The 60,948-nt window shown below is 48.0% G+C and overlaps 3 protein-coding genes and 2 long non-coding RNA genes across 10 annotated transcripts in view; 3 read left to right on the forward strand and 2 right to left on the reverse strand.

Moving 5' to 3' along the window:
* ANKRD11 (ankyrin repeat domain containing 11) overlaps positions 1 to 16,217 on the forward strand; it is a 185,666-nt gene extending 169,449 nt beyond the window's left edge. For all 4 annotated transcript variants that reach the window (XM_083754500.1, XM_083754498.1, XM_083754501.1 and 1 more), the window contains 5 exons: positions 465 to 7,246; positions 10,548 to 10,646; positions 10,759 to 10,902; positions 12,041 to 12,133; positions 14,945 to 16,217. In XM_083754500.1, the coding sequence (XP_083610626.1) occupies positions 465 to 7,246; positions 10,548 to 10,646; positions 10,759 to 10,902; positions 12,041 to 12,133; positions 14,945 to 15,130 (7,304 nt within the window). In that variant the 3' untranslated portion in view covers positions 15,131 to 16,217. The remainder of the gene's footprint in view (positions 1 to 464; positions 7,247 to 10,547; positions 10,647 to 10,758; positions 10,903 to 12,040; positions 12,134 to 14,944) is intronic.
* LOC310851938 lies at positions 7,892 to 9,025 on the forward strand. Its single transcript, XR_014567917.1, has 2 exons — positions 7,892 to 8,050; positions 8,144 to 9,025. It is a non-coding gene; the product is annotated as an uncharacterized lncRNA (long non-coding RNA).
* Positions 16,218 to 25,330: 9,113 nt separating the features above from the next.
* LOC310851947 lies at positions 25,331 to 25,892 on the reverse strand. Its single transcript, XR_014567925.1, has 2 exons — positions 25,778 to 25,892; positions 25,331 to 25,733 (listed from the first exon to the last, which is right to left on the reverse strand). It is a non-coding gene; the product is annotated as an uncharacterized lncRNA (long non-coding RNA).
* Positions 25,893 to 26,203: 311 nt separating this feature from the next.
* Positions 26,204 to 37,165, forward strand: SLC22A31 (solute carrier family 22 member 31). Of its 2 annotated transcripts, XM_083754559.1 has the most exons (10): positions 26,204 to 26,766; positions 27,052 to 27,837; positions 28,375 to 28,478; positions 29,422 to 29,576; positions 29,781 to 29,949; positions 32,269 to 32,414; positions 33,873 to 33,981; positions 34,492 to 34,706; positions 35,274 to 35,385; positions 36,402 to 37,165. In XM_083754559.1, exons 2-10 carry the CDS (start codon positions 27,478 to 27,480, stop codon positions 36,829 to 36,831), a joined length of 1,800 nt encoding a protein of 599 aa, XP_083610685.1. In that variant the 5' UTR covers positions 26,204 to 26,766; positions 27,052 to 27,477; the 3' UTR covers positions 36,832 to 37,165. The 2 variants fall into 2 exon arrangements, with proteins under 2 accessions (XP_083610685.1, XP_083610684.1); XM_083754558.1 differs by having other exon boundaries at positions 26,204 to 27,837.
* CDH15 (cadherin 15) lies at positions 37,162 to 58,036 on the reverse strand. 2 transcript variants are annotated; one of them, XM_083754523.1, is made up of 14 exons: positions 57,882 to 58,036; positions 49,450 to 49,605; positions 48,453 to 48,608; positions 47,182 to 47,326; positions 45,974 to 46,134; positions 44,968 to 45,096; positions 43,985 to 44,170; positions 43,155 to 43,408; positions 42,329 to 42,468; positions 40,842 to 41,060; positions 40,144 to 40,383; positions 39,233 to 39,369; positions 38,611 to 38,775; positions 37,162 to 38,082 (listed from the first exon to the last, which is right to left on the reverse strand). In XM_083754523.1, the coding sequence occupies exons 1-14, from the start codon at positions 57,933 to 57,935 to the stop codon at positions 37,885 to 37,887; spliced, it is 2,340 nt and encodes a 779-aa protein (XP_083610649.1). In that variant the 5' UTR covers positions 57,936 to 58,036; the 3' UTR covers positions 37,162 to 37,884. The 2 variants fall into 2 exon arrangements, with proteins under 2 accessions (XP_083610649.1, XP_083610650.1); XM_083754524.1 differs by lacking the exon at positions 57,882 to 58,036 and adding an exon at positions 56,671 to 56,846.
* Between the last annotated feature and the right edge of the window lie 2,912 nt (positions 58,037 to 60,948).

Consider the following 60,948-nt stretch of genomic DNA (forward strand, 5'->3'; position numbering starts at 1 on the left):
GAGGGTGAAACACTTGGATGTGGTAGGGATGGGGCTGAGCATGACCAATGCTCCTGTGTTTTTTAAAAAAAGGCAGCACCTGAGATGAGGGGAATGGATGCACCATTTGCCTGATAATAAATTGGCACTGCAGATGTCTGGCTGTGCTGCAACTTATGGAAGCAGTCCCCTTTGAAACAAATGGATATTACACCCAGCAATCGCTCTTATTGGATTTGCACCCTTTCTGCCCAGATGCTCCAAATGGATTCCTGTCATTGACTCCCCTGCGCAGCTTTGGCCTTTTATTCCAGAGGACCCAGCAGACCACCGAGTAGGTAAAGCAGCCACAGCTATGCTTTGCACATGGAAGATAGATTGTCTGTTCAGGTATTGTGAGCAGGTTTCTGTGGAGAATGATGCTCCAGCTCCAGGTGAAAGTAGGTGTCGTACCTTACTCTTTATTTGTGCTCTTGTTTTTTCAGAGAGCTCAGAAGAGGAAGATGCTCCTTCGTTTGCACCATCCAGTTCCATTGATGGCAACAACACAGACTCTGAGTTTGAGAAGGGCCTGAAACACAAGGCCAAGAACCAGGAGCCTCCCAAAGCTGTCACACCTGTGAAGGATGAATATGAGTTTGATGAGGATGATGAGCAGGACAGGGTCCCACCAGTTGATGATAAACATCTTCTGAAAAAGGATTACAGGAAAGAGACTAAAGCAAATAGTTTTATTTCCATCCCCAAGATGGAAGTAAAAACTTACACTAAAAACAGCACAATCACACCAAAGAAAGCATCCCATCGTATCCTTTCAGACACATCTGATGAAGAGGAGACCAGCCTGCCTGTGGGGACTGGGGAAAAGCTGCGGCTGACAACCCATTCTATCCTCCCCAGCAGCAAAGCTCGAGAACCTTCTAATGCCAAACAGCAGAAAGAGAAAAGCAAAGTGAAGAAGAAGCGCAAGAAGGAAGCAAAGGGCAAAGAGGTTCGGTTTGGCAAAAAAAATGACAAGTTTTGTTCCTCTGAATCAGAGAGTGAAAACCTGGAGAGTGAGGAGGATGACAGAGACTCTGTACAAAGTGCTACCTGTGTAAAGGACTCCAGATTGGTGTTAAAGGAGTCATCCTTGTTTAATTCCCTTTCTGCTTCTTCTGCCTCTTCCCATGGGAGTTTGGGGTCTCAGAAGCATAATGCTACGCTTGCAGAACAGCACTCCAAGCACTGGAGGACAGACAACTGGAAAACAGTCTCTTCTCCAGCATGGTCAGATGTCAGTTCTTTATCAGATTCAACAAGGACGAGGCTGACCAGTGAGTCTGATTACACGTCTGAGGACTCAAGCCTGGAATCATTGAAGCCTGTGAGGAAGAAGCAGGAGCCCAAGAAGCGCGCCCAACATGGAGCTGCTGTGATTGTGGAGAAGAAAAATTCATTCCATGCCAGTGTTGATGGAGCTATTCCAAAGCGAGACAAGGAGGGGAAAGTTGTAAAAAAGCATAAAACAAAACACAAACACAAAAACAAAGAGAGAGGCCAGTGTCCTGCCACCCAAGACATTAAAATAATCAAAGCCTTTTCTTTTGACTATGAGGACTCTAAGCAGAAGACCGATAAGGCTTTGATTGTGGAGACTGAATGCCCTGTTGAGAACAAGCTCAAAGTGCTTAAGCATGAGAGGGAGCACTTCAAGAAGGAAGACAAATTTCAGAAAACTAAATCTGAGGAGAAGGAGTGGCTGTTTAAAGACGATGCTGGAAAAACCTCCAAAGAGGAGAAATCCTTGAAAAAAGCCAAGGATGCAAGTAAAGATCTCAGTAAATCTTTCAGAGAAGAAAAGAGCAGCAGATTGGAAAAAGAGAAGCCCATAAAGGAGAAATCTCCTAAAGAGGAAAAACCTCGAATACATAAGGAAGAGCGAAAGAAAAAATCTAAGGACAAGCAGTTCAAGACTGATAAGAAAAATGAACTGAAGGAGGAAAAGCCAGCAAAACCAGAGAAGGAGAAAGCCCTGAAAGAGGAGAAAGAGAGATGTAAAAAAGACAAAGGTTACAGGGAGGAGCCCAACTTTGAAGAGTTTAGTAATAAAAACCAGTTTTTAGAAAGCGAGGACACAAAGTTCAGCCTCTCTGATGATCAGCAAGATCGGTGGTTTTCAGATTTGTCATCGGATTCTTCTTTTGATTTCAAAGGAGAGGATAGCTGGGATTCACCAGTGGCAGACTACAGGGAAATTCAAAATGACACTGTGACAAAACTCATCATAGAAACGGTGAAGGAGGAGATAAAAGACAAGAAGCGGGATAGTAAAGCAAAAGATAAGAGGGAGTACAGCGAGAAACGTAATGAAAAAGACACTTTTCTAAAAAAGAAAGAGAGGGAATATGTTGAGCGGAACTCTGAGAAGAAAAAGGACCAAGTTGAAAAGCATAAAAGTGTTTCTAGTTATCTGCCTGAAAAGAAAAGAAAGGATTCTGCTGAAAGCTTTAAAGAGAGAAAGGAAAAGGAGGCTAGTGAAATTAACAGAGAGAGAAGAGATTTGCCCGATAGCTCTAAAGATAGAAAAGAAGTTAAAATAAAACAAGAAGATTCCTACAGAGATGAATTTAAAGACTATGGCTGTGAAACATTCTTCAAAGAAAAATCTGAACCCGAATTTAGTGGGAAAAATGTGGAGAACTGGGATAGGCATCATTCAGGAAAAGAGAAGAAAGATGTGCCAGAGAAGGACAAGAAAGAGAAATTAAAAACAGAAAAGTACAAGGAGAAATTCAAAGTAGAGGACAAAGAGAGAAATGAGAAAGCTTTGTCGGAAAAAAACCAGAAGGACAAAGAATTAGATAAAGGTTTTAAAGAGAAGAAAGATACAAAGGAGAAATATAAAGATCCTCACAATAAAGATAAAGAGAGAAAGGGTTCACTAGACCAAGTAAAAGAGAAGAAAGAGAAGAACTTTTCTGGAGATAGAGAGGATTTCCACGAGAGGAGAGATGAGAAAAAAGGCCGGGAGAGGACATGGTATAACATCTTAGATATCTTCACAGATGAAAGCGAAGATGAGAAGGATGATTACAGCCTAAGTGGGTTCAAACTTGGAGAGGGCCTTGGGAGCGAAATGCATCGTATGGATAGCATACAAGACAAAGACGATAGCATGGTAGCTGAGAGAGATCTTTATGTCCCTGACAAGCACAGGAAATACTCCTCTGATCGGCAGCATTCCACTGAGAAACAGAAAGACAAAGAGTCAAAAGAGAAGAAGAAGGACAAAGGGTTACCAGAGGGTGGAAAGGAGAAAAAAGAGAAAAGCTCCTTTGAAAAACACAAAGAGAAGAAGGACAAAGACTCAGTAGAGAAGTATAAAGACAGGAAGGAGAGAAGCTCAGTGGACTCAGCCCAAGAAAGGAAGGTAAAGCAGAAATTCCCTGAAAAGGTGGAAAAGAAACATGCTGGGGAAGAGAAGGTTAAAAACAGGCACAAGGAAAAGCTAGATAAAGAGTATACTAAGGAGAAACGGTCTTCGAAAAGCGGAGAAGCAGAAAAGAGCTTGCTGGAGAAACTGGAGGAAGAAGCCCTCAATGAATACAGAGATGACTCCAATGATAAAATCAGTGAGATTTCTTCTGATAGCTTCACAGACAGAGGGCAAGACCCCGTACTCACCAATATCTTTGAGTCTTCCAACCTTTCACTTGCAGATGCCACCGAAGAGAAATTTAAGGAGTCTCTGCCTTTGCCTTGCCTTCCAGATAAACTCAAGGAGAAAGAGAGGCACAGGCATTCTTCATCCTCGTCAAAAAAAAGCCATGAAAAGGAAAAAGCAAAGAAAGAGAAAGCTGAAAAGAAAGATAAAACAGATGAGTTTAAAGACTCCAGCAACAGGAAAGATTCTACTCAGTATGAGAAGGACTTTGCCATGGATGGAGAAGGCATGAGTATTTCTTATGGAACAAAAACAGAGGCTGAAGAAGAACTGGACAAAAACATGGAGTATTTGTTTCCTGAAAAAAAGGAAAAGAATGATGCTGAAAGAGAACTTCCAAAGAAGGCAGAGAAAGACAAAGCGTACAGCTCCAGCACAGTCAGCACAACCAAAGAGAAGAAGAAGAGGGACAGACATAAAGAAAAGTGGAAAGAGGAGAGAGAGAAGCACAGAGACAAACACACTGATGGTTTCTTTAGGCACCACAAGGAGGAGCAGAAGTCTGCCAAAGACAAGGATAGCTCCCAAGTGATCACTGTTAGAGACAAATCAAAAGAGGAAACACCCAAATTTAATGACCTCAAAGTAAAGGAACGACTCAAGGAAAATCAAGAAAAGGACAAATCAGAGTGTCTTAAAATGAGCAACGGGAATGATAAAATAACCTTACCCAAAGAAGGCACCAAGAAGGACATCAGACCCAGGGAAAAGCTTTTGGGAGATGGTGACCTAATGATGACTAGCTTTGAGAGGATGTTGAGCCAAAAAGATCTTGAGATTGAAGAGCGCCACAAGAGACACAAAGAGAGAATGAAACAAATGGAGAAGATGAGGCATAGATCTGGAGACCCCAAATTAAAAGACAAAGTCAAGGCCAATGAGGATATGCGCAAAAGGAGTCTGGATTTGACTACAAAGAAACCACTAGCGCCTGACACTCAGTTAAAGGACAAGAAACTCAAAGATCTAGGTCCACTGGCTCCAGTAGTATCCCCAGATAACAAGAACCAACCTGTTGTTGGGGTGGATTCCAAGGATTGGATAGCCGGCCCCCAAATGAAGGAAATCCTACCTGCGTCTCCAAGGCCAGATCAGAACCGGCCAACAGGGGTTCCAACACCAGCATCTGTTGTTTCTTGCCCAAGCTATGAAGAGGTGATGCAGACACCAAGGACTCCATCTTGCAGCAATGAAGATTACACAGATCTGATGTTTGACTGTGCTGACTCTCAGCATTCATTGCCCATATCCACCATGTCCATGAACGCTTGTTCTCCATCTTTCTTTGACAGATATTCCAACTCTTCAAGTGGATTCCCAGAGAACCCAAGTCAGACCCCAACAAGGACTATCCCCTCCACAAATCTTCACCGTTCAATGTCTGTAGATATCAGAAGAGCAGCAGAGGAAGAGTTCAATGTTGGGGACAAATTTTTCAGGCAGCAAAGTGTCCCAGCCACTTCTAATTATGATTCTCCAGTTCAGCACTTGATGGAGGAGAAAGTATCTCTCCCCTCCATTCCCATAGAAAAGTTCCCATGTTTGTCCCCAGAATATTATTCACCAGACTATGGAGTCCCATCCCCTAAAGCCGAGGCATTGCATTGTGCACCAGGAACTGTGGGCAATGTTGTTCAGTCCCCTGAAAGTGTATTTTCTGGATTGCAAGCCAAATCTTCCCCTTCTCATAGAGATGAACTGCTTGCCCCTTCTGTTGAAAGTGCTCTCCCTCCAGATCTTGGCCTGCCTTTGGATGCCACAGAAGAGCAACAAGCAACTGCTTCCATTATGCCCCCAGAGTCCAGCTTTTTACCACCAATTGAAGACAATGAGTTTGGCTCTAGCATTCCGGAACAGAATAGTACTGAGTGGGAGACCACTTCAACAAGAAATCTGGATCCTCCTGTGCCTCAGAGTTTGATTGGCAATCCTTCTGATCATGCTGTCAGCTGGACAGTGGGATCAGAGCTGCTCATTAAATCTCCCCAACAGGGTCCTGATTCCCCAAAGCCTTTTTGTTCTCCAGACATCACGCATCCCACACCTGTGCCCTTCATTTCTGCAGATTCCCTACATCCCAGTTCCCCTGTTTCATACTCTCTCTCGGTGACTGAATCAAGGCTTGATACAGCAAAGGAAGATGCTGAAGAAGCAGTTCCAACAGAAATGGTGACTGCAGAACAGCAGGCTTCATATGCAGATTCCCCTGCTAGATTAGACACTTTCTTTATTAGTGGTAGTAAGCCTGTTCCAGAGGAAGCATCTGACACACCTTTGCAGCCAGCTAGCATGCCAGCAGAATCGAAAGTGGAGGCTGTTAATGCCCTGGAAAACTTGGAAGAGAGCACCATTGCCCCTGTAAATCCTGAGGAACAAGCTGCATGGCCTGATCCATTTCCAAATTCAGAGGATGACTTAGACCTGGGTCCTTTCTCTTTACCAGGATTGCCACTTCAATCAAAAGATGTTCCAGAGGAAGAATTGGCAGAGTCAGCTGAAAACACTCATGCGGCAGATCAGGAAACCACCAGTGCAGACTTTGTGGATGTTGGGGTGTCTTTGGGGGCTACAAACAAGCAGGATGATCTAACTCTTAACCAAAAGAGCATCCTTCCTGAGGAGCCAGATCTACAAGCTGATGAGCAAAAGGCCAATGAGATTTCACTAGAAGTTGTGTCAGAAGCATCAAGTGCCCCAGAACAGAAAAATATAGAAGAAGCGGAGGCTCCCCAGAATACTCAGGAGGTGACACCAGGAGATCTTGCTCAGTCAGAGACCAAGGAGGAGGAAACCAATTGTGAAGAACTCTCCTCAGCTACTCTTGCATCAGACAGTGGTTCTCAAGTTAGTTTGAGCCAAGCAATCAGAACTGAGAGCACTGATGTTCAAGACGTAGTGGTACCCGGAAGCAACAGCCAGATCCCTTCCTCTCAGACAGAGGTGCTGCAAGGGAGTACCCAGTTAGAATCTACAGAGCCACCACCCAAACCAGTCCCTGAAACCCCAAAGCCCCCCAAAATCGAAGAGATCCCACAACGGATCACCAGAAACCGAGCCCAGATGCTTGCCAATCAAAACAAACAGAATGCTGCTGCTGCTACTACTGCTACTGCTACTGCTACTACTACTACTACTACAACTACTACTACTACTTCTGAAAAAGAGTTCCCCCCTGCTTCTGCCCCTTCAACACGAGCAAAAGGGCGTGTCTCAGAGGAGGAAGATGCCCAGGCACAACATCCGCGGAAGCGCAGGTTCCAGCGCTCCAATCAGCAGCTGCAGCAGCAAATCAACACCTCCACCCAGCAAACACGGGAAATGATCCAGCAGACACTGGCTGCAATTGTTGATGCCATCAAGTTGGAAGACATTGAACCTTACCACAGCGACAGGTCCAATCCCTATTTTGAATACCTACAGATCAGGAAGAAAATTGAGGAGAAGCGGAAAATTCTCTGCTACATCACTCCCCAGGCACCCCAGTGTTACGCTGAGTATGTCACCTACACAGGCTCATACCTGCTGGATGGCAAACCTTTGAGCAAGCTGCACATTCCAGTGGTGAGTAACCTTACACCGCTTGCTGTCTTTATAAACCATGCTAGCATGGAAAAATCCAATCCCACCAGCAATATCTACCCTTCCTGCATCACAAGTGCATGCTGTAGCCCTGGGGAAGGTATACCTGAACTCTGTTACCTTGGCAGAGGCCCCCAAATCAGTGCTAGTGCACTCGGATCTGCTGCCACTTCATATGAGGAAGGAGCCACCATCACACATCCCTGGGCACTGGTGCACCAGCTGCTGTTTGTGGTGTGTGCAGACCAATGGATGTGAATTAAAATTCACTAAACCCCAAATCAGGCATTCTAGACATTGAAAGCAGATCTGCAATTAAGCACAGACATATGCAAGTTCTGCATGTCTTTGTTTGAGTATATAGGAAGGAAAAACTCAGACCTGCTTTGTGTGTACAAGATTCCAGATTCAGGTAGCACTGGGAAAGGCCCCTGCCTGAAAACCTGGAAAGCAGCTGCCTTCTGTTTGTGTAAACAAGACGTGAGTTAGCAGCAGTGGAGAAGCCCTTTACCTGCCCAGTTGCAAGACAACAACCCTGCAGTGATGCCAGTAGGTTTTACACTACCCTCCCACTTACTTTTGCAGCCCAGATAGGAGGAGACCTGGGATGAGCCAGTGCACCCAAGATCAAATCTGCTTACTCATTTCTCTAGCAATAAAACAATGAACAGGGTGGTGATGCAATGACTACTGCAATTGACACAAGATAATATCACCAAGGCAACTATCCGTAAACAAACAACAAACATCCATAAAAATAGCAAAAGTAGTTTCTTTCCCAAATAGGTTTTATCTTAAATAATTGCAAGCACAGTAAATAAAGAATTCACTTGTAATATATCAGTGGTTCAGTGCTCGTTTCTTCTTGTTCCAAAATAGATGTTATCTTGAACCATTGCAAACCCAGTAATAAAGAGTCCACTTGTGATATACCTGTGGTTCAGTGCTTTACAGTAATAGACGTTTCGTCGCTAAAGAGCTTAGTCGTCGAGCTTTGTAGTAAATAATATACAAGAGAAGACAGTATGTAAATGACTTAAAGCAGGGGTATATCTGTCCCCATCTGCATTTTTCCATCGGGAGGAGCATAGAAAGATGACAATATTCTTCAGTTTGTTAAACCTCCTTCTCGTTTCTCTGGCAGACCCTCTAAACTTCCTGAAATCCAGGAACGCTGAGACCCACACACCTTATGTTTTCCAGACAGTCTCCTTATAAGCTACTCAGAATGTAAAGGCAACCCACAGTCCCCAAGTTTCTCCCAGACCTCAGAAGAGTGTGCTCATCTCTTACAACTCTGATCCTAAGCTTGAAGTTTCACACACACTTACTTCAGTGGTCACATTGGTCAAATTATGAAACTCTACTAAAAATAAAAAAGCAGGCAAAAGGTCAAGGCAGTATACAAAATAAATCAGAGCACTGTGGCTCTGAAACTGGACCAACCATAACCTATTCACTAAACTGTAGTTGTTCTGATCGACTTACAAGTAAGCCGTGAGGATAGTCCGTTTCATAGAAACACTCGTCTGCATCCCTGATGGTGGGAAGGGAACTCAGCTGCAGAGCAGCTCAGCTTCTTAAGTCTTTCTCCCCAATGCTATCCAGAGACAGTTGCTCAGGTAGCCATCTTAAATACCCTTTTGCATTTGATTGACTTAGGTCCCAATCTGCCCCACCATTCTCTTTCTTGACAGCAGCTTCCTGTGATCCTATTTGAATCAGCCCTTTATTGAGAACCGTGTGAACTGGATTATTATTTTTTAATACTTAAAAGAAAGATCACTACCCAGGTAGAGCACATGCTGCCCGTGCAAAACGGTCTTAGGTTCAATCCCCGCCTCTTAAACCCTGTCTGAAACCCTAGTGAGCCACCACTGCCAGTGTGGACAGTGCTGTGGCAGATAAACCCATGGACAGTGTCAATGGCAAGGACCTTTCCTATTTATCTGAGTACAAGAAGGAGGAAATTAAAGCAATATATGGAACAAAGCTCACAGTAGTAGGTTCTGCTTATCAGCTGACCTGTCTGAAAGAGGGACATAAACTTTGGTGCTAACAATGTTGTAGGTGCTTTGCTTCCAACTTGGCATTCTGCAGCCTCTTAGCACATTCCTTACGCTCTGCAACAAGGGAAATGTGCAGGTACAAAAGCATCTGTTGGGAAGGAATGGACTCCTAGGCTCTAAAGGAGCTGAACTCAGGCCTCAGTGCTGTGTTGGCCTGTATACCCTGTGGAAGCTAATAGACAAATACTGAACTACGACGTGCAGAGTAGAGCTGAATTCCTTACAAGTGTGCTTGTGGAAAGCATCACAATCAGCTGGTGAGTGGGCGGCAGCATTTGCTCCTTGCTTTACCATGCAGCAGTCAGTTTTCAGCTCGCTGTTTTCTGTTCTTTGCAAAATCAGCATGCAGAGGGGCCCCTTTGTGGGGGGGGGTGGACAGCTACAAGATGCGGGGAAAAAGAACCTCTCCGCTCTCACCTCTTATTGTGTAGCACAGGGGTTAACAAAAGTTGGCATCCCAAAGCCAAGAAAATTATTGTCCAAGTCTTCAGAGTTAAAGAAGCAGTTGCAACAAGAGACCCCATGCGAGTTGGCTATTGATTTTAAGCAGGCTGTTGGTGGCAAACTATCAGAACTGCTCTCTGTGCCTCCTTAGAGAGACTATATATTAACTTTGGGAGATGCTAGTGTAAAGGGGATCAAGGGCGGGAGGGGGGCTGTATGGAGATAAATTAGGTATGGATTGGAAAGTGTGTACTCCAAAGCCACATAAATGATTAACAGCCTCTTGGTTAGAGTATCAGAAAAAAACAGCATCCGGACTGAACCCTCAGGGGAGCCTGGCGATTCTCCTGCATGCAAGAGCAGGGTGTAAATTGCTGAATATGTTGTCTGCTGCAGGAGCGAGATGGCAATCACACTCCAAGCTGCATCTTGTTAGACTGGTTCAAAGAGCTGCCGCTTCCCTGCTTTCTACTCCACAGCATAAACAGCCAGACATTTGGTGTATTTGGGAGGAGGGGATGTCTCTGCCTGAAAGGTGAACAGGAAGAGTACATGAGAGTTCTAGCCCCAGCTGTGTCCTGCTGCGTAAACAAAGCTCTGTTTGGAGCAAGGATGCCTGTGGCTGGGTCTTGACCTCACTGCAGCAGCAGGAAACTTAAGACTGCTCCAGGCACTGCTTGAATGTGAACAGATCTGTTCATTGGAAACAGAAGTGGTGGCTGAAGGTGCTGCGGCTTTGTGACGTTTTTTCTGTTTTCTCTGCATTTCAGATTGCACCCCCTCCATCGTTGGCAGATCCCCTCAAGGAGCTATTCAAGCAGCAGGAAGCAGTCCGTGGCAAACTGCGCCTTCAGCATAGCATTGAGCGGGTAACAGCAAATGCTTAGGTGTCCAAAGGCTGCTGGGGGGCAGGCCTCCCCACTACCCTTCAGGAGCAGGGGTGCCTTTTGCTCCTTGGTAACTCTGTCCTCCTCTCTCCAGGAGAAGCTGATTGTGTCATGTGAACAGGAGATATTGAGGGTTCATTGCCGAGCAGCAAGGACAATAGCCAATCAAGCAGTGCCCTTCAGCGCATGCACCATGCTTCTGGATTCGGAGGTGTACAACATGCCTCTGGAAAATCAGGTCTGGGCCCGTCTTCTGATGGTGATAATGAGTGGGTGAGGCAGAGATGACGCTTTTCTCACCAAGGTGGCTCTGACTTCATCACTCGTGCATTGGTCCTGTGCCCAAAAGAATCTGCACTTTTTGTAGCTTTGGCTGGATCGAATAATTATTCAAAAGTGTTTGTGTGTGTGTGTGTGTGTGTGTGTGTGTGAGAGAGAGAGAGAGAGAGAGAGAGAGAGAGAGAGAGAGAGAGAACACGAGCGGGTATCTCCTGGTGAGCAATGCTAAATTTTCCACAGGGTGTTTGCTTTTGTAATTCCTTATGGCATCTTCTCATTAAGCTAATAATGTTGCTTCAGAGCTTTTACATTAAAAAAAGAAATGCTGGGCAACTCTGGGATTGTGGAAACTGAAGCTCTGTTCTCCACCTCCACTGAAGCTCTGTTCTTTTCCCAACCCCAAAATAATTTTAGTACCAGCAAATACCAAAGATCTGGAGCTGTAAATGAGTCAGACTTGAGCACCCTGTGTTGCTTTGCAGCAAGAAAAGAATTTACAAGTGGCTGCAGCTGAACAGAGCAATGACACCAGCACCTCCTACTGGCCACGTGCTTTGCAGCTGCTTTGCTTGCTTGCCATAAAGCTGTCATTTCAGTGGGAAGCAAGTGCTGCATTGCAGACGTCGGTCCCCATGCACTAGGCGGGATAAGGGAAATTTATTAGCTCTCCATCGTATTGATCTTTTTCATCTGATTTAGAGCTCAGCAGTTCCCAATACATACACTAAGAAAGGAAGATGCTTGGTGCCACATGGTTGGAGGGGTGAGAGTTTTGTTTAAAACAATGGTAGTCAATATGGTGCCCTTTGGATATTGTTGGACTATAACTCCCATAAACCCCACCCAGTATGGTCAGGCATGATGGGATTTGTAGTCCAGAAACACCTGGAGGGCCAGCTGAATGGTGTGGTGTACTCCTTAAATATTGCAAAAGTAGAAGGCCCTTCACCTGCATGCTTTAGACTCTTCTGTAGTGAGTTATATTTGTGTGTGAGAGAGAGAGCGGGGGGGGGGGGAGGAGGGAAGAGAAAACGAGCTCAGAACTTATTTTGGTCTGTGTTTGCCTCTCCTAAACTCCCCGTCATTCTATGTCTCAGGGAGATGAAAACAAATCCGTCAGAGATCGTTTCAATGCTCGCCAGTTCATTTCGTGGTTACAGGATGTGGATGACAAGTATGACCGGATGAAGGTGAGCAGTAAAGCCAAAGCATTGGCTAGCACCAGGTCTATGGGGGACCCCCCCCCACTTGCATTTTAGTAGAGGGTTGGAAATAGAGACTTCTTCTGAAGCAAGTTGGTTCTTACCACTTACTGTTGCCTGCTTGGGAAGTAGGCCCTCTTGCCTGAAATGTGGAGTGATATCTGTCCAGAAGGGTGGGGGTGGGGCAATAATAATTGTCATCACAGAACATCTCCACAGTGCATCTGATGCTTCCCAGTTGAAGGTGCTGTGGGTTTTGAGCATGGTTAACTTGGACACAAACCAGCTGGCATCTGCTGGAATTAGAGAATTGTGGAGTTAGAAGGGACCAAAAAGCTTATCTAGTCCAACCCCCAACAATGCAGGAAAAAAATTAAGGCAGATTCAGGTGTTTGTTTGTTTGTTTGTTTGTTTGTTTGTTTACATCCCACATTTTACCCTGACTGGGACTGTAGGCAGCTTACAGATAAAATGGGGGGAAAATAGAAATTTTAAGTATTAAACACAAATAGAATTAAGACAATATATAAAAAGATTTATTAAAAATACAAGTAACAACAATAAAAACATAACAGCACCAGCGCTTTCCTTAAAAACAGTCAGTTCCTAAAAGCCTGTTGGAATAAAAAGGTCTTTACCTGCTAGCAGAAGGACAACAAGGAGGGAGCCAGTCTAACTGCTCCAGGACAGGAGTTCCAAAGTCTGGATGCAGCCACCAAGAAGGCTCTCTTCCACATCCCCACCAAGTGTGCCTATGAGGGAGGCAGACTGAGAAAAGGGCCTCTCAGAGCCCCAGCAGGTTTATATAGGAGAATATGGTCTTTCAAATAGCCTGGACCTAATCCTTTCAGAGCTTTATAGGTCATAACTAGCACTTTGAATTGTGCCCAGAAACAGACCAGTAGCCTGTGGAGCTGTGGTAACAACCTTTGGGCCCTTCCATGTTGGAAAAGGTATGATGCACTCAAGGTTTCCATATTTTCCAAGCAGAGCTTTCATGTGCTGTTCCAAAATGCAAAGATACTTTTCATCCAAGAAATAATGAAGGTATTATTGCCACAGATGAAGAGTGGGTACACTTGAAATACATTATGATTCACATCTGACAGTCAGAATGCTTTTTTCTTCAACATCTTTTGAGGTTTGCCTCTGTTTCATGGTTTGGAGATTGTGCCTCAGCATCACTCCCACTCCCAAGAACTGGTAACATTTGAGGTTAACCTTACAATAAGTCCACATCTCACTGTGCCGTACTCCAGGTAGACTGAGCATACTCATCCCCTATTTATTGTGTTTGTTTCCATTGCAGAGCAGGCTCACAGGGCCCATTGCTCCAAATGCTCCAAATGCATATGGTGGTGTTTCAGCTGGCTCTTCACTGTCAATTCCTCTGTTCCCATCCTATCTTCTCCCTTAAACTATTCTGTTGGGGTTGCCAATTTCGCTTAGCTGCTCATTGTCCACCTTCTCTGAGTCAGGAGGACTCTTTCTTGGTGCCTGACATGCACAACCCCAACGGTATCAATTCTGGGGGAGAGGGCACACCACAGTTCATGTTCCCTGCTCCCAGCCTTTCAAGTAAGCATTGCAAAAAGCAGGTCCAGTTGCAAATGGCACAACTCCTCCTTTGATTCCCTCCCATACAGTCAGCTGCTTTTTCCATTAGACTTTGAAATGTACAGAAAACGTACTAGGTTATAAGTGACTGAAAATGTTTACATTTCTGATAACAGTCTGTTCATGAAACTCAAAAACATTTGCTTTTCTTTAGTTCATTTCCCAGGTTTGCTAATGCCTCATTGCCTATTTATCAGTAATGTAAATGTTTTCAGCCAGTTGTACCCAAGCGTGTGTTCTCCATCACCAGCCACTTACTTTTTGCTGCCTTCTCCCTTTCTTCAGAACTTGAAAATTTGTCAAGGCTCTTGCCTGATTTAAAAAAGACATTCTAATAAATTAAACCTGCATATATACTTCATAGTTTTGAAGAAAGCAGCATTCTTTCCTTGTTTTGGAGGAAGCACACACTCAGCACAGCAGGCACCATCTGCGATGAGACATCCCCTTCTGTGTGTGAGAGAAGAATGTATGTGTCTTCTGAGTTGATGTTTGCTGCCTGCTATCTTTTATAAGTACTTGCATTAACAATTAAAATTTGATAACCTGCTGTATTACTTTTAAAAATTGACTGAATGCCTTATGCCTGGCCCTTTCCTTATTTCATCCTTAATTGGCCCAAGAAGAGAGATCATATTGCCTGCTTAGAATCTCCTCACACAGCAGCTACTATCTGAGGACCTAGTTTCTCTCTGAAATGAGCTCCTTGGCCTTTGGATCCTATTTATGGTTAACATTCTGCTTTTACAAGAGTAAAATGAAACAATAGAAAAGCACAACTTACAACAAAACACTGATGAATAAAACAGTAAAAAGTAGCAGTCAGAAAAGCAGGAATTAACAGCGGAATAATTAAATGCCCAAACCCTAGTGAGATGGAAACATCTTCAACAACAGATAGCTAAAAACAGAAATTGGGGCCCCAGAAGATCTCTATCAAGAGGACAGTCCACAGGAATAGCCAACATGGTGCCCTCAGTATGTTGCTGGACTACACCTCCCACCACTCCTGACCCTTGAACATTTTGACTGGGACTGATGGGAGGTGTAGTTCAACATCATCTGGAGGGCCCTTGATTGGCTATCCCTGCTCTATTGGTCCTGGGATGTTCCCAGGCTAACATCATCATTTTAAATGCTCCACCCCCACCTAATTGTGTTTGGTTTTCTTTTCTGGTCCAGACGTGCCTGTTGATGCGACAGCAACATGAAGCAGCAGCCTTAAATGCAGTGCAGCGAATGGAGTGGCAGCTGAAAGTGCAGGAGCTGGACCCTGCTGGGCACAAATCGCTCTGTGTGAACGAGGTGCCCTCGTTCTACGTGCCAATGGTGGACGTGAACGATGACTTTGTGCTCTTGCCGGCATGACAGTACCAAGCCTGGAGACATTCTCACTGCAAACTGGCATGGGTGGGTGCCCCCTGAGGATGGGTGCAGGCGCTCACACACACCCCAACCGCTTGCTGATGAATCCCAAGTCAGACAAGGAGGAAGCAGGAAAAAAAATCAATGAGAAAATCAATGGCACTTTCTTCACACTGTCTCCCTGCTCACCAGGCAGCAGGAGCAGGGGAAGGTGAGGTGCAGGCAGCTCCTTTCACACCGGTTGCTGTGTCGGAAGGCAGGCAGCTTGCGCACGGCAGCATCTTACCAGACTGGAGGGAGGAAGGAGAGAGACCGATGGAAGCAGGGAGCAAGAGAAACCCTGAGACACCCCCCTTTGTGCTGCATCGGCTGCCAAACAGGGAAGGGAGGTGACCAGGGCCGTTGACACACTCACAATCACAGCAGTTGTTTCAAGCGCTTTGATTCCTCCAGCCCCCCATTTGCCTGTGGGTGGATCTTTCCTCAGATAAACTGCAGGGCAAAACTGTGGGGGTAGGTGGGTTCTGGGGAGGGGTGGGAGAGTTCTTTGGTTTCTTCTTGCATCCAGGCTACAGTAAAATAAGTTGATAAAAAAAGAAGGAGCGAGCACTCAGCCAGGCCCCGGAGGTGGCACAGACAAGGGCCAGGCCACTGGACTCGAGACCCAGGACATGCTCCAGGTATCCTTCAAAACCATGGGGAGGCAGCAGCCACCTGACCCTGTACAATAAGTGGCGCAGAGCAAGGACTTTGCAATTCAGTTTTTAAATGGAGTAAAATCCGTATGGTTTATATATATATAAATATATATATAAATATATATATTTTTCCTTTAATCTTGGGCATTTTGTTTCTCTTTCTGAGAACATAACTTGAAAAAAAAGATAAAACACTACAAGAGCCAATACTCGTATAAAGATAAATTGTATCCCATAAAAGCTGTACAGTTTTTATATTCATTAACAATGTACTTTTGCTGCCTTCTAGATAATTTATTTTGCAACACATTACTGCACAGTTGTAAATAACTTATGTACTGTAACATCACTTTCAGTCATGTGTAAAGAAATAAATAAATTAATTAAAATTACCTTTGTATGTATAGTTCACCCTAGGCAGCACCCTCCCACCACCACCCCTTTCCCACTGCTCACCCCCAGGGAAGGGAAAAGCAACACACACCAATACAGAGGCCAAAGGGGTGAGGGATGTGGCCTTGTTGATCCTGTGGAACAGGTGGCCTGCAAAACAGGCAAGAGCAGAGCATGCCAAATGCTCATGTTTTTACGCTCATCCGGTTTCTTTCCTTCCCAGTTTTGAATTTTGAGCAAAGACCCGGTGCCCATTTTCTGTGCAGAATCTGCAGCTACATAACATATTTAAACAGGGTTGCCTTGGAAGGGTCTAAAGGGATGAGAAGGCAGGCCCTTGCACATTCAGACTTGTGAGAGTCCTGCCTCCTCATGACAGGATGGAGTGAACCAGGGCCCCTGTGGGCTGGGGAGGGTGGGGAGTGGACGAGAGGGAGAGAGAGCAGCCGAAGCCATTTCTCAAACCAAAGCCTGAAGCTGTGACTAAAGGACACAGGTGCTTCAGAAGGATGTGCTTGGAAGCAGCCCCCAGCCTCAAATGCTGTTTGAGAAGGCAAACGTGCAAAGCAAGGGGCCCTGTAAGCCCCAACATCTCTTCCTCTTCACTGAAGAGGTTTCTGGCCCAACATTTCTCAGGGTACGAGTTGCTGATAATATGCCAGAACTTCAAATTAGGGAAGCTCAGCGCAGGCATTCTCCTTGTCCTGACGTGGCTCCCCCATTGTTAGTGTAGGCCTGCTGGATTGCTTGCTTATTTGGTGGTCAGCAGGTTGAAGTGTGGTTTGCAGTTTGATAGTTTGGGCTCTGCCACTCTTGCCTTGGAGCACAAGATGAGGCCAGAGTATTCCTGAGTTGAGCTAACAGAACTAAAAATACACCCCCTTCTCCTGAACTGCGTCAGAAGGTGTTATGTGGGTTTGTGTTGTTTCCTATTCCATAGTTGCCTTCTGATGTTGCCTTGGCTCTGTACTCTGAACAGTTGCAGAAAATCATGTTGAGTATCTGTGGCACACTATGTAGCCCCTTCGAGATGTGTAGCTACCAGTCAATCACATTCTGGGCAAGAGGATGGCTTAGAGAAGCAAAGATTATATTCCCCCAGAGGGAAATTTTTCTGGAGGCAGGCTGAGGAATTTGTGGTTCTGTAGCTTAAGGTTGTGTTGCGGGGGGGGGGGGGGAGAATGCCTTGCATTGTCTGGTTCCTGTGTTAGCAGAGAGCATCATTTTATTGGTCTTTTGGTTTAGCTAATTTGAGCTCTAGGCCCACTTTCTGGCTGGTGTGTGACATTTTCTAAGAGACCTTGCTTCTTTGCATCTTCTGTGATTGAAGAGAACCCATTGCTCCCCAGTTTTCCATCAATGTAAATCCCCTAGCTAAGGCAGGCAGCAAGAGTGTTGCAATGTGGGTTTCTTGATCATGCCCAGTCCTTGTTACATATTCTTAGGTGTGCAGACACTAGCCCCTGGTGACTATGTGAGAGGAAGCAAAGTGCTTGTTGATGTTAAAAGCCATTCTCTTCAGTGCCTGGTCAGTCTGCCCTCCTCTTCTTTGGCTGACCACATTGGTAGGAGTTCCTCGCACTCCTCCGAATTTTTTTAAAAATAATTTGTATCAGGCCAGGTGTTCCTTTGGCACTGCTTCTCTCTCTACTTTGAGTCATTGGGTGGGGTGGCAGCTTGATAATCTGTGAACCATTTTAGGAGACTGCAGGGAAGGGGCAGCTAACAAGCCATCAGTCCTACATCATGCCTTAGCAGCAAAGGTTCCTTTTGAAATACAGTTTAGTGGAGGAGAACCCATCTTCCTTTAAACCTTTTGGAGGGAAAAACCATCTAGCAGATAGATGCCAGTTTGGCATTTAAAAAAAGAAGTAAAACCCAAAACCTATACACAGAACAGGCCAGGAAGACTATTTTATATTTTACTTTCACGTGCATATGATATTTTAAAAGTATCACGACAGTTGCCTCCTCTGAATTGTTTGTTGCTGCTTTAAAGGCATGGCAGTAGTTGAGGCAGGTGCTGTGGAAGACATTTGCTAACCTAGTGATTCCCTTACCCTAAGCAAGGAGGTCTTCCAAATGGCCTTCTCACTCACCATTCATTGGTCAGAATTCTGGGGCTTTGAGAGCAGCCTCTAACATTGATGGGGTAATGACTTGAGTTCCCAAAGATGGCATCCCCTGCCAATGCCACCTCAGCCACATATTTCTCCCTTGCTGATTGGCTCCCATATGCCCATCCTTCACACACAGGTTTTTCATGCCTACCTCTAGCTCCTTTGCTCTCACCCTAGCAAACTGCTTTTGTGCTGCTTACTGGACTGTTTGGGTCCTTCATGGTGGGTGTCTGTGTGCAAGAGACACATTGCCTGTAAACGTTTGTGTTCCAACGCTTTAGAGCCTTGAGAGTGAACATTCTGTGCCCTGGAAGAAACGCCGGTCGCTTTTACCCTGTGTTTCCACAGGAACAACTTAAAAGCACTGCACTGTTCTCCATTCACAGCCAGGGTGGCTAAGGAAAGGAATGGCTGGTTTAGCTAGTCTGCCCTGTTCAGAAACTTCCTTTATAACCACACAGAGTCACAGTGTAGGCCCTGACATCCCCCCCATTATTAATTTTTATATCCGTGAATGGAAAGACTTTCTAAAATCCTCAATTTTAAGACCAGGATACTAGCACGAGCATAACACCCTTCGACACATGCACTCTGTTGATTTGGACTTCAGTGTAAATTCCCCAGACAGTGTATATACATGTAAATAAACTCTCACAGGTCAATTCACAACCTTCTATTTGTACTAGTGTGACTTGCGTAGAATGTGGGGTTTAAAACAGCGGCGGGGTGCGTTGTCTGTAATGTAACAATGTACTTTACTCTTTTTTTACAATGTAGTTTGTGTACATATTGTTTGGTGGTGCTGGTGCTGCCGAGGCCCCTGTTCTGCCACCACACAACTGTCCTTTAGCTGTACAACTTCCTGCGGAAAGAGACAAAGCGAATACAGATGTTATTTTCTACAGTTGCATGTACAGAGAGAAGCGCAGAGATACTGTTGTCCCTCAAGAGATAATGTTCATAAATAAATTTTTATAAAAAACAACAACAACTGGGCTCTTAATTTCTCCAGCTTTGCCGAGGTATTAGTGTTGCATCCAGTTTAAGAGGTGAACACCATCTTCTTTGTGTACACAGGCTTCCGTCTTTACCAACCTGGTGCCCACCAGATGTTTTGGACTACAATTCCCATCAACCCTGGGAGTTGGGACTGATAGGAATTGCATTCCAGAACACTTGGAGGGCACCAGGTTGGCGATAACTGATCCAGACTTTTTGGGCAAAGTGTTCCACATACTCTTGTACTACTAAGTCCTCATGCATGTCCATTTTTACAGATACAGACAGGGATAGAATCAGTCCATGTCTGGAGTGAGGTTTGAACCCAGATCCCCAAGATTCAACTCTCCCTCCTACAACATTCCATCTTGGGCAGGCAAGGTAAAATCTCACCTGTGTCATTCTAGAAGATACCAAGGGTATTTGGGTGGGCAGTTGGGGTTCTCTTGCACTAGTTGCTCTGCACTGCAGAAGATCCCAGGCTCATTCCCCAGGCAAGACTGTGAAATATTCCTGCCTGCAACCCTGGAGAGCTGCTGCCAATCAGTGTAAATTACTGTGCTAGTAGGTTCAGGTATCTGACTGTAAAATGCAGTTTCCTTTGCCCTTTAGTGTAGCCCCAGCTGCAGGACAGGCTCATCACAACCAGTACATCCATCAGTCTTGACCCAAACAATTTCCTGCCTGCCTTTTGTATTTATGCAAATTATGTGGGTTTAATTCATACTTCGCTCCACTGAAACCAAAGTTGGACAACTAACTTGCCCCTTGATTTCATTGGGACTAAAGCATAACTAGCTTAGTCTGGATCCAGCTCTGTTCTTCCCCCTGTCCCTTTTATACCACATTAAATGCACAGCCTTGGATAATATGCTGCTGCCTTGTGTGTTAATGTTGTAAAACCTTCCCTGCGTTTTCAAGAATAGAGCAATGCCAGATCTATACCACAAGCTTTTATTGAAAAATGCAAGCTTCAGCCATGAAGACGCCAGACGTGGCTGGCCTGACTCACTCACCTTTCAAGGTTTTAATGCTGGCTTCTCTGCTTAACTTCTAAAACCAAAAAATGGGGGTTGGGATCCAGGTGTACATCACCTGGAGCACCCCTTTTTTTGGTTCACTTCGTGGCCCCTCCTCTTAATTCAAAGGAACTGTGAGGACTGAACTGGGATTAGGCACTGGAGAAAATGCTCTAAGTGGCCATAACACGCCAAAAGAACTAAGTTCTTCCCTTAAGGGAGAGCTCAGAGCATCTGTTCCTACTTTCTACCTCTAGCATTTTGCAACATCTCTCCACACAAGTACAGATCCTCTCACAGGTCAATTCACAACCTTCTATTTGTACTAGTGTGACTTGCGTAGAATGTGGGGTTTAAAATAGCGGTGGGGTGCGTTGTCTGTAATGTCATGAAGGACATGAAGGAATAGACTGCATCCACACAGATCTTGTAAATAACCCCTCTTCTTTCCCTTCACCGGGTGTGGTGAATTTTTGCCCTTGAGTCGCTGAGCCGCAGCTCTTATTATTCGTAGCCATTGACCAGGCTTGTTGCGGCTGATAGGATTTGTAATTCAACATCTAGACCATGGGTAGGCAAACTAAGGCCCGGGGGCCGGATCCGGCCTAATCACCTTCTAAATCCAGCCCGCGGACAGTCCGGGAATCAGCATGTTTTTACATGAGTAGAATGTGTCCTTTTATTTAAAATGCATCTTTGGGTTATTTGTGGGGGCTGCCTGGTATTTTTACATGAGTAGAATGTGTGCTTTTGTTTAAAATGCATCTCTGGGTTATTTGTGGGGCATAGGAATTCGTTCATTTCCCCCCCCAAAAAATATAGTCCGGCCCCCCACAAGGTCTGAGGGACAGTGGACCGCCCCCCTCCTGAAAAAGTTTGCTGACCCCTGATCTAGACACTCAAAGGGTTACCTACACCTGGTTTACACACACAAATACGTGTGCCGTATTCTCTCTACAATACTACAAGGCCAGGCATGTTAGCATCCCACAGGTGTTTTCCTTCATGTTTTGGTGAGGCTCTTCTATGAAGTTTGTCTTGACAAATGCCAAATTGTATGAGGGAGGGCAGGGATAGTGTGTTCACCACTAGTGTGTGTGTGTGTGCGTGTGTGTGTGCGCGCGCACGCACACGCATTCATGACAACTGCTCTGTGTATCTAGTGCCACTGCCATTAGGTGCTGTCCAGTAGGGATGGAGAACAGCAGCTCTTGACAGCTGTGACCACCATGGTCAATAAGTTTGGGATAATTGGCAGCTGAAATGCATCAACATTTGACTGCAGATTGCCCGTCCCTGCCATACAGAAGCACCAAAGTGATGCAATTCCAACCCCAGTGAGCATATCTTGGGAAAGAGGCATTAATAGGGTACGAAATTCCCAAACAGCCCCAAAGCTCACTGTGCGACCTTGGACCAGTTGCTGCTGCTCAGCCTAACCCACCTCACAGGGTTGTTGTGAGGATAAAATGGGGGAAAGGGAAACCCTCATATGCCACCTGGAGCTTGGAGGGAAGGTGGGATGTAGATGCAATAAAATAAAGATGAAGTCTGGGGAGAGGGAGATGAACATTTACATGCCTATCTTAGGCTGAGTTGGATCATCTATTCCAGCATTGTTTCTTGACTCGCAGGCATGCTTATGGTGATTTTGTTGTTTTATCACTTTTTTTGCCAACCTGGGCTCCTTTGGGAGGAAGGAATAAATTGAATAAATGAATGACTAATAAACTGGGATGTGCTGTGATTGAAGCTGGAACCTCTTAAGTCCAAGCCACATATTCTGCGGCTGAGTTATCGCTTCACTCCAGGCTATGCCTATGAACATAAGAAGAACCCTGCTGGGTCAGGCCAAAGACTCCCCTCAAATTGGCATTCTTTTATTGGCAATTTGCAGAGTTGGAGGCATAAATAGGAGACAGCTATGCACAGCAATAAAGAGTGCAAGGCGAGAGTTCCCAGAGTCCCTGACAGCATCAGCTTTGTGGCTTCCAGATGTTTTGGTAGCTGGGACTGGTGGAAGAAGACAGGCTAGTGAAGTTATATATATATATATATATATATATATATATATATATATATATATATATATAAAAGCAGGTGCACAGTGAACTTTTGTCTTGCACCACTAGGTGTCACCAGCAATTTGCTGAAACTTGCTCACCAGACAGGCTGATCAAAAGGGCTGAAATTCCAGCTGCTTGTCAAAGCACAGCCACAGCTTGCAGGGAGGTCATGGCAGGGAGCAGAGAAGATTAGCAGCAGCTGCAGCAGAGGTAACCTACTGTTTTATTACATTTAGACTCTGCTTTTCCATGTAAAGTGACCAAGGTGGCTTAACAATTAAAAGCTACTTTTAGCCCCCTTGGGATCAGCTGGGGATCTGGAGAAAATATGTAGTCTTTTCTGCGTAGTGTGTGGCCAGGGTCTTGCTATTCTGGAAATATTAATTACCAGGGTGAGAATGGAATGGGACACTTTGTTTAACACCTTTGTGCCGATCCTTCCTCTTAAGATGCTCAGAGGGCTGTTTTAGCCACACATGGTGAGGTTGGCTCACTTTGGCTTCTGCTGCAAAGATTGTGAAAGAGCTGTCCCTTCCTCATTGCAAGGTTTCCATTTCTTCACTGGAAAGAAAGCGTGTTTCTGGCTCAAGGCACTCTGAATTTTGCAAGACCTGGAAACACAAGAAACGGCCTCACCTGGTATCAGATCATTGATCCATCTAGCTCAGGGTGGTCTATTATTTATTTATTGCATTTATATTCCATTTTTTCCTCCAAGGAGCTCAAGGTGGCAGAGACGCTCTGTTCCTTGCATCCCCCTGTCTGAATCCTTGCAGCAGAAGTTGGACACCCCACGGCCTCACACAAGCAGGTGATGCTCCCTCTTCCCTTGTAAAATGACCAACTTGACAACCAGGAAGGTGACGGTTTGCATCCCCATCAAGGTGCTGTGCTTCTCCACTGTCACTCAAATGAGAGGTCTTGCAGAGGGAAAGCAAAAATTGCTTGGGGGCTGGATCAGGTGTATACAATACAGGGCTAGATAGACCCAAGAGGCTGACTCAATATAGAGCAGTGTTTCCTTCCCTTAAAAATAATTTTTTAAAAGAGTTCTCAGAACAGTCACAGTTGAGGGCTACCCCTGCCAAGAATTATTTTGATGATGGCAGGCTATTTCCTGCAGTTAACCCTGGGATTTGATGCACATGGACAAAGTTTCACAGGATCTGTTGCTACAGCTCAGCTTGCCATGTTCTAAAGATTTGTTTTGCTGGAATAATCAGCTGGTGAGACAAAAGCTGGCTGTGTTGTGTCCTCTCAGAGCACTTTGGAGCGATGAGATAGCATCCTGATTCACCTCTGCAAACAAGAATTTGAAGTGGGTTAAATTGCTGAACAGTCCAGAGATTTAAAGAGCAATTTTCAGGACACGTCTTAGCATTGGGTGAGGTTCTGATGTTTAGCAATTTCTATCACCTGGGGGAGAGAATATTTAAAGACAACGCTGACATGAACTAATGTAGTTGTTTTGCTGGAGGGAGATAACTTCAACATAGGCTGAAAAAACACAGAAAAAAAACACATTTAAAGCACATTCTCTGCCCCTGCCCCCCCACAAAAAAAAAGAATCCTGGGAACTGTAGTTTGTTAAGGATGCTGGGAATTGTAGCTGTTCCTGGGATTGTTTTTTGTCTGTTTGTTTGTTTGTGTGTAAGGGGGGAATGAGCATTAAATGAATGGTATGCATACAGCCAGGGGACGCAGGTGGCGCTGTGGGTTAAAGCCTCAGCGCCTAGGACTTGCTGATCGAAAGGTCGGCGGTTCGAATCCCTGCGGCGGGGTGCGCTCCCGCTGCTCGGTCCCAGCGCCTGCCAACCTAGCAGTTCGAAAGCACCTCCGGGTGCAAGTAGATAAATAGGGACCGCTTACCAGCGGGAAGGTAAACGGCGTTTCCGTGTGCGGCTCTGGCTCGCCAGATGCAGCTTTGTCACGCTGGCCACGTGACCCGGAAGTGTCTCCGGACAGCGCTGGCCCCTGGCCTCTTAAGTGAGATGGGCGCACAACCCCAGAGTCTGTCAAGACTGGCCCGTACGGGCAGGGGTACCTTTACCTTTACCTTATGCATACAGCCAACGTATCCCAGTAGACAGAACCAGCCTTTGCCCTGCAATACTTGTGTTAAGATTCACCGTGACTTGTCTGATGGCCCCACAGTCCCCCAGTCTGTTGAGGTGCAGTGACAAGCTTTTCACAGGGGTGGAGGCTGCCTGGAGCAAGCACAGCAGCACTTGTTAAACACACTTGGCAAGCTTAAACCTGATATAGGATACAATAACTCAGAGGTAGTAGCTGAAAGAAAGCTGCTTGACTGGAATGTGCTTGCTCTTTCTCTGTCTCAGCTGTTAGAGTGCTAACAATCTTTCCTGCCTCTTTCCCAGATTCTCTCTCCCTGCCCAGATGAGTAAATTGATAAGAGCTCCATTTACAGACAGGGAGGGGCCCTTAGAACAAAGGGCCTTTTATCAGCAGCCACTCTGTCCCAACTGTGCAACCTCAGCTGCTGTCTCTGAGCCTTCTCACTGGGCAAAGTTAAAAGCAAGGCCTCTTCTTGACTGTGCACTCCCTGCCCCTGCCCCCCCCCCCAACACCACTTAGGAACAACATTTAGATCTGCATTGCAACATGGGAGACATTTCCCCCACCCCCTACTAGCTTCGGAAAGGTAGAGGCAGGAAGCCAGGGAGGGAAAACTGACCAGTCCCTGGGATCATGTGACTCTCAGGCAAGGTGTTTCTAGGACTTTAGGCAGTTGGCGAGTGATTTCAAACTCTATGTCTGTTTTTATGCAATAACAGATGGGGAGGCCGCTCCTCACTTCCCTAAAAGGCAACTGCGAAGCTCTACCACCAGCAGTTTGTTCTGCTATGGAGTAATATGTAAAACAATATTTAATTTTTTTGGGGGGGGCGGGGGAAGCATGGGGATTTTTAAAGACTAGAAATAGGGAGGGGTTGTAGCTCAGTGGTTGAGCATCTGCTTTGCGCAGAGCAGGACCCAGGTTCAATCCATGATGTCTCCAGATAAGACTGTGGATGTGCCTTGTCTGAAACACAAACAAGAGAGCCACTATGTGTTAGCAGTGCTGAGCTAGATGGTCTGACTTGGTATAATAAGACAACTTCCTATTTTCCTAAAAACAAAAGGAAGTAGCTGTAAGCAGGTTGGAGTTTACATTTGGGCGCAGATCCTGGGTTTGGAGGGGGCTCTTTGTGAAAGAATATTGGGTCAAATTGCAGCACCTGTCTGTTCTAGTTTCTTATTACAAGGGTACACCAGGCTAAATGGTGCACTCGCCAGTCCAGGTAAAGGGCCTGTGTTTTCCAGGTCCTTTTTTCAAGTAGCCATAGCTAAGGGCCTATGTATGACCTCCTACCATCTTTCCTGGGTTCTGCACAGTCTTCCTTAATGTAATGGCAGAGGCCATCCAATGAAGATGACAAGGGCATAGCCAGGATTTTTATTGATTGGGGGGGCCAGCTGTCCCCCCTGCTCCCCCTTGGCTGTGCTCATGGAAGCTGAATGCAGGAAAATTCAGGACAGACAAAAGGAAGCACTTCTTCACAAAGTGAAGTTAAACTGCCAAACTGGCTCCTACAGTTTGTAGTGATAGTATAGCTGTAAAAGGCTTGGGTAAATTCATGGAGGGCAAGGCTGTGTTCTACCTCCACTGTAGGAGACAATGATGCTTCTGAAAGCCAATGGCTAAAAACCACAGGAGGGAGGGAGAGCCCTTGTGCTCACATCCTGCTTGCAGGCTTCCTGTGGGCATCTGGTTGGCCATCTGAAGAAGGGGGGGTGGGGTGGGCTAGATGGGAGTTTAGTCTGATCCAGCTTCAGGGCAGCAGCACACCCAAGAGGCAGCTTTGGTTCCTATATGAGTCAGAAGCTGGTGGTGCCTAAGGAAACTTGGTTGAAGGGTGGTTTAAAAAGTGTATTATCATTACTCTCACAGGATCAATGACAACAAAGAGTCTTGTGGAATTGCCTTAAAGGCTACCTGCTTTGGCTTAAACTTTAGTGGATTGCAGCCTGTTTTATCAGACGCAGCCCACTGTATCCTCCACAATGTCCAAAGGAAGAATGCTGGACACACACACACAGTAATTTGCAAGGCTGGTGGGTGAGCTTTGCAGAGGAATCTGCCTGGCCTCTCCTTCTAGGATCCAGGATACAATACTGGCCTGGATGGCTCCCCCCAAAAAGTCTGCTCCAGCCAGGCTCTTGATCTAAGGGGGTGGGACTTCTGCAATGATCCTCAATCTCCCTCCTGCTTCTGAAGGGAGAAAAGGCTTTTATTTTGCCTACAGCACTCACACTTTGGAACTCCCTGCCTATCACAATCAGGCAGGTGTCTTCAATGACTCTTTTGGGCACCTGCTAAAATATTTTTGTTGTTTAGGCAAATCTACCCAGACATGCAGAATGTGGTAATGTGCTTTAATCTTGTGTTTTGTTTTTGTTTTTAGTTTATCGTTTATTTTAATTATTTTTGAATAATATAGTAATTTTAACAGGGTTTTTTTTACTGATAATTTTATTGTTTTATCCTTTTTGTAAACCGCTTTCAAATTTTATTATGCGAATATATGTTGCCAACCCATCACCTTATTTTCTCACGTAAATCAACAGGCAAATCTTAGGGAAACGTGTCCGGAATCCTTTGAAGAATCCACCCGGTACGCCTGCTTGGTGTCCTTACGCGACGGGGCGGACGAGAACCAGTAGGCGGCGCTGAGGAGGAGGAAAGGCTTGTGTCTGCGTCGGCGAGAGGGCCGTCTAAAAAGCGGGAGTTGAAAGCAGCCCTCCTTTCCCTCGACGGCTTTCTTGGCGCAGTCAGGCCGAGAGGGAGGAAGCGAGCTGCGGCACAGGGGAGAGGACCGTCGAGGGTCGCTACCTCGCCGTGCTCTCCCCAGTCCTTTCCTCCTTCCGTGCTCCCAGGGGGCGGCTCCCTCCGGCCGGCCTCCTTAAGCACCCGCCCCACCGCGGCCGCCTAACTAGCCAGCCAGCCAGGCGGCGCTGCTCTTTTGCTCCAGGTGACCGTCCTGCCCGCGGCGCATGGACTTCGACGGGCAGCTGCTGCGGCAGGTGGGCGGCTTCGGGCGGCGCGCCCGGCTCCTGGCTGCCGCCTCGTGGCTGCCCAACGTGCCGCTGGCGCTCGGCCTGGCCGCGGGGCTCCTGCTGGCCGCGACCCCGCAGCACCGCTGCCGCCCGGACCCGGCGCTGCTGCCGCCCGAGCTGCGCAACGCCAGCGGGCCCGAGATGCTCAACGCCTCCACCCCGCCCGGCAGCCATTGCCTGCTCTACCGCTACCCGCCGCCCGGGGGCGGCCTCGAGCCCAACGGGACCGGCCCTTGCACCCGCGGCTGGGAGTACGTCCTGCCTGAGGCCGGCCTCCTCTCCACCGTAGTGACGCAGGTCCGTGGGTCAGAAGGGTGCCTCTGAGGATGTGCAGAGTGGCCCTGGGAAGGGGACGGAAGAGGGAGACCCAGGTCCACCTGCCCAAATGACACCTAGGCAAAACCTCTCGCTGTTGTACATTTTGTAAAGAGCGGGGAGGGGCTTGGCCTGGGCCTCCAGATTAAAGTAGCCCTCAAATTTAGGGTTAATTTTAATTTTTAGGTTTCAAATTATCTTGTTACTTTTTCTGCATTTGATTTTTTTTTGCAGCTTGTTTTTATGCGGGGGTGAGGGAGGCATTTAAACAAATAAGAGGTGCCATTTGGTAAAATCCATGATTTCTATTGAACATGAACATGAAATTTATTACGGTCAGAGACCAGCTTGATGGTTTTTGTTGTTAACTTGTGCTTAACGCTTTTGTGCGCCATTATTTTTAAATTTTCTTATGGCTGGGGGTGGCCCCTGGATGTCTCTATATCTATGAGAAGACCTAAAGGCAGGCAACACCACCAGCCTCCTGGTTCTGAAAAGTCTCCTCCCTTTTTCTTCTAGTGGGACTTGGTCTGTGCCAACCACTGGCAGGTGCCCCTGGAGCAAACCACCCACCTCCTGGGGTGGTTGATTGGTTACATGGCTTTTGGATCGGCCTGTGACAGGTAAAATATTTCCCCATCACAATGCTGCTTTCCCCTCCCTTGAGTTTGTAGCAAGCCTTGCCTGAATGCTGTGAATCCTCAGTGAGGACTGGAAGCTTGTTACCATGTTCTTAATTAGCGTCCCAGCGAACCCAGTACACTCTTAGTGTACAGCTACTATATGGTGTTGTGGTTCTGCAGTCTTGTTGAACCAGGATGTTCTTATCCCCAAGGGAAGTGAATGTAATGCTCAGTGGTAGAGCACTGGTTTTGCATGGAGTAGTGCCCAGGTTCAGTTCCAGTTGTTTTTGTTTTAATGATAAAATGGCAAGTGGCAGGGAAGATTCTTCTCTTCTTGAGACCTTGGAGAGAGTGTTGTCGCTCTGAGTCAATGCTAATAGTCAAGAGCAACAAAACAGTTTGACTTTGTATTGGAGCCAGTGTGGTGTAGTGGTTAGAGGCCAGTCCAGCATGCATCTTGTTCAGCATCCTGTTTTCACTGTGGCCCCCCCAGGTGCTTGTGAGAAACCCTCAAACAGGACCCGAGAACAAGAGCACTCTCCCCTCCTGCAATTTCCAGCAACTGGCATTGAAAAGCATTATTTTCTCTGGCCATGGAGGAAGAGCACAGCCATTGTGGCTAGTAGCCACAGGTAGCTTTATTGCCCATGGATTTATGTCCTGTGGGAGTGAGTTCCACCGTTCCATAACATTGCTTTTGCAAAGGACTTTTCAAAAGTCCAAGTTAAAGCCAGACGCCCTTGAGTCTGGACTGGTATCTGAACTGGCCACTTCTGCCCAGGGGGCTGGAGTGTTTGAGCAGAGATGCAGCCAGTGAGAGCTGTAGGCTTCCTACTGGGGCATCTGGCTGAGAGCAGGATGCTGGACTAGATGGGCCTTTGGCTCTCCTGTAGAACCCTCCCAACTTTGCATCCTTACTCACTGTCCTCCTTTGATTTTCTAGGTTTGGCCGCCGGGCCACTTTCATCTCCTCCTTGATGCTTTCCATCCCTCTGGGCATTGCCGTGGCGCTGGCTGTGAATTACATTATGCTTGTACTTACCCGGCTGCTCTTTGGGGCACTGCTGGCTGGCACCTTCCTCTCCCTCTATGTTGCAAGTGAGTGGCCCTCTCATCCTTGTTAGGTCCTCTGCAGTCGCCCCTGCTTTCAGATAATGGGTTGGGAACTCTGGATCTTTGCCAAAGCAGAGGCCCGTGTGTCTCCCAGGCTACCAGCAAACTCTGCCTGCCATGTGCACCTCTCCTCTACATTCTGCCCCCTGTCTCCATTTCTTGTGTTTCTCACTGGCTTTTCCTCCCCAGGGCTGGAGTTGTGTGACCCTCCGCACCGCCTGGCAGTCACCATGGGCGCTGGTTTCTTCTGGGTGGCTGGGGAGCTGCTCTTGCCAGGGCTGGCGGTGGCTTGCAAGGAGTGGCGGATCCTCCAGGGGACAATAGTGCTGGGACTCACTCTCCTGGCTGCCTGCTGGTGGTAAGTCTGCCTCTCAGCCCTGAATACTAAGGGGGTGGGAAGCCTTACAATGGAGACACAGGACTCCTTGAAATGAGAGGCACAACAAGCACTGCGGACCTCATGTCAATGAGATCAGTGTGGTTCTCACGCTCCCGCCGCACTTTGCGAAAACTCTTCCCAGAGTGGGAACTCCCTGTAATTCTCCTGGTGCCTTAAAATATGGGTAGGGAACCTTTTTCAGTCCAAGGGCCACATTATCTTCTAGGCAACCTTCTGAGGCCCACATTACATTAGACAGAGGCAAAGACAGGCAGAGCAACACACATTTGGTGCAGTAGGCCAGTTTTGGTACAGACATCCCTCTCTTTCCTTCATCTAAGGAAGCAAGAGGCATTATCAGAGTTCAGGGGCACATTCCAACCAGGCAAAAAACACTCAGGACCTGAGGTTGACCGAGTGAGGGGTGTGGCCTGGGGAGAGTTACGAGGGCCAAATGGAGGGTCATATTCAGTCCCTGAGCCTGAGGTTCCCAGCCCTGCTTTCTCAGAATAAGTAATCTACGCCTATCTGACAAAGGTCCTGCAGCACCAAGAGCTGTGTTAAAGTTGCTAGATCCCCTAACCTGGTGCCCTAAAAAGCTTTCAGCTGACACTACGCTGTGGCATTGCACGTGTGTGCATTGTCAAATATTTCCCACTGAATGGAGACAAAACAGTGGTACAGCACACCCAATGTGGGAAAGGAATGGGGGTGGCTCTACCCTTGCCCAATGGTGATGGGGTCAGAGGGCAGCGCTTATCCTGTGGCTGCCGGCTGCCGCACATGCATCCCCACTCCTGCTCTGTACATGCTACCTCCTTTGCAAGATTTCCTTGCAACCCTTCCAGGCAGCAGAGGGTGCTGCTGCGAGCCACTCTGAAGCCTCAGCCCACTTGGCACTTCCTCAGCCTTGCAGAGGTCACCGCCTGAGTGTGTTTGGTGCTGAGCAAACCCTCTTCACTAGAGAACCCCCTTGGCAGAGCCCTTCAGTTCAAGGGCTGAGGGAACACACTTGATCCAGCTGCAACTTGGAGCAGCTTCCTTTAGGCTTGAGCAATGTGGGGTGTGTACTGCAGAGGAAGGAGTGGATGTTTAAACATTGCAGGGAAAGGGAGAGTCATGCTGGGACACTTAGGAGAGAGGCCCTGGATTCATACAAGAAAGCACTAAAAAGCACACTACCCCTTCTTTCTCTCTGTACTGCACAAAGGCAGTGTCCACAGTTTGAAACCAGGAGAGGGTACGGGCCCCTCCAGACAAAGGTGGTATTGTGGGTGTCTTCTGCAACATGTTTTGACATAATAGTAGTGCATCAGTGGCAGGTTTGATCTACTTAATTTTTCTCTGCCATCCTGCCCCAATGCTGCCACATTATTGCTCTCCAGAGGGGCCATAGTGCAGCAAAAGCAGGGCAAAAAATAAACCAGAACACTTGCGGTATAAGACATTTCAGGGCTATGCATTGTTTGGAAATGAAGCAGTGTGACTGTTCCAAAACACCTTCAGGCACAAACAGTATTGAGTGTGGGATCCGGTGTGATGGTCCTGTTAGCATGATGAGCACAAATCCTCGTGAACACCCAATAAAATGGATGTCCGGAAGGGGGGACCCCAAGTTGCTGTTATGTAATACAAATGACTCCCTCACCCTTTCCTCCCTCTCTCCCTTCCTTCGGGATTTTAAAACACTTTCTGGTTGGCGGGCAGAGGCCATTAGTATAGCTCACTGACCTAGCAGCAAAAGGCTGCACAGTTCAGCTGTTCCTCACTACTTGAGATGTGGCAAGTTGACTGTTCTTCTGAAAAGCCCCCTTCTCACCACACAAGCCACACTTCCTTAAACACCACCTAAGGAGAGTTTTCAATGTCATATGCACTCAAGGCTCCCTGCCCCCATAGTTCTTCTGAATTGGTTCATGCTTGGGAACATAACAACCATCAGCTTTAACCCCCCCCCCCACCAAAATTCATAATAATAATAATAATAATAATAATAATAATAATAATACATGTTTTAGATTTTTAATAAACTTTTGGTTGTATTCTCCCTCCCTCTTCTCCCCTGAAAGTTTTGCCTTGTTCATTTTTGCACAGTGTGGTTGTGGTTACTCCTGTGTGTGCAGCCTGTAGCCAAGAGGCTGGGTTTCCCAAGAATATCCAGCAAGCTTTGGGCTTTGGGTAGTTGCTCTCCATGTGGGGATACACTGTCCAGAATGAAGGAGCAGCTATGCTCCATCTCTGCCTGCCAGAATTCCACCGGTCATGTCAGCGGTGCTTGTTCTTCTTTTTTCGGAGCAGGTGTCCTGCCCTCTCCCCTGAGTCGGGCCGCTGGCTCTTGGCCACTCAGCAGCTTGAGGAAGGCAAGCAGGTTCTGCGCGATTTAGCCGAGGGCAATGGAATCCGCCTGGAGGATGACTCCTACACTTGGGAGCACCTGTTTGCAGGTGAGGTCTGAAGGGCTAGGCTTGACTCTCACTCTAAGCCTTGCTGCTGTGTCAGTTTCTGGCTTGGAGCAACGGGATGCTGGGTTGGTGGGAGGGCAGGTTGGTGGGGCTGGTGAATATCTGCCCTGCCAGGTTACTTTGGGTGCAAGGTACGCCATCCCCATGCAATCGGAGGCTGGAAAAAGCACCAATGGCCTTTTCGGGATCAATGCCTCTTGCCCCACTGTGAGAGAAGCAGGTGTGCAAGCTGCAACATGGGTGGATGTGTTTCTCTGATGTGGGTGGAGTTTTTTGGTCCCCTAGAGTAGGGAATGGGGAACCTGTCACCTTCCAGGTGAAGATAGACTTCCATCCCCCATGAGTGTTAGTCATGCTGGATGGGGCTGATGGGAGTCCAACATGCCTAGAGCACAGCTGGAGAAACTTTTCCCCTACCCATCAAGCAGGCCAGATCCCTGTAACTGCCCTCTCAGGCCAAATTTGACAGGAAGCAGAGCTGTCTATCAGTTACCTGACATCACAGTGGCTTCTCTTTGTAGGTGTATTCTCAGCAGCCCTTCCAAGGGGCTTGCTCCAGGGGCAGGCAGCACTTTCCACTGAAGCCACTGTGAAAACTTGAGAGTCTCTTTCTTTCCCATTTTAGCAGCAGTTTCAGTGCAAGCTTTCTCCTGCTGAGGAGCAAGGTGCACTGATGTTCCTCCGGCAGAGGAACAATCAGGAGCTCCCGTTAAGCTCCCATTTGTTCCTTGGAAGTTGCATATGTGGTGTCATATGATGTCAGTTGTGGGGCAAGTAGGTGATGGTTTCTCAGGAACAGCCTCCTGGGCCACATTTGGCACATGGGCCAAAAGTTCCCCGTCCCCATCAGAGTTTTTAGGGATTTTTGAATGTTTTGTGTAGTTTTGTAGTAGTTTTATGTAGTTTTTATGTGTTTTTATGTAGTTTTATGTAGTTTTGTAGTAGTTTTATGTAGTTTTTATGTGTTTTTATGTAGTTTTTCAATTTCATTGTTCTGCATGGGACAATGACAATAAAGATATCGTATATCCCTGCCCAAGAGGATAAGCATTACTTGTGAACAACTCAGGACAGATAGCTAAGAGGATCCACGCATATGTCTCTGAAATGATGGAAGAGGACCTTTTTGGCTTTGGCACACCCAAGGATTCTTGGCTGCCCTTTAGGCACCTGCCACTGACCTTGAAAATGTAAATAAATCTCAAGGCTTCTTAATTCATTCTTCTGACATTTTTATTTGCTGTTTGGTCTGTGGTTTTTCCTGCATTGTTGAGAGATTATTCCATTGTGTTAAGTTTTTGCTGTTAGTTGCCCTGAGAATATAATTGAATCCCAGCATGTACGTTCTTCATGTCAGTTAATTTTTAAAAATATATGCTGCGGGTTTCCTGGATTAGTGGTGCTGGTTGTCTCACAATATGTTTTTAATTCCGTCTCCAGAGCTGGACAACCTGTCTGGAGGGGCCCCTCTGCCACAGTACCACAGCATCTGCAAGATCTTCCGCACCCGGGTCATTTGGAAGAACAGCCTTATCCTGGGTTTCACTGCGTAAGAGCCTGATGTGTTGTGGGTTCTTTGAGAACTGGTTGTGGGAGCTGGGAGCTGTGCTGGGAAGTGTCGGCAGCCACTCTGAAGTTGCTGTGGTGGTGAAATCTCCCAGCAGTGACTATTAGTTGTAATGTCTTCCTGGAACCTCCACATTCAGAGGCAGCCTACCTTTGCATACTGTACCAATTGCTAGTGAGCAACAGTGGGAAGAGGGCTGCTGTCTCCCCGCCCTGCTGCCAGTAGGCTTCCCAGGGGCATCCAGTTGGCCTCTTCACAGACCTATACATTGATCCTCTTTGCTATCTATCCTAAGTTATTCACAAGTATCACTTCTCCTCTTGGGCAGGGATGGGGAACTTCTGGACCATGTGCCACCCTCTTTATTTGACCCACGGGACCCATATCCCTGCTCATACTGTCAAACTCTAACCCCTGGTCCATCCTCCTAGAGTTACTGCAGAGCATTTTATCATCTCTCTGCCCCCGCCTCCTGTCTCCCCTACCGTCCAGGTTCATTGGGAGTGGGATCCGCCACAGCTTCACCCGCAACCTGACCTCTTACGCACCGGGCTTCTACTTCCCCTACTTCCTGCTGGTGGCAAGTGAGGCGGTTGCGCTCCTCTTCCTGTGCCTGACCGTGGACCACTTTGGACGCCGCGCCGCCCTCCTGCTCAGCACCATCCTGACGGGCGTTTCTTCGCTGCTGCTACTGGCCTTGACTCAGTGTAAGTGATATGGGGGGGGGGAAACCACAGGTTCCCAGAAGAGACCCCCACCCCACCCAGGCTCTCTTCTCCTGGCTGGGTTTAGAGTGATCAAAGCTGCCACGAGCCGTCCTCATCCGTGCACATGCAGCTTGGCACACTTGCACGAGTTACCTGCTAAGGCAGGGGTTGGGAGCCTTGGGCCTGGAGCTGTGTCACTCCAAGCCTGTGCACCTGGCCCTGTTTAAACCCCTCCCTGCTCCCCAGTGTGTTTGCTTGGCTAGAACAGTTCCATGACCTCTTGTTTGCCTGGTTGGAGGACAGAGAGGGGGGTGGCAAGTGTGTGGGAAGTCTGCCTACTGCACCAAAGGGGGAAATGTGCATGTGTCTCTCCACCTACTCTGGCCCACCCAGCACTGGCATGTGGCCCCTGGAAAGCAGCCCAGAAGGGAATGTGGCTTTGGGCTGCCATGGGTTCCTCTCCTGTGCTAAGGTTTGCTCTATGAAGTCCTCTCTGGGCCATCCACTTTCGTTAGCAGTTGGGCAGACCTTCTTAGCCTGCCTGCCTCTCTATTCTTCCTCCCTTAGACCTGATGTCCTGGCTCATTGTGCTGCTCTCTGTCCTGGGGATCCTCGCGTCACAAGCTGTTTCCGCCCTCAGCGTCCTGTTTGCCGGCGAGGTGCTTCCCACCGTGGTCAGGTGAGGCGTCTCTCCTCTCCCTGCATGTGCACACAAGGCCTAGACTGTATACTGTAAGCCACCCTGTGTTCCACTGATGAAGGGCGGTATAGAAATGTAATTATAATGAGGATGATAATAGACTGGCAGGCCCAGAACCCAGAGTGGGAGGGTGACTGCTGCATTATCTCGGCTGGGGGTTGGGATGGAAGGAACAGGAGAGGCCCAATTTGCAGAGGTCTACCCAGATGAAAGCCTTACCCAAATGACCGGTCCTGTGAACATTTAAATCCCTGGTTGCCACTGGGGAAGAAGTAGGTCTGTGGTAGAGCATCTGCTTTGCATGCAGGAGGTCATATAAATACAGGAATCTGCCTTCTACGGAGTCCGACCATTAGTCCATCTGGCTGAGTGTTGCTTACAAGGGGCTCGCACCCCTGCTTGCTTTGCTTGCCAACCATGCAAATCCTCCCAACAGGAGCAGTGTGATGACATTACATTTTTATGTATATAGGAAGATACACTGGCAGTGGCAGCTCTCTAATTAAGATGTCATTGGGGTGGAATGTGGGAACTTCTGGATTCCAAGCAACTGCTCTCTAGCACTGGGTGGGCCCCTCCTGAAGCTCCAGTCATCATTCTCTGATACTGGGTTGTAGGCCTGCTAAAAGCCTTCCTGGGCATGAGGCCAGCCCTGGGAAGAGGCTGCCAGCCAGAGTTTGACACTGATCTGACCTGGGCAAAGGCAGCTCCTTTGTGTGTTTCTCACACAGCCGCACTAGCCATTAAAAGGAGAAGTGGGCATCTGTTTTGTAACACAAAAAAATCCTCAGTAAAAACTACATTTTTTAAAAAAGGAGGAGTGGGCTTGGGGGAGGGAGGAAGATCTTGGACATGGCCCACAGGGAGCCCCACTCTGTCCTTAGCTGCTGAGCTTGTGCCTCATGCAGCCAGGCGGGACTTCCTCTCTTCTACCCCCCCCCCACCCTGTCCAGCACTTCTTGTTCCCAACACTGCTGCCCTTTTCTCTTCTGCAGGGGTTCTGGGCTGGGCCTCATCCTGGCCGCTGGCTTGGTGGGCCAGGCCACCACTCCACTCATGGAGATCCACAACAGCCATGGCTTCTTCCTCCACCATGTGATCTTCGCCTCCTTCGCCATCCTGTCGGTGCTTAGCATCATGCTGCTCCCAGAGAGCACCAGCAGGCCCCTTCCGGACTCTCTGCAGGATGGGGAGAGTCAGCACCGGCCCCCGCTCTTCCGCTCCAGTCAGCGCCAGCGCCACAAGGACCACCTGCCGCTGCTCTCCACCCGCTCCACAGCTGGCCCCTACGACCCCGACAGCTACGCCCGCCTCGTCTCAGCCACCAAGAAGATGCTGGGCTCCCACCATGGAGCCAGCTCTGGGCAAACAAGACCGCTGCTCCCGGTGCGCTCCCGGAACAACAGCACTCTGGAAGGGATGTAGAGGCCTGCTGGCCACTGGACTGCATGCCTTGGGGCAGCGAGGAGGGTGTTTAAGTCCCCCCCCGCCCCGGTTGAAGGACTGCACCATGTTCCTAAAAACTGGAGTGAGGCTGTGAGCACAGAGGGCGGCTGGCCGTCACACAGGATCATCTGCCTCTTGCCCCCCAGATGTTTGGGGCTAGTATGGGAGTTGTAGTCCAAAACACCTGCAGGGCGCCAGCTTTTTGGACTCAACTCTGTCTCGCAGGGAAAGAGCCACTGCAGCCCTACCCTCAGTGCCTTATAGACTCTGGTGCCCCCAAGCACGTCTAATAAAAAACTGTGTGACACCTTTGTAGCTCCATCTTCAACTGCTTTATTTCCAGCTGCCTTCCCTTCCTCCCCTCACTGCTCCAAAGCATCCTGGATCTCTTTCTTAAGGGGTGCAGCTGGGGCCCAGCAAAGTGTCTTGAGTCTTCTGCCTTAGCCTGCTCAGGAAGGAGTGTGGGGGGGTCCAGAGCCCTCATCTAGCCCAGTGGAGGTCCCTTCATCCGGGGGCTCCTACTACGGTCTTCTCCCCCCCTACCCAATTTTCCCAACCTAGGTTGTTGTCATCATCTGGCTCCACCCACTTGCCTGCTGGGTGCTCAGAGCCTTGGGTGAGAATGGCCAGTGGGCCTATAGCAAAGGGCCGCATCCCTATCTATGCCTGGGACTCTGTGACTGGCATTGCCTTCCCTCCATGCTTTGGGCTGGCTCTTCCCAGGAAATGGTGCTGACTTCCTGGAGCACCTGAGTTTAAGGGTCGCTGAGCCCCTCCTTCCCCACAGTGGGCAGTGGTTATTATCTGCAAGGCTGCCTGGGGAAGTAGGTGGCATAACAGGAAGTGACCCCCATAACTGCAGCAGCAGCTGCTGAGAGGAGGGGGGTTTGCTGGCAGTGGGGCCAGCCAAAGACCAAGAGGGTAACTGGGCTGTGTGGTCTCTGTCCACAGCTGGCAGAGTCCAGCACATACTTGGCTGCTGGAACTGCCTCTCCTCTCCCCTTCCCGCCCCCCATCTTCCCCCTACCCCCACTATTGACCGTACAGCTCTGCCAGGCGCCGGAATCGTGGACCCCATTCGTTGAGATAGTCGTAATCCTGGTCTTCATCAGCCAAGCTGGAGAGGATGGAGCTGAGCGAGCCGCCGGCCGAGCCTTCGCCCTCGTAGTCGTAGATGAGAGCCGTGTCATACGGGGGCACGCTGGGGTCACTGTCGGCCGCCTCCAGGCCCTGCAGGGGGAGGAGAGGCAGGGGAGCTCAGCAGAGGACTACCAAGACAAACCACATCCTAAGGACCCTCTCCCCTTAACTGAGACTTGGGTAGTGACAAGTGGGATATACAATTTTTAAATGAAAAAAATAAGATTTAAAAGTTCTAGTTGCAGCCCCCATGGAGCCAAAAGTGCAAACCTGCATTAAGGGCTAGCTACTTGCCAGGCCTCCTTTTTCCTAGCCATTACCTCTTGCTCCGCAAGGGTAGGATGCCTACAGCTCTGCAGCAATTGCTGGACTCCCAATTCCCAGCACAGCCAGAGGCCAAGGATGATGGGAGCCAGGAATTCGGCAACACCTGCCATTTGCCAGGTTCCCCACTCCTGCTTCTTCAGGCCCTGCAGCTTCTTGATAACTTGTGCCAGCACCGAACTGAGAAGGCGGTAGCTCCGTGTGGCCAAAATCAGGGAGGGTTCCCCCCCACTTCCAGCTCTGCCCCAATTGGCCTCTGCCATCCTCCCAGCCCCTGATGTGTCTCTTCAGTACCTCATTGATGAAGTCCTCTATGTCGGAAGGGCAGGCAGGCAGCCGGCGGGGGTACTGAGGCAGGCCGTAGCTGTAGGGGGCGTCCCTCCGGTGCGGCGGCTTGCTCCGAAGAGATGGTGGGGGGAAGAGGTCGGGGTTGCGCAGCTGGTTGAGGTCATAGGCATCCTGAAAGGCAGGAAGAGGGACCTTACAACCATGATGTGTGTGTGAGAGAGAGACAAGGCTTCCTGGCCCTCTTGGGGCCTGGCAGATGAAGTAGGGGAGGATTCAAGTTGGGAGACCCCCAATCAAAAATGCATACAAAATCCTGTTCTCACCATGGCCAATGGGAAACCTGTAAGGAGGACCTCACCTCTCCCCACCCATAATTCTTGGCCACTGGCATTCAGAGCCCTCCTGCCTCCAACAATGGAGCTACTACCAGCCATTGTGGCTAGCAGTCATTGGCAGTCTCCATTTTCCATGAATTTGTCTAGTCCTCTTTTAAAGCCAAACCCAGTTGGCGATCACTGCCTCTTGCGGAAGGGAATTCCATAGTTCTTTAAGTCCATCATAGATTGTTCAGGCTGCCTTCTCTGCCGTGCTCTCCCACCCCACCCCCACATATAATTTGGGGTCTCACCTGGTCCTCTTCTCCGCCTCCTTGTTCGTTGTAGTTGACGATGTTGTCCCTCAGGTCATCCTGAGAGCCCCCCAGGAGACCCTTGTGGAAGGCCTGACGGCGGGAATGCTCCAGCGCAGCCACCAGCAAGGCCAGGACTGCAAGCAGAGAGGGAAAGGTTAAAAGCGGGAAAGGTTAAAAGCAGCAGGAGCCGTGTGTGTGTGTGTGTGTGTGTGTGTGTGTGTGTTGTAGAGCATCAAAACATGTCCTTTCCCCAGCCTCCTGCAAGTAGGAATGAGCAAATATCTCAATTCTGGTTTCTCTCAGTTTTTCATTTTTGTCCAATCCTAAATTCAATTCTCCATATTAGTTTGCTTTTTTTCTTTTAAAGTCCTCATGGAATTTTTTCAGCAGTTTTGTGAGAATTTCTCCTCATATGCACACCATTATGCATTTTTTCCTAATATGGGGGGGGGGGTTGCACAACAATTTTCCTTAACATATTACATTTTTGGATGGATGGATAGATTACAGTAGAAAATCTATGCAGTGTGAGGAAAGTAATAATTAGTACTCAAAAGGCCAGTGGAAGCAGAAACGATTCTCCCCATTTTTGGAGGAGCAGCAGGGAGGACTTGATGAAAAGTTCCAGAGCAGGGGCCCAAGTTCCTTCCAAAAAGGCCTTGCTATATGTGGTGGCTGCCCAGGCCTCTGCACAGCATGTCACGCAGCTGTTATTTGGCAGCTCCTACTCATGAGCAAGTAAGAGACGCAAGAAGCCTGCTCTAACATTGTACCTCAGGTCCCACTGTCCAGGCCGGCCCTACCATTAGGTTGAGCTTGAGGGACTGAACCACATTAGACATGCCCCAGCATAATGCCCTTTTAGAAACAGGTCCTGAATCTCATGCCAGAAGGCATGTTGCACTTACGCAGGAGCAGGATGGTGCAGCTCAGGATGATCATCAAGGCCCCGAAACTCAGGCCTGCCACAGCACCCACCACAGCAGCAACGTGAGCCTGGCAGGAGCCCCACTTGTCACAGGCGCACACAGAGACATTCAGGAGCTGCTCTCGCACCTGTGGCGGTGTCCCTGAATCACTGATGAGCAGCGGCAGGACGTGGAGCCCTATGTCCACTTCTCCTTCAGTCTGCAGCAGCGCATGGGTGTCTGTAACAGATGGGGGAGTTTCAGGGAGGAGGATGGAGCAAGCAGGCGCCTGCCTGTGTCTATTCTTCTGCACCCCTCCCATAATGCTTTCTGTTACCTTTGCAGGAAGACCAATCCAAATGGGTCTGAGGGGTCCCAGGACAAGGTGTCCACCGGCTGGCTTGTTTGGGGGCAGCAGCAATGGCAGAAACAGCCGTGCTGAGGGACAGCAGTGCCAGGAAGCTGAGCCTAGCTGCCACTTTAATTTCCCACAATACCTTGGAGGGATATTGAAGGAAATTAAAATAGTGGCTGGACTTTGCTCAGAGAGCCAGGTCAATGTATTTTTTTTTAAGGTGGGGTGCTCAGGCCCCTTGGAATTGACTGGGAATGCCAAACGCTGATGCCATCTCTGGTTGAATCTCTTTCCCACCCTCTGCTAAATGTAGGGGTGCTGACTCCCACCAGGTCAAGGTTACCATTGATGTGTCCGAGAGTCCAATTCTGAGCCATGTCAGGGCTGAGGCGAAAGTGGAAGGGCTCAGCATGGGGAGCCAGGTCGTCGTCAGTGGCACTCAGCACCAGGCGTCCGCCCTGGCTGCATAGCTCGCTAGTCACCGGAAGCAGAAGAGGAGCATGGTCGTTGACTTCCAGCACCTCAATGGACAGGGTCCCCGTAGCTGTCAGGGACGGGTTTCCTAAACAAAAAGCAGGAGAATGTAGATGCATTCCTAAGGCATAGCTTTAATTGTGCCTAGGGCCGGCCCTAACAATAAGCAGCGTGAGGAAGCTGCCTTAGGCGGCAGACCGCTGATAGGTGGTTGCAGGCTGTTCTTCCTGAGCCCCTTGGAATTCCCTCTGGTTGGAGGCTAGAGCTCTCTGTTGCATGTGGCTTGTCCTAAAGTTACTTGTCCCACAGTCCCTAAACTAGCTTGCTGCCTTCAGATGCGTATGATGCTACCCTGTTGGCAGCAGATCCAACTACCAGCCTAGTCACCTCCTGTGCAAGGAAAGGCAGAGGAGACATCTTGGCCACCTCCATCAGCAAAATGTCTTGGCTTTGCCCTGTCACTGACTATTACCTTGGAAAGATCTTCCATGTGGAGGGGAAATCTATATCTGATTGCCAGAGGCTTTGTGGCAAATAAGGGATAGATACATTTCTTGCAAACTCTCCCAAGGGCATCTTCTGGCTACTGGTGGAGCCAGACTTTTTTCTATGATCCAATATACCCTTCTGAGACTCTCTAAAGGCAGCTTCAGATGCAGTATTTTGCAGGGGGTATTCAGACACCTTGGACGCGGGTGGCGCTGTGGGTAAAACCTCAGCGCCTAGGACTTGCCAGTCATCAGGTCGGTGGTTCGAATCCCCGCGGCGGGGTGCGCTCCCATTGCTCGGTCCCAGCGCCTGCCAACCTAGCAGTTCGAAAGCACCCCCGGGTGCAAGTAGATAAATAGGGACCGCTTACTAGCGGGAAGGGAAACGGTGTTTCTGTGTGCTGCGCTGGCTCGCCAGATGCAGCTTGTCACGCTGGCCACGTGACCCGGAAGTGTCTTCGGACAGCGCTGGCCCCCGGCCTCTTAAGCGAGATGGGCGTGCAACCCCAGAGTTGGACACGACTGGCCCATACGGGCAGGGGTACCTTTACCTTTACCTTTATTCAAGCATCATAACATTTGATTGGTGCACTTAAAGGCCTCTGCTGCCCCAGTGTAACAAAACCTCCATTATAAACAACAGCCCTCGGCTCTGCTGCTTGAAAAGCGACGAGGAAATGCATTGAAAAGTGTGGGAACGAATGAGTGACACTAACTGAAAGATGTGTAGATGCTCTGCAAGCGACATGATCAGGTGTCTTGCATCTCCATGCTGGCTGTTTTGCAGTGATTTCCTGCCCCTGTTACAGTGACCTTCTGGCCATGGGCTTGTTCCTGTCCTCTCCCACTCTCTGCCTGACCTTCTCACCATTATCGCTGGCCAGGATCTGCAAGGTGTACCAGCCACCTGGGAATGTTGAGCGTGGGGGAACCGTCTGTCGTGTCTGCACCAGGCTGGAGTCAGGGTCCACTTGCAGCCAGCTGGCCAGGTCAGAGGCCTGGAAGTACCTGAGGATGCAGGTTAGAGAAAGAGATGCTAATATTGTGTGTGTGTGTGTGTGTGTGTGTGTGTGTGTATTCATGAACAGCATTCCCTTTCCTAGAGACAAAGTCACACTCGCCAGGATGTCACACACATCTGGGAGGCAAATTGGGCTTGTGTGGTGGTGGAGGCACTTTGCAGAGGCTCATACAAAACACTGTCATGACAACTATGCTCTCCCCTGACTGCTGGAGGCTGTATGCCTTTGAATCCCAGTCGCTGGGAATCACAATGGGGAAGAATGCTGTTGCACTCAGGTTTTGCTTGTGGGTATCCTATAGACATCTAGTTGGGCACTGTGTGAACAGGATGCTGGACTAAATAGGCGTTTGACCTGATCCAGCAGGACTTTTCTTCTGTTTCTGCAAGTTGGTACGTTTTTCTTCTCGGCCATAAAGGCTAGAAACTTATTTAAAACAAAAAGGGGAACAGGAGCTGCAGTTCTTGCGGCGCTTAGTTATATGTCAGGCACCAAGCCATGCCTTTGGTCTGCAGCTCTGGAAGGGCAGAATCCCACCAAGCCCTGGAGGCCAACCCTGCCCCAGGGGGTTTTCTGCTCCCTTCCTCCTTAAAATCATCCACCTGTTCCCAATGCAGGCTAACCTGGAGTATCTCCTTAGACGGTAGCCTGAAGCCCTCTGGCCCAGCTCACCTGAGTTGCTGCCCTTGCTGGGTGTCTGGGTCACTGGCACGGTAGAGGGTTATCTCTGTGCCAGGGGGCGCACCTTCATTCACGCTTCCCCTCCAGGGATTCTCCCGGAAGAAGGGGGCTTCATTGGCATCGAGCACATTCACTCGCACTGTGGTCAAGGCCCTGGCAGCCTTTGGGGCAGACAGCTCCAGGGGACTTTGGTTCTGGACAGAGACAAGCAGTTCAAACCGGTCCCGTTCTTCATGGTTGAGGGTCTGACGATAGGGAAAGAGAGTTGGTGAAGCCGTGGTTAGTGGCATGGGACACTTTTGCTCCCATTGTTGCAAATCCCTCAAACAGGGCCAGCATTCCTGCTTCCTAGCCTTTTCTCTGTCCGCTCTGTTTTGAGCTTCAACCAGCTATTGATAGCTAAAACAAGAGTTGCAAGAACTCAAATCCACTTTGCGTATTGTGGCTTCTGGCCCCAGAATCCTGCTCCCTTCATCCAGGAGGACTGGCGACTGGTTGTGACTACCCTGTGCTGATGCACCTGCCCTTAGCGCATGGTGAGAGGTACTCTTGTTATCATTATCTTGCTTGTTTAAAGTTTGGGATTGTGTGTCTTTATTTAAACTCTACAAAGACAGCTAGCCTGTAAATCCCTCTCCCCTCAAAGTCCATACCCCAGGCCTCATATTTAGGGAATGGGGGAGGCTATGGCTATTCCATGGTGAGCGGAACGCCCTCTGTGCATGCTCATTAGCACCCAGTGCTTTGGCCACTGTTCCCAGGTTGAACCTGGTGCTCTAAACAGGCTCCAGGGATGGGTCCAGCTGAATGCCATTCCTTACCTTCACCAGGGAGATGATGCCATCGTTGGTGAGGGGGTCAGTGTGGATGGCGAAAGCCCCGTTGGGGTCCCCCTCCAGAATGGTGAACTTAGCCAACCAGTTGGGAGAGCCAGGGAGGTCCTTGTCTTGGACCAGCACTCGCCCAATGACCATGCCTTGCTTGTTCTCAGGGGCCTCCATGGAGAACTGCAAGAGAAGGGGGGCGGGGAGTTATTCAGTACTTTGGCCTGGCTAGATCTGCCAGTGCACACTTTGCAGGGCACAGTCTTCCCCTTCTTTCTGGCTTTTGAGGGAGAACTGGAGAAGGGGCAGAACTGTGTGTGACATCTTGAACTCTTTGTGGGGGAAGCGTTGGGAATAAACAAGAATGATAAATAGCAATTAGATGCTGCCAAGGGGCTTGGCAGGAGCAGCCTGTGCGCTATGGCCCACACTTGATGCGTTTTGAGGGCTGCACCAAGGGCTTTCTGGCAGTTCCCTCGCTACAAGAAGCCAAGTTACAGGGAACCAGGCAGAGGGCCTTCTCGGTAGTGGCACCCGCCCTGTAGAATGCCCTCCCACCAGATGTCAAAGAGAAAAATAACTACCAAACTTTTAGAAGACATCTGAAGGCTGCCCTGTTTAGGGAAGCTTTTAATGTTTAATAGGTTAGTGTTCTGTTGGAAGACTCCCAGAGTGGCTGGGGAAACCCAGCCAGATGGGCGGGGTATAAAAAATAAAGAATAATAAATATAATTATTAGTATCGGCATGGATCACCTCCTGCTTCACAATTGGAATAGGTTTTGTTGCTGTTGTTATTATGCAGGAGATATTGGAGAGGCCAAACAAAGCCCTGCTCCACTGTACTCTCTAGCCCCTAACTCCATTCAAACGGAGCAGAAGGAACCTCCAGCCACATCAGATGGATAAAGAACCCAGCCAGGGTCCTTGATAGTCTCCTCTCCTGCCGGTTCTGCCTCCTCAGTGGGTGGGGCTCCCCACCTCTTTCTCCGTGAACTCGGGCGGGTTATCATTTATGTCATCCACGTAGATAACGGCTGTGGCGGTGGTGGCCAGACCCTCTCCGGACATATCTGCCACTTGGAGTGTCAAGTTGTAAATGCCGACGACCTGCGTGGAGAAGAGCAGAGGTAGGTGACGGTGTGGGGAAGAGGGTATGAGCCTGGGTTCCATACCTACAATACCTTTCGGAAAGTTGTTTGCAGTTCTCTAAACATTTAGACACCCCTTAAGATGCTGTAACCAAATTGCATGGCGGTTCCATCTATATTTGGATACATCTGGGCATCATTCTGAATCAAGATGATGGAGCGAAACTTTAAAAATTCCACTGATTGAAACCTCGATTTCAAAACTGCACTGATTTTTGCTGTTGTTTCTTAGAATTATTCAGCAATACTGGGTGTGAGGCTACTAGTGTCAGATAAGTTTAAAAACCTGGTTTTCCGTCCCACCTTTCTTTTCAAAAGATGGTAGGTCAAAGCTTATCTGTACTGTACTGGATTTTTGCAAATAAAATAAAGTAAAATTTTGGTGTATTTTTAGAATACTGCAAATCATTTCCTGACATTTCGCTCTTTCAAGTATAGTTTTGAGATGTAGAGTGTGTGTGTGTGTGTGTGTGTGTGTGTGTGTGTATGTGTGTATGTGTGTATGTGTGTGTGTGACACTATTAAAAATAATTCAGGGCAATAATGTTACAGCATTAATGTGCTGCATTCAAAATGATTGCCCCCGTTTTTTCAAAAACATCTCAGCCCAATAGCTTTCAAAATTGGGAATGTTGTAACAAAATAGACCCTAAGGATTCAAATGATCAAAATTTGTGTGCAGATTCAAATAGGAAATAATGTTTCATCCCAGATTTCCACTGGTTTCATTCTCTGGTGCAGCATACAGTCCACTCTGCTCTTTGGCGCCTACTGACTGGTCACCCACGACTGCATTCCACCCTCAAGCTCTGAGACAAACATTGACAGGCTTGTACCTCCCGGTCAAACCCAGCTCGGGCTGTTTGAATTTCCCCTGATAACTCGTCAATGGTGAAGACGTCTCCCATCTCTGGTCCCAGGATGGAATATCTCAATGCGGCGTTGTCTGTCTCAGGGTCGTCTGCGTCTGTGGCTTCTACCGTCATCACGTAGGTACCTGAGAAGGAACAGAGATGCCTTATTCCACCAGGACAATCTATTTTCCCATCTAGCCCATCTAAAACTCTTGAAGGTATATATATATATATATATATATATATATATATATATATATATATATTTGCTTTCGTAGATTTTCACGGGTACAGGAATGCAGGTTTCGGTGTCCTCGGGTGTCTTCCCGTGTAAAAGTTGGGGTGTCTAGGCGACGTTTCGACGAGGTCTCACTCGTCATCTTCAGGCTGGTGCTTTCGGCTTCTTGTTACTGGAACAGAGCGGGATCTCAATGTTTGAGTTCCTATAAATACTGTAGAGGGGGTGTGGTGTCTAGCCTCCAATGTTATATATATATATATATATATATATATATAACAATGTTATATATATATATATATATATATATATATATATATATATATATATATATATATATAATTGGTTTTAATTATAACAAACAACATATACAGCAAACATTAAAAAAGTTTATACCATCAATACAATATCGAAATGTGGGGTTTCTCCAATCCCTTGACTTCCCTCTACCCTCTCCGTGGTTCCATTATATTTATTGTTAATTCATGAATGTCCAAATAATATTATCTATCTGTACGTATCTAGTTCGATCTGTTATCATAATACTGCAAATGTTTTTTAGAATCCTGCTGATGTATCAACTTGTATATAATGCTTTGACATATAAGCAATAAAAATTTCCCATTCATGTTAAAATTTGTTATTGTCTTAATTTCTGAGTCTTCCTGTTAATTTAGCCATCTCAGCATATTCCATTAACTTAATTTGCCAATCTTTTTCCATGGGAGTTTTTTCCTCTTTCCAGTCTTGGGCTATCAATATTCATGCAGCTGTTGTCGCCTACAAACTCTCGAAGGTCTAAGGCAGGGGAAGGCCATTCCTATCAGCTGCTACCTGTTTCTCACAGTTCCGCACCCTCAGCTTCCAGTTCAACCCACCTTGATGGGCTTGGAGACAGAGAATTGGCCCATCCGTATTAAACAAGAACCCTGTGAGGGTCTGGCACACCCACCTGGGGGAGCTTCTTCCACCACGTGCCCAGCAAACACAGCCTGCCGGAAGAGGGGCCGGTTGTCATTCTGGTCCATGACCAGAATCTCCAGGTCTGTGGGATCCTCCAGTGGAACTCCACTCAGGTCTAGTGCAAAGGCCCTGAGCTGGGCATGGGCAAAGCAAGAGGTGTCAAGTTATTATCAGGTGATCATCAAGGTAAGCCGAGTTCTGTCTTATAAGATCCACACATAACCAGGGAGACTGTCCCCTTCAAGATCCACAATAAGTATCTTTGATCAAAAGCACTGTTTTTGTGCAACATTCACAAATGCATGCATGATGACCCCAAATTAGGAACTGGGGATGTACATCCCATATTAAGCTTTGGGCTGCCCAAAATGATGTCCCACAGCTCCAGAAGAATGTCCTCTATGAAATGACATTGCTATTGAGCCCAGCCTAATGCTTTGTTTGGGTGAAGGACGCCATCAGGCATGGCACCCCCAGTAGGTAGAAAATAATTTTTGAGAATCTCAAAGGTGACCATTTCCTGAGAGAGATAATATGGGGCAGCCTGAAGTTTATTTTGGAGCTCTGAGAACTTTAGTTCCTTTTTCAGTTTTCTGACTGAGCAGGGTTTCAAACTTTTGGCCAAATAAGGAACTGCCAACCAGCTACCAACTTCACCCCTGTCTCTTGACTACTCAGTTGGTCTACCAGTTGAATTGCAGCACAGGCTTGTTCCTCACTTCCTGCCCCCTGCCATGACTCTGCTCCTCCCCCCACTTTGGAACAAGGCACTCACTTGTCTGTCTCCACTCACAGTCTGTGTCCTGTCCTCCTTGCTGACTGGGGTGTGAATTGCCTTCTGCTTGGGAGGTGAGAGAGAACTGCTTGGTGGCCAAACTTATCTGCCCTTTGGCTTATCTATTCTTGGGTCAGATTTTACATTTAGCTGTGATTCCTGCATTGCAGGAGTTGGACATGTTGACCCTTGGGGCCTCTTCCAACTCTACAGTTCTACGATTCTTCCATCCTTAAAATATTCTGGGTCTGGAAACTCTCATCAGCTCCAGCCAGCTTGGCCTATGGCTAGGCATGATGGTAACCCAACATCTCGGACATCTCAGGTTTGGCGGAGTCTACTCAAGGAAATACATTTTGCACATGCTCAGAAGCACCTTACCATCATCACTACCACCATTTGCATGTGTTCCGGAGCTCAGCCCTGACATTTAAAACACCCTTCGGAGCTGCAATGAACCGTGAAGCAAGTTGGGCTTTCCTTACCCGAAAGCGTTCATTCTTTTCCCGGTCCAGCACAGTATTGAGGTAGACTTTCCCATTGCGTTTATCGATGGAGAACACACCCTTGGGATCTTCATCCACTCCTGGACCCTTGATGCTGTAGATCACACCTCCGGGCTGCTGCTTGTCTGATTTAATCTACAGAAGGGAGATTAACCCTGTGTGCTGGGAGAGGGCCGGCACCTCCCCTGCTCCTGCCCACAGGTGCTGCCCTTCCCCCTCTCTGTACCCAGATGTGACTTAAATCCCAACCAGGCTCAGGGACATAAAAGGCTGCCTGATTCCATCTAGCACGATATTATCTCTACACTAACTGGCAGTGGCTCTCCAGGGGGATTCAGGCAGGGAGTCTTTCTAAGTCCTGCTTGGAGATGCCGCTGGGGGTTGAACCTGGGAGGACTTTCTGCACGCAAAGCAGATGCTCTGCCACTGAGCCAGGATCCTTTTTCGATGCATGGCACAATGAAAGGCTTGATGCACAGTGCAACGTCCTTGGAAGGCGAGGGCCAGGTTTCCTGTGAATGCATGTGCTGTTGTGCAAGGAGGGGCTGCCACGTGGGTGCCTGCAAGCTGCAGGTGTGGGGGAGCCTGCTGTGGCAAATGGAGCTGTGCCTTCACCAAAGCAAAGGCCACACACACATATTCAGTGCTTACGGTCAACATTCATGGTGTAAAGAACCGGTGTGGCTGTAGGTGAAGAAGAGAAGAAGAGTTTGGATTTGATATCTCGCTTTATCACTACCCTAAGGAGTCGCAAAGCGGCTAACATTCTCCTTTCCCTTCCGCCCCCACAACAAACACTCTGTGATGTGAGTGGGGCTGAGAGACTTCAAAGAAGTGTGACTGGCCCAAGGTCACCCAGCAGCTGCATGTGGAGGAGCATGGGGAAGAGAAGGGCACTTCTTTGCTTCCCAAGCCTTCTCCCGAACCAACACTGTCCACCACTGTTGAATGCCAAACTGCCCATTCTCCTCCTTACCTGCACCAAAACATGGGGGAGCCGCTTATGGTTCTCTGACACGCTGATGGGAGGGATCACCCAAGCCCTCTTCACCCTTCCTGTCCCATCCTTCTGCTCCTTTAGATGCAGTACTGGGGCGCTGCTATGGACCTCCTCTTCAGAGCAACAGACATCCTGCCAGGGGAAAAAAAGGTGTTATATCAGTCTCTGACATATTGAAAACTTCAGAGGCTTATTATTGTGTCTGCTATGCCTCCCCCCCCATTTTTTATGCCTTCTGTTCTGACTTTAATTTCACGGTGGCTCTGTGTTCTGCACAAGCTGCTTTGGCTCATCATGCTTTCAGCTGAAAAAGCAGGCTATAAGTATTGTAAAATGGAGATCTGGCAGAAATAAAACTCCTTTGTCCTCCAGGGGCCACAGTCCCTGCCTGGCCAGCTCCCTTACTCCCTGCCACTACAAAACTCCAGCAACTGATTCAATTAGGTTGAGAACTTGGGTGTACAATCAGTCCTTGAGTAGATTAAAAGATAAAGAGATTCATGGAACATAAGGCTATTTATCAATGTCTCCTAGTCACTGTTCTCCCTCCATGTTGGAGGCAGCATGTCTCTGAATACCAGTTGCTGGAACTCACAAGCAAGGAAAATGCTGTTGCACTTAGGTGCTGCTTAGGGGCTTCTTCCAAGAGACACTGAGGGCTCATCCACACTTCTGCTGGTCCCGTGCCTAGAAAGCATGGGCTGGAGTGGTCTCCCACTTGACCTGCACTTTCTAGGCGTGGGTTGGAGTGGTTTTCTCCTTGCCCCACTCCTTTCCCAGAGAAAATGTGCTCTTTAGTGCTAACTCAGTGCAAACGTCAATCCAGAGAAAACCTGAATTGCCGTTTGCTCTGACTGAGTGCCAAATAACAGTTTTCTCCGGGGGAAAGAGCAGGACGAGAGGAAGTGTAGATGAGCCCTTATAGCTGGCCACCGTGAGAACAGGATAAGGACATAAAAAGAGCCTCCTGGATCAGGCCAAAGGCCCATCTGGTGCAGCATCCAGTTCTCACAGTGGCCAATCAGATCCCTGTGGGAAGACTGCAAGCAGGACATGAGCGCAACAGCTCTGTCCCTATCCTGAACTTCCCAGCAACTAGCATTGAGAAGCATCCCGCCTCCAACAGGGGATGAGGCTGGACTAGATGTGCCTGATTCAGCTTCAGGGCTCCTATGTTCTGTTCTTATCTTGCAGCAGCCAATGGCTGAAAGCATCTAGCTGTGGGATGTAGTGATTGCTAAGAGCCAGGTGTGGGCTGTGCATTCCTCTCTGGTAACCCAAGAACCCTTTGTGGTAGGGAGCAGCTGCATGTTTGCCATCTTTGGGGGAAGGGCCCTACAGTCCTGGAGGAAATGGTGAGGAAGGGTCTTACACAGCCCAGGAGCTGCTAGAGCACAACAGAGGAGGCAGGCTGATTCCAGGGAGTCAGCACAGCAATGTTCTGATTGACAGGTAAGCATGTAACAAGGTGGATTCCCGGTTTTTTGTATACTGTACAGAGACGGACGGCTGTCAATGAGTGGTCTCAGTGATATGGACAGTGGCTGGGGCCCTTGATGGAGTTTGTTTAAGGCAGAGTCCCTAAACTGTGGTCTGTGGACCACCACTGGCCCACCAACATCATGTCGGTCCTTGCTGTGTGCATGGATTTGTGGTTGAAGGTGAAAGACATTCTGTTGCATTAAATACCCATTGCTTTTTAATTGGATTATTCTTACATTGCATTTTATTATATTGAAATTTGAATTCTACGGAATCCAAGGTGTAATACAGTAAAATATACCATATAAAAAAATAGAAGAAGCAATACAAAACTAAATTTAAAAATACAGCATCTAGTACAGCACATTACAAAGGCTACAATGGGCAGAAAAATCAAGACCATCAGCAATTTCCAGGTGGTCCACGTGCAAAAATGTTTTGGTGAACCACTGGTTTAAGGCATTTGTATGTCACCTAATCACCAAGGTTTTTTAAGCAGAATACATTAAAAATATTCTTTGTGATTTGCTCAACCCCCTATTAGGAGGATGAATCCTAGGTTGCTCTCCCATCAAAAGTAGCCCAGGCTCTTATCCCAAGCCTTGGTCGCGTATTTGGGCTTCAGCCACTGCGAGAACAGGGTGCTGGACTAAATGGGCCCCTTCTGGCCTGAACCAGCAGGGCCCTTATTATGTTCTCCTCCAGGCCAGAGAGGGCTCATCTAGTCCAGCACATGGCTAGTAGCCACTGATATCCCTCTCCTCCATGAATTTGCCCAATCTTCTTTTAAAGCCATCCAAGTCGGTGGCCATCACTACCTCCCTGCAGGAATGAGTTCCATAGTTTAACTATGTGCTGCATGAAGGAGCACTTTCACTTGTCCTCTGACTCTTCCAGCATTCAGCTCCGCTGGGTGTTCACAAGTTTCTAGTGTCGTAAGAGAGGGAGAAAAAGCTTTTTTCTGCTGCCTGTCTCCATGCCATCACGGTGTGGATAGTAGCAGAACCAGTTGGCTATAAGAAGCAAGGGGACTGTGGGGGCTGGCTGAGAATGTGCTGCTGCTCCCTGCTCCCTCCACATCTCCCCTCCCTGAAGCAGCTGCATGGAGACGGCTGGACTTCTTACAGAGGAAGCTGCCTTAGACCGACTCAGGCCCATCAGTTCTCCTAGCTTAGTCTGGCTTGCAGTGACGGGCAGTGGCTCTCTAGAGGTTCAGGCAGGGGTCTCTCCCAGCCCTACCTGGAGACAGAAGACGGGACATTCTGCATGCAGAGCAGATGTTCTAGCACTGATCTGCTTTGGCCTTCCTCATGAGCCAGCCAAGATCCCAGCCCAGATTTTGGCACAGTGCAGGCTACGCTACTGAGCTTCTGACTCAAGGGAGGTGATGGCTGCTTCCTGCCTCTCATTCCTTCCCTGTGAGATCTATTTTTGTTTCTATTTTGAACGGCCGGACCCTCCTTCAGCTCCTTTCCCACGTTATTCCCATCTTGCTTTGGCAGACTTCCCTGGCACCCAGCTTCTAAGGAAAGACCCGCTTGCCCTACTGCTGCGGCTGGGAGCCTTGCAGAGAAGAGACTGAGTTCAGCTCCTGCACCGCCTTCACAAAAGCCCCATCCCACCAGCTGCTCCAGGGGTTGGGCAAAGACAAGGCTGCAGCGCAAACTTTGGCAAAACCTCTCCAGAGACCGGTTGCCTTGTTCAATGTTTATGCTAGTGCATTTATTACATTTACGTCCCCCCTTTCCTCCGCGGAGCTCAAGGTGCAATATATGGCTCTCCCCGTCCCAATTTTATCCTCACAACAACCTTGTAGGTGAGGCTGAGAGACAGGGACTAGCCCAAGGTCATCCAATCATGGCCAAGCAGTAGATTTGAACCCTGGCGTTCCTCTGAATGACCTATTTATTAAGCATTCGTCCTGATTTGCTTGTGGGGTATCCATATGTCTTCCTGACGGTCATTTCTTCATCCCACACTGCGAAAGTCTGATTCTTTTTTTTTTCTTTTCCCAAATGAGTTTTTATTGGTTTATCATTATATATACATATAAACAAATACAAAATATAATACATAAATTACATGTGCCATATCCAGTCCATGAATCATACATATATTACATAGTTGTTTTAAGCTCCACCGAGCCTTAGGAAAGTCTGATTCTTTCTTAGGGAGTGGATTCGTTTCAGTAGGGAGACAAGAGCATTTTTTATACACAAACCTAAAGCTCCAATATGTGCCTGAACCGCCCCCCCGGCACAAAATGGTGACAGTATGGAGGCGCCCCTGGTCTCCTGGGCCACAGGCCAACACTCTAACAGCAACACCACACTGGCCAGGAGAGATGCTTTCGTAACTGAATTTAACTTCACATTCCCATGCAGCATTTCTGCCGGTTGTGACCCCCCCTCAGTCCCTTCTCTCCTGCTCCCGACTTGCCCTGAAACGTAACCCAGCTCCCAGCCCTGGATTCCATAGCAGCAGGTGGCCAAGGGGGGATGCATACATGCATGCGAACCTCCTGGAGCGCAACAAAGAACGCCACCCCCCCGTCCTCCGCTGTAAGGGGATCCTTTCACTCTGCCCTGCTCACGCAAGCTGTGAGGGGCCCCTTCGGTGAAAAGGCTTAGGATTTGGGTCAGGGCCTTACAGATCTGCAACTGCATGGAAGGACATCTTCTACTTGGAACAGGGTGCAGTATAAAGTTGGGGGATGCAGGACAAGTGTATATGCACAGCAGTGTATACAGTGGTAACCTCGGGTTACATATGCTTCAGGTTACAGACTCCGCTAACCCAGAAATAGTACCTTGGGTTAAGAACTTTGCTTCAGGATGAGAACAGAAATTGTGTTCCGGTGGCGCGGCGACAGCGGGAGGCCCCATTAGCTAAAGTGGTGCTTCAGGTTAAGAACAGTTTCAGGTTAAGAACGGACCTCCGGAACGAATTAAGTATTTAACCCGAGGAACCACTGTAGTGCCCACCTTCCAACTTGTTGAAGGGGGTGCACATAGAATCATAGACTTGGAAGAGACCCTGAGGATTATGTAGTCCAACCCCTGGAAATGCAGGAATATGCAGCTGTCCCATATGGGGATTGAACTTCCAGCCTTGGCATTATCAGCACCATGCTCTAACCAACTGAGCTATCCAGGCTGATGTGCTCTCTCTCTCTCTCTCTCTCTCCCCTTCCCAAGCAAGAAGCTGATTTCACAAAACAGAGCATGGGGGGCTCATCTCTCTGCAAGTAGGCAAGAACCCAGAAACTCAGCATAGAAGGGAGGTTTGTGGAAGCACCCAGCAGTCAAGCAGAGGAGAGGGATGGTGGGTCACACCTCAGGATTTTGTATGGGACTTTCCTTCCCTGCCCCTGCCACTTCCCTCCCTGGCCATCATTCCAAGAAGAGCTCTGCTGCAGGGTGTCACTAATGCAAGCCACATGGAATTCCAGCTTCTTTGCTCTCGGTCACTGGGGTGGGTTGCATTTTTATGCTCCCAGCTGTGGCATGGACATTTCACGCTTGTTGTTGACTCAGGGGGCAGCTGGCAGAAAGGGGGAGGGATGCCTCCTTCACTGCTGCAGAGCTGCAGGATATCCAGGAGCTGGCTCTCCAAAGTTTGAATGGCTTTGCTCTCCTCCGCATCTACACCACCCTGCCCCCATGAAGAACCCTAGAACTTCCCTTCCTTTTATCTCTGAAGCTTCATAGCCTTTAATGTTCATTGAAAGAAAGTTTCCCATTCCAAATAGGTGGTTGTTGAAGGGAGTAGGGGTCCTGTGCCCTCCCGGGAGTCAAGAGTCTCCGCGTCTTTCTATGCAGAGCAACTGATCCCATCCAGCTCTTGGGAGGGGGGGTGTCCAAGGGCCAAAGTGCCATAAGGGAAAAGCGGCTTCCAAGGTGCAAGGGGGTGGGATGGAGAGGACATTCCAGTTGCACAAGCCCTTCGTGAGGAAAGCAAAGGCTTGGGAATCTGTAGGGCGGCCTGATGCAAAGGAAGAGGAGAAGGGCTTTCCTTTGCAGGAGTCAGAAAAGCTGCAGCAGCTGAAAAACATGCCTATGAGACTCATTGCTGGTGGGCTGGGGGCGTCCTTCTTTACATGTCTTCTCGCCCTAACAACTGAGGATTGTGAAATGAGAATGTGGACAGGATCCCTCTCTCTGTGCGGCTAAAATGAAGGCAGGCTCCTTTGGGACCTGGAGACTTTTCTCTCGCAGGGCACAGCAGCCCACATTTGCAGAAGGCCTGTCTCTCCCTGAAAACACATTATAGTTTTCTAAGCAGTCTGTTGGGACTTCCTCATGAAGCCACCCTGTAAACTGTATTTCCCCCCAGGCACTGAAAAGTTCTGTTGGAGAGAGTTCCAAAGCCCCCTGATAAAGCGTATTTTTTTCTTCAGTTATGACGGAATAGAGTGGAGAGATCCCAGGACATTTACGTGAAGGTTGGAAGTTAAAGGAACAAGCCAACATCTCCATCTGAAGTGGCGGGGGCATTTCCCGAGAGTGGTGAACTGCCACAGGGTTACCAACTTGCACTCCAAACAGAGTCACCACTACCCTTTCGACATAGGTGCTCTCCCTATTGCAGAAATCAGAAAATGGCCTGTAATGGCAGAACTTCATTACTTCTCCCCCGACCCAAGCCAGATTTTCCAGGCTAAGTATTCTCCAGGGACTTGGAGTTTCCTTTCTGAAGTGGGGTGAGACTTGTTCAACTTAACTCCCAACAACTCCCCCTCCTTCAGAACACAGGTGCTGGACTTACAGTGGATTTGCTGTGGATTCAGTGCCACAACTTGGTAATTTCACACCCTGGACTTAAAGGGTCTTATGGGGAACACTTTAGAGGGCCAGGTGTAATTATGTCAGTTGTGGAGCACACCACGAGAATTCCTGTTCTCCCCATCCCATCCCATTTGGTGCTGTCCTCCTCCTCCAAATCCACAGTTTGCCAACCCAGATTGAAAGAAAAGAAGCTACAAGTGCAGTTTTGCATTTGGAACACATGTAAATGGCAGCACCGCTGTGACTATGGGAATAAAATGAAATTTGCTCTTGCTGCCCTGATGCCAAATGAATTTACTGGGGTGGGGGATGTTATAGAAAAGGGAAAAATATATTTTCATAATAAAAATAATAACATAAGCATCTGCATTGCAGGGGGTTGGACTAGATGTCCCTTGAGGTCCTATGTCTCTACAATTCTATGATTCTGTGAATTGTGTACATGCCTGCCCAGCACCCCCTGACTATGAAAATGTGGGTTGTTGTTTTTTCTAAGTTCAAGAAGCTTTAAAAAAGAAAGAAGGAGGGATGGTGTGGGGTCTGGCGTGCCAATGCTGGTCTCAGTTTTCAGAACTTTCTAAGAAGGGACAGAATGATGTGTAAGAATTTAATGTTTAATTAGGAGATTTGTTTGATTAGGTGAAATAATTTTGATCTGGAAACTCCTACAAACTTTCTTATTATTATCTGGTCCACCAAATGCATTCACCTGAGTTCCACCTTGGTGCAGTTGGAGACACTTGTTGGGTTATGGTTTAAGTAAAGCTTTATTAGAGAAACATACACACACACACACACACACACACACACAGAGAGAGAGAGAGAGAGAGAGAGAGAGAGAGAGAGAGAGTTTTGCACAAGCATTCAAAGAGGAAATTAAATCAGAGCTTGGAAAATTCATTTCGAAAAGGAACAAGTTCTCACTCACATTCAACATGCCCAAAAAGGAACGAATTCCAGTTCTTGTTTGTCCCTATACAAAACCAACTAGTTTGGTTCACATTCAGTTCAGCTGAATTCAAGTTTATCCAAATGATCCTCAGCAATTTTTCTTTTCCAGCACTCAAAACTGTTACAAGCTGCCTGTTACAAAACACACTTAAGAAGACTAAGAAAACATCCAAGAGCACACACAGTGGCATGTGAATGGTTTAATTTACTTTTCCAAACAATGATCATCTTGAAGCTTAAAGACCCAAAGAGGAGGGGGAAAAACCACACAGAGTTGAACTAGAGAAATTGTCTCAATGTCTACCCCCATAATGAACAATATCTGCTTGGTTCACCTGGCAATTACGGGAGCCGCTTTGAATTGTGCTCCAGACATTTCTGAACTAATTCAGTGAACTTCGTTAAGCCAAACCAGCTCATTCCAAGCACGGAGCAAAATACAATTGCACAGGTGTATACAGAAAAAGCACAGATTAATCTCTTAAATTCCCAAGGCAGTAGAGATCACAGGTAGAAAAAACGACCTGTCATCCAGGATCCTATACAACACATACAAAAGACTGAATTCCTATATTATAAGGAGCAGACTGCTGGGTAAGATGTGTTTTTTTGGGAGTGGGCTATTGGGTTGTTGTTTTTATTTTTATTATGCATTGTGTAGTTTTATGTCTTGATATTATTCTCTGAACTGCCCTGAGACCCCTGGGTATAGGGTGGTATATAAATTCAATAAATAATAATCATTATCTGCAGGAGGCCCTCACCTTCAGAGCTCAGTGACTGATTGGCTAGATAAGGGGGGAGATGACGCTTCAGATATCCTGGTCTCTAGCTGTATATACACCCAAACCAACACCTTGAATGTAGCTCAGCAGCTAGCTGGAAGCTTGGACATGTATATTCCACCACATGCTCTGTCTACTGTCCTTGGCACAGCATAAGCCTTGTCTAGGACAGAGGCTGGCAAAATTCCTCCTGGCTGCAAATCAGTCAATCAAATGGACCCTGGTGGCGAGGGAAACCCCCTGATTGGTTCTCCAGGTGGAAATGCCTTTGGGATGGGACTCAATTGCACGCAGGACCCTCCACCTAAATGAAGCCCCTGATGCCCTGGAGTGCAGAGAAGGATCTTCACCGCCCCATTGCTCTCTGCTCCAGGCTGACACACCTGCCCTCTCCGGTGCTTACCTGAGCCCCCAACATGGCCAGCAGGAAGGAGATGAGCCAGAAAGGGGTGGCCATAATGGCTTGCTAGTGGTTGTGCCTCAGGCAGAGCGCAGAGCCGGACAGCCTCCGTCCCCTTCCTTCTCTCTCTCTCTCACACACAGAGGGAGTGCCTCTGCTATGAGCAGAGCTAAAATAACCGAGACCAGGCTCTGACAGACAGCACATGTGCTGGGGCCTGGGAGAGGAACGCCGGATGGTGGCGGGGAGAGGGGGGTGGGAGAGATGGCCTGGGAGCTGCATGGCCTGCATATCTCCCCTGCCCACACACACCCTGAGAAAAGAGTGTGTGTAGAGTGTGTGTGTGTAGAATTGACACTTTGTAGAATTAACTTTTTTGAAAGAAATAGTCCAAGATACTAAAGCCAAGTCACAGCGAGGATCAAGAATGGCCTGAAAAGAGGATGTATTCTCTCTTTGGCCCTTTCCTCCACAGTGGGCCAAACTGTGGGCTGGTTGCATGGCAAGAGACAAAGAATAACTATAAGGAACCATGGAGAGTTGATGCCTCCTAGGAGCTGGGCCCCTAGAAATACCACCCCTTCCTCTCCTTCTTTAAAAAACTAATGGCTTTGGGCCCCTCCAGATGCCCCATTTATGAAGTACCTGATCTGATTTGCTTGGACAAAACCTACACAGAGGTTAGGCTCTGTCCATCCTTTATCCAGCATTCGTTCTGATATGTTTGCAGGGAAGTTACACAACAATGAGCATTCATCCTGATTTGCTTGCAGTGTGTTTACAGAGCTTCCTGCTAGTCACCCATTCATCCCACGCATTTCAATGCATCCCCCCATCGCTTTCCAAACCACAAAAGTCTGTTTTTGTTTTTAAGTGGATTTGTTGTGCTAAGCTGACAGAGCACCTGACTCCACTTTAATTATGCAAATTCCCAGCATGTGATCAAATCAACCCTGCGAAACAGCAGCAAGAGTCCGGAGGCATCCTTTGCAGTGAGACCTTGCAACATCACTCATAGACCTGGATCTGCATCTATTCTTTTTATACAGATTCTGTATCAGGGGCCTATGCTCTGGGTCTTTTAAGCACTGAGACGTGCCCTGATGCAGAAGTTATTTGTAGCCCACCTTTCCTCCAAGGAACTCGGAGCATTCAGAGTTCCTAGGCTGTTTCCCACTCAGGTGCTCCCAAGCCCAAGTTTAGCTCCCAAAATTTGGTTTTCAGAGGAGCTCTTTCTCTGGACTACTTGGGTGGAATAACAAGGCCTGACAAGCACTTTCTCTTTAAAAAGGTATTTTAAAGAGAAAGGAGAAATATAAATTATTATTGATAACCATAAAAAATAGAAGTATGTAGGATATACATTCTACCAAATTTAAGGCTAATATACCTCTCCTGAAGGCACTTTACCACCACTTTACCACCACTCTGAATGTGAATGAACTTAACCAGAGAAGCAGCAATTTTTTAAAAAGTCGTAATTGTTGTCCATAGGAAATTATTTCTCTGCTTTGCTGTTTCAGCTAGTGTGCACTTATTTATTAGTTTAAACTTGCTGCATAATGTTATCAGCAATTAGAAGAAGCATCCTGAATTTGCCAGAGATATTTCAGATGATATGGAGAAAAGCATAATTAAATATACGTTATATGAAAAAAACCAGCAATAATTATTGATATCACTCACGAGGGCTTACAGCCATTTAAATCAGGAATGGGGAATTTGTGGCCCTCCAGATGTTGCTGGACTCCGACTCCCATCAGCCCCAGTCAGCATGGACCAATGGTCAGGGAGGATGGGAGTTGTAGTCCAGGAACCTATGGAGAGCACCAGGTTCCTCATTTCTGATTTACAACAACAAAATCAAGCCTGCCCCACACTCCAAAAGCAATACAGAAAATCAGAAACGACAGTAAAAAAAGTGGTGTAGGAAACAAAGCTAGGGCCTGAGCAACCTTAGTCAATAATTACATGGAGTGACAGTAGAGAAGATGTACCTCTGCTATGATGGCCAAAGCCTACACATCTAGGGAGGGAAATATTTTTCAGATTGAGGACTGCAATTCCCTTTTGGGCATTCTTCTGAGGGCCACATATGGGTACAGAGGCAAGTGGGGGAAGCAATGGATGTGTATTGTTTCTGCACACACACCTCTCCAACCTCCATCCAGATAAGGAAACATGATCAGAGTTCAAGGACCCATTGCAGCCGGGCATAAACCCCCCAGGAGGGTAGGAGGCAGCGCTGTGGCCTGGGGAGAGTCCTGAGATTCCTCACCCTCCGGGGTTTAAAGACATTGAACAGACATAGTTGAAATAGATCTTACTAACAGTCACAGTCAGCCTCCCATGCAAAAAAAGGGTAGGTTGGGAGAGAGCAGAGTCTGGGGTTGAGCTTTCCTGGCAGAGCCATGGAAAGTTGGTTCAGGGGCAGAAGGGAGAAAAGACGTGAGGAGGTGGCAAGGAGCCAAGGGCCTGGAAAGAGTTGTGGGAGAGACAGGGCAACAGATCACTGGAGGCATTTGAGTGCATTTTTGGTTAGCTGTCCTGTCGCCTGGGGGGGGGGGGCGATTAACCATGACTGCCTCTCCCTCTTTGCAAGCCCAGGTCTGCTAGCCGGGATGTTTCTGAACAGCTGCTGCAGGAATTCCAAATGCTTACATGAGAGGGAGTGTTGCCCAGGGTGGTGGTCACAATGGGGGAGGGGGGGGGCAAACAGAAAACAAGAGCTGAGGCTTTTTTGCTGCTCCCTACCAGGCTCTGCTTGTGTCTCAGAGGTCCATGTTTCCTGCTTGCAACAGGTCGCAATGTGAAAATCAAAGCAGGGAGGGAAGAGTTTTTCATCCTACCAAGTTCTCACTCATCTTAGTTCCTTAAGTCTGCATTCCCACCCAGTGGCGTAGCGTGGGTTGTCAGCACCCGGGCAAGGCAAGTAATTTGCACCCCCTAACCCGTGGATTTGCGCCCCCTAACCCGTGGATTTGTGCCCCCTAACCCTAACCCCCAGATGTTGCGCGCGGTGCGGCTGGCCCCCCTGCACCCCCCACGCTACGCCACTGTTCCCACCCCC

Source organism: Podarcis gaigeae, assembly GCF_964106915.1.
Source record: "Podarcis gaigeae genome assembly, chromosome: 8".
Taxonomy (NCBI): Eukaryota; Metazoa; Chordata; class Lepidosauria; order Squamata; family Lacertidae; genus Podarcis; species Podarcis gaigeae.

Bases quoted from the DNA above. Each gene is read 5' to 3' on its own strand.
- CDH15 (XM_083754523.1), bottom strand. From the start codon at position 57,935: ATGGCCACCCCTTTCTGGCTCATCTCCTTCCTGCTGGCCATGTTGGGG. The intron at 45,097-45,973 runs GTACAAGCCTGT...TTCTCCACGCAG, and splicing joins GAGCTGGGTTTGACCGGGAG to GTCGTCGGCATTTACAACTT. The intron at 44,171-44,967 runs GTGGGGAGCCCC...CTTCTCTTGCAG, and splicing joins CCGAGTTCACGGAGAAAGAG to TTCTCCATGGAGGCCCCTGA.
- SLC22A31 (XM_083754558.1), top strand. From the start codon at position 27,478: ATGGACTTCGACGGGCAGCTGCTGCGGCAGGTGGGCGGCTTCGGGCGG. The intron at 33,982-34,491 runs GTAAGAGCCTGA...CCTACCGTCCAG, and splicing joins CTTATCCTGGGTTTCACTGC to GTTCATTGGGAGTGGGATCC. The intron at 35,386-36,401 runs GTGAGGCGTCTC...TCTCTTCTGCAG, and splicing joins GTGCTTCCCACCGTGGTCAG to GGGTTCTGGGCTGGGCCTCA.